Source organism: Tasmannia lanceolata, unplaced genomic scaffold (assembly GCF_043159265.1).
Source record: "Tasmannia lanceolata isolate RefF3 unplaced genomic scaffold, GAP_Taslan_0.1 ptg000003l, whole genome shotgun sequence".
NCBI lineage: Eukaryota > Viridiplantae > Streptophyta > Magnoliopsida > Canellales > Winteraceae > Tasmannia > Tasmannia lanceolata.
The window spans coordinates 63,057,233-63,128,488 of record NW_027518680.1 but is presented as its reverse complement, the minus strand read 5'-3'; the positions used below and the strand labels follow the sequence as shown (position 1 = coordinate 63,128,488).

The 71,256-nt window shown below is 40.3% G+C and overlaps 5 protein-coding genes and 1 long non-coding RNA gene across 7 annotated transcripts; 3 read left to right on the top strand and 3 right to left on the bottom strand.

The window, feature by feature from the left end:
- Positions 1-12,368: 12,368 nt before the first annotated feature.
- On the top strand, positions 12,369-14,196 carry LOC143870051 (pentatricopeptide repeat-containing protein At2g27610-like). The gene is made up of 5 exons (XM_077376562.1): positions 12,369-12,712; positions 12,963-13,079; positions 13,162-13,380; positions 13,486-13,675; positions 13,768-14,196. The coding sequence occupies exons 1-5, from the start codon at positions 12,369-12,371 to the stop codon at positions 14,194-14,196; spliced, it is 1,299 nt and encodes a 432-aa protein (XP_077232677.1).
- A 12,678-nt stretch (positions 14,197-26,874) lies between these two features.
- Positions 26,875-30,287, bottom strand: LOC143870050 (uncharacterized). The gene is made up of 2 exons (XM_077376561.1): positions 27,575-30,287; positions 26,875-27,436 (listed from the first exon to the last, which is right to left on the bottom strand). The coding sequence occupies exons 1-2, from the start codon at positions 30,285-30,287 to the stop codon at positions 26,994-26,996; spliced, it is 3,156 nt and encodes a 1,051-aa protein (XP_077232676.1). The 3' UTR covers positions 26,875-26,993.
- A 2,850-nt stretch (positions 30,288-33,137) lies between these two features.
- LOC143870049 (uncharacterized) lies at positions 33,138-35,298 on the bottom strand. The gene is made up of 2 exons (XM_077376560.1): positions 34,554-35,298; positions 33,138-34,150 (listed from the first exon to the last, which is right to left on the bottom strand). Exons 1-2 carry the CDS (start codon positions 35,296-35,298, stop codon positions 33,138-33,140), a joined length of 1,758 nt encoding a protein of 585 aa, XP_077232675.1.
- Positions 35,299-38,628: 3,330 nt separating this feature from the next.
- On the top strand, positions 38,629-58,062 carry LOC143864337 (uncharacterized). Of its 2 annotated transcripts, XR_013241137.1 has the most exons (7): positions 38,629-40,047; positions 45,723-45,755; positions 46,026-46,173; positions 48,196-48,703; positions 48,782-48,882; positions 49,001-49,111; positions 57,690-58,062. It is a non-coding gene; the product is annotated as an uncharacterized LOC143864337 (long non-coding RNA). The 2 variants fall into 2 exon arrangements; XR_013241138.1 differs by lacking the exons at positions 45,723-45,755; positions 46,026-46,173.
- A 1,629-nt stretch (positions 58,063-59,691) lies between these two features.
- Positions 59,692-63,334, bottom strand: LOC143864330 (receptor kinase-like protein Xa21). Its single transcript, XM_077375250.1, has 2 exons — positions 60,588-63,334; positions 59,692-60,424 (listed from the first exon to the last, which is right to left on the bottom strand). The coding sequence occupies exons 1-2, from the start codon at positions 63,295-63,297 to the stop codon at positions 59,976-59,978; spliced, it is 3,159 nt and encodes a 1,052-aa protein (XP_077231365.1). The 5' UTR covers positions 63,298-63,334; the 3' UTR covers positions 59,692-59,975.
- Positions 63,335-68,327: 4,993 nt separating this feature from the next.
- On the top strand, positions 68,328-69,322 carry LOC143870048 (pentatricopeptide repeat-containing protein At4g14170-like). The gene is made up of 3 exons (XM_077376559.1): positions 68,328-68,554; positions 68,638-68,856; positions 68,962-69,322. Exons 1-3 carry the CDS (start codon positions 68,328-68,330, stop codon positions 69,320-69,322), a joined length of 807 nt encoding a protein of 268 aa, XP_077232674.1.
- The last annotated feature ends 1,934 nt before the right edge of the window (positions 69,323-71,256 follow it).

The following is a 71,256-nucleotide window of genomic DNA, read 5'->3' as shown; positions in this document are numbered from 1 at the left end:
GCCGGACAGGTCTTTTGTCTTCTAGCGCTTGCGCCATATCCTGTCCGGACAGCCGGACAGGTCTTTTGTCTTCTTCAGATGACCAGATTTTCTGGTCGGCTTGAGATGACCTCATTTTCTCTGGTCGGCCTGAGATGACCATGATTTTCTGGTCGGCCTGAGATGACCTCATTTCTCTGGTCGGCCTGAGATGACCTCATTTCTCTTGTCGGCCTGAGATGACCTCATTTTCTGGTCCGCCTGAGATGACCTCATTTTCTGGTCGGCCTGAGGTGATCTCCACTGCTGGCGTCCTCGGCTGGAACTGATCTCCAAGCCACCGGGATGAGCCAGAGTGGGCACTGCTGGCGTCCTTGGCTGGAACTGATCTCCAAGCCACCAGGATGAGCCGGAGTGAGCCACCGCTGCTTCAAGGTGGTCTTCACTGCTGGCGTCCTCGGCTGGAACTGATCTCCAAGCCACCAGGATGAGCCGGAGTGAGCCACTGCTGGGCTTCTAAGTCTGCAACCACCTAGCTGTGAGCTAAGTATGCAAACACTTAGAGTCTTCGAAGGTGGTATTCACTGCTGGCGTCCTCGGCTGGAACTGATCTCCAAGCCACTAGGATGAGCCGGAGTGGGCCACACTACTGGCGTCCTCGACTGGAACTGATCTCCGAGCCACTAGGATGAGCCGGAGTGGGCCACACTACTGGCGTCCTCGACTGGAACTGATCTCCAAGCCACTAGGATGAGCCGGAGTGGGCCACACTACTGGCGTCCTCGACTGGAACTGATATTCACTGCTGGCGTCCTCGGCTGGAACTGATCTCCAAGCCACTAGGATGAGCCGGAGTGCACCACCGCTGAGTCTGCGCTTCAAACAGGTTCTACGGAGTGAACCTCTGCACCGCTGCTGAGGTCTAAGTCTGCAAGCACTGCAAACACTTAGACTCAGGACGCACATGCCTGTCCCGGAGGCTGTTGTCTCGTCTTGTGAAATGACGAGTCTGATTCCGGTATGGGGGCGTGTGTTCTCGGCGCCAATCCGTCCTACCATTTTTGTCTGAGTGAGATTTCGAACAGCTTTTTGTTGCGGGGTCCCACGGATGGCGCCAAATCTGTTAGGCCTAAAATCGGTAACAGGTTATGGTAGGGCCGGAAAGGCTGATCTGGGCCTGAAGGGCTGATCTGGACCTGAAGGACTCATCTGGACCTGAAGGACTCATCTGGGCCTGAAGGACTCATCTGGACCTGAAGGACTCATCTGGGCCTGAAGGACTCATCTGGGCCTGAAGGACTCATCTGGGCCTGAAGGACTCATCTGGGCCTGAAGGACTCATCTGGACCTGAAGGACTCATCTGGGCCTGAAGGACTCATCTGGACCTGAAGGACTCATCTGGACCTGAAGGACTCATCTGGGCCTGAAGGACTCATCTGGGCCTGAAGGACTCATCTGGCCCTGAAGGACTCATCTGGGCCTGAAGGACTCATCTGGACCTGAAGGACTCATCTGGACCTGAAGGACTCATCTGGGCCTGAAGGACTCATCTGGACCTGAAGGACTCATCTGGACCTGAAGGACTCATCTGGGCCTGAAGGACTCATCTGGCCCTGAAGGACTCATCTGGGCCTGAAGGACTCATCTGGGCCTGAAGGACTCATCTGGACCTGAAGGACTCATCTGGACCTGAAGGACTCATCTGGACCTGAAGGACTCATCTGGACCTGAAGGACTCATCTGGGCCTGAAGGACTCATCTGGCCCTGAAGGACTCATCTGGGCCTGAAGGACTCATCTGGACCTGAAGGACTCATCTGGACCTGAAGGGCTGATCTGGGCCTGAAGGGCTGATGGAGTCCTGCGCTGTTAGGGCCTGACAAGAAGACAAAGGGTCAGAAGACCAGCCCGGAGTGGTGCTCCGGACGGGCGCTTCGACACTCAAGTCAGTATGAGCAGGAGTGCAGAGCAATTCCGAACTGAGGAGCTTAGGATTTTGGATTTCAGATCTTAGAACCCTCACCTTAGCACAAGTGAAGGCTATTTATAGTGATTCTGAGCCACCTGTCTAGGACAGGTGGTAATTCTGAGCCACCTGTCCAAGACAGGTGGTGGGCTCTGTATGGACCAGGTCTCATACCTAAGAAGGGCAGGTGGAAGTCCCTGATTGGTCCAGGTGCCACACCTAGTGGGGACAGGTGTTGGCCTTCCAACGGTCCTTGTGAGGGCCACGTGCCAGCAGCCAATTGGATGCTGAGTTCGGACCCCTCAGAGCTGAGTTCGGACCCCTCAGTGCTGAGTCCGGATTCCCTCAGTGGTGAGTCCGGATTCCCTCAGTGCTGAGTCCGGACCCCATCAGTTTACATATTCACACCGTTTATTTTCTTCTCTTTTCTGGTATGAGTTTTTGAGATGGAAGAAGAAATAGATACATGGAAGAAGAAATAGATACTAATGATCATCTTAGTTTTTGATATGGGTGAGATGCTTGATTTTCTTGAGGCGACGATAATAAGCCATGAAATTGCCTCAAGTGTCTTTCCGTCAAATTGCCTAGCAAATCCCTTATTAATAGTCCGTAATCTTATTTGCTCTCCAAATTAAATTGCCTACCAAATCCCTTTTTAATAGTCTGTAATCTTATTTGCTCTTGAAATTAAATTGCCTACCAAATCCCTTTTTAATAGTCCTTAATCTTACCTGTTCTCGAAATTTCGACGGAAATTAACGTAATTTTGGCTGAAATTTTGAAATTTCAGACGACATTTAGGAACCAATATAAAATTATTTTTTATTCGGGTTACTTGATTTCGACCAAAATTTCAAAATTTCGGCTGAAATTTCGGTTTCCCGGATGACCGAAACCGGTACCGAAACCGAAATTTAAAACCTTGGTCGTAACCATCCATGGGATGCAGGCAAGGTTTTAAATTTCGACCCAAAATTGGGTTAAGTCGAAACGTTACAAAATTCCTCGAAATTTTAACGAAATTTCAGGCCGAAATTTAAGGAATATCCTTAAAAAATCTGAATTTTAATAATTATTTAATATTATCCTGAAATTTCAGCCGAATGTACACGATAAAATATTACCCTTTTTTATTTCAACGGATTTAGAAAGGAATTTCAAAATTTGCCTGAAATTTCAGTTTCGATGAGGACCGAAACACATTCCGAAACCGAAATTTAAAAACTTGGATGCAGGTAGTAATTGTGATTGTTCATCTTATTGGTTGCTTTATATCTTTGCAATAAAATTAACCATTTGTTTTCACCTTAGGAGTTGATTGAATTAACTATGGATCCAAAATAGATCAATGGTTAGTAATTAACAAGTGGGAACCGCCCTTTCATCAGCCCATAAATTGATCATTTAACGTTTTGGTTAATTAAACTAATGAAAATGCACAGGGTTGAACAAAACCAAAAAGGTTAGAAAAATCATGAATTGATTTACAAGCGTCCATCACAAAAGGCATTTCGTAGATGGTCTGTCGCGTGTCAAGGCAGCCACCTGAATGATCACAAATTCTGCTGAAAAGTGAGCCTCTGTGGTTGCACTGACATGTTGTGAGGGACTCTAGCAAATCCCATTCATGGAAGTTCAAAGGTCCAAAAAATAGAGCATAAATATACAACACATACTAAAATCTCTAAAATTACACTATATGTCACGACCCGAACCCAAAATCCGGGGTCCGGCGCACGTGACAGCCGCCGCACACCGGTAGGGTCGCCCCCACAAGCATGCAAGGCTTCTTCACAACCAACTATTCTCAATATTTAGAGCGACTAATAAAAGCGGAAATTTTAGTCTCAATTAAAGCTCAAACGAAATACATATATAGGTCTAAAAGTCTAAATCCACAATAAAATAACAAACGCTTCTAAACTGGAAATAATGAAAGAAAGCAAGAAATGTCTTAGGTTCCAATCCAAGTGCTTGAATTCCTCAGCAAGTCTACTGCCGCTCCTCTGTATCTGAAAATTGTTAAACCACATAATGAGCTAACAGCCCACCCAACTTTCCAAATCCAAGTTAGCTAATAGGAAAACGAAAACATGCTGGTGCGGAAAAGAAGTAACATGCCATAAAATTTAGCCAATGCAGAAATTGATAAGAATCAAGAAAATCATTTCTACATAAGCTATATAAGAAAAATACATGTTTTTACAAAAACAATTCCAACCACTCAGTTATGCAGTTTTCCACTTTGAAATTAATGACAAAGAATATATATTTTCAAACACTTGGTTTTGCATTTTTCCACTTGGAAATCAAATACTTAACAGTCTTCTCTGTGGCCAATTTCCAACCTTATTGGCAAGTAGCGTAACCCAAGCCGAACACTCGTTCGCAGGACTCACAGGTCCAAAAGCGCGCAATGTCACAATATCAATAGCCAGAGGACTCCCTACTGGCCGCCCGAGATCAACCTTACGGGTAGATAAAATTTGACCGGTCTACGTGATCACGTCCAGTGTACTCACCCACTGGTACGTTGGGCACTAGATCCCCACCAGAGATCAACCTTACTGGCGGAATCCATTCCATACCAAGACTGTATACAATTATAGATAGAAGCAATTTAATGTTTGCAATACCGTGCCATAAATTTTGTAAACGCTTCAAGTCATAGGGGACTCCCCCCATTCCAATCTATGAAAACCATATCGTAAACAAAGTGCCTCTCAAATTGTTGCTTCATGAATTCTAGTTTTCAAAATCATGTTCTTCATAAAGCTTTTTATGTATAGGAATGAAAACATTTCAAGACTAAAGGATACCATGCATAATGACATTCAACTATTTAGAATGACATACTAAAAAACGGTCAGTGAGAATCTTCTCCAAAACAAGTTCCAAGTGAGAGTAGATATGCAAAAATTGTAATAGAAAGCTTTCAACTTAGCTAAATGTAAATATTTGATAATACACTGACATAGGGTAGGATCACCTACCTTAAGCGCAATCTCCAAGAATTACTTTGCAAGGTCAAGATTGATGCAGGTGTAACCACTAGCTCAATTAATACCCAAGTCTAGGGAAGGATCAACTTCTTTAAGGAATTCCGTCGAACACCCTCTCGCTGCAAAGACCAAGCAATAGTAGGCTTTTTCCCGGTTGAGAAGGAACGGCGACAACCAATTGTGGTCGTGTCAAAGGCGACTACAAGTATGAGATGGAGGGTCCAGAGACAACAAGCTTCCTCTTGCACTTTCCACCAAGACGACACAGAACTTTCAAGGTATTTCAAAACCCCAAGAAAGGAGGCTAAACAATGCAAATGAATGGCGGACGGGGTTGAAACAACTAGCAATAGGGGCTGCTTGTATTGAATTAGAATCCATTGGCATTGATTTTAGGGGATGTTGTAGATGAGGGCACAAATACAAAGTGGTTGCTGTCATTCAAGGAAGAGGGGAAAAAAATGATGCCTTGAAAGAGAACTAATCTAGTCTCTGATATTATCTTCAATTGAGAGAAAAGACCAACAACGGTCTCTTGTCCAAAGTCAATCCTCTTCATACATGCTAGGTGACTCATTTTTCCATAAGGCTTGATTTGTAAGAAAGGCAACTGCCTTGATCGACCATGCAACAATTAAATTTGATTTGGCAAAATTTCCTTCCTTGCATATGACAAAAAGGTAAGCAATTTAATTGGGTTAGGTAACTTGCCTTCCTTGCCCATGGCCAACCCAACACACCAATCCAAAATTGCCTTGCTTGCCCACCATGCTATATTTAGTTAAGAAATTAATTGGCTATTCTTATGGCAACAAATCATGGCCATCCAAAATTCAAAGAAGGCACTAACGGATTTGGTCATCTCTCCTACTTTCCGTTTATAAACAAGATTGATATGGGAATATCATTCTTTACACTTTCCTTTAAGAACTTCTATTTAGGATCCTACAGTACCTTACTAGTCCAATAATCATCATGGCCTTTAAAAATTAAAACACTTCTAATTCAATTTCTAGTCACCGAAATTGAAATCCCTAATGAGCACACAAAAAACTTGTCCTTACTTTATTTATGGCATTTGCTTAAAAGCATAGCTACTTTTAGTAAAACATCAAATACCTGATTTTGATAATGACACCCTATTCAAAAAAACTACCACTTTAAAATTACCTTATTCTAGAGGCATGAGTTTTGGTAGGGACACTCATTTCCAAGCAAATATTCCTAATTTCGATTTTACTAACGACACTCATTCCAAGGAAATTAATCATAAGTCCATTTGATAATAACACCCTTTACAAGTAGTTAAAACATGTTCAAGCATTGGGGCTGGGTGTTACACTATACCTGTAAGATTTCTAAACCAATGCCTATTATAGCAGGGGCATTTTTCTAACTTTATAAAACCATACTCAAAACCAGAACATTTTCTTTCTCTTCATTTCGTTCACCATTCTTTTCGGATTTCATTTTCCTTTCTTAAACTGTGTTTTAACGTAGGTAGGACCTAGGACATGGACGGTCTGATTTGAAATAGATTGTGACTCAAATGTATGATCCGAAAAGTATATTGAAGAAATCCAACTGAAAAGGGATATGATCGGATCGTGACCAAGAAATAGTGGATACGATCCAACGGCTACCATTATCCGATTATTAAGATTTTGCCATTTGAATGCTTATATCCAAACCCTTAAATTGGCCTCTTGCAAATAAGCTTTATGATAAAAGCATTGCTTGAGTATAGGAATTGTGGAGAAGAGATTACATTTGAGAAAAGTCTTAATTAGCCTAACCATTGCCCATTCTTCTTTTAATCCATCAATCCGACGGCTTCTATTATCCGATCTTTAAGATTTTCAAGCTGCCATAACTATACATGGGATGCAGCAGCAGTGACACCGTTATCTTTCCAATAAGATTAACCATTGATTTTCATGATTCAATTGATTATTGATCCAAACAAGATCAATGGCTGGTAATTAATCAGTGGGACCCACCGTTTCATCTGCCCATAAATTGATGATTATTGGACATTGGATAATTAAAGGGAAAATCATTAAAAAAAATGCAAAGTTTATACGAAATTGTGAACAAAGGGTACTGATTTGAAAATTATAAAAAGGTGTTGTCAGGTGAGAGAAGATGACTTTTAGGACAAATATACCCCTCCTAATGGTTCCAGGGTATAAAATGTGGTTCCCTAATGGTTCCGGGGTATAAAATGTGGTTCCCTAGTGGTTCTGAGGTATAAAATGTGGTTCCGTAGTGGTTCCGGGGTAGAAAATGTGGTTCCCTAGTAGTTCTGGGGTATAAAATGTGGTTCCCTAGTGGTTCCGGGGTATAAAATGTGGTTCCCTAGTGGTTCCAGAGTAGAAAATGTGCTTCCTAGTGGTTGCGGGGTATAAAATGTGGTTCCCTAGTGGTTCTGAGGTATAAAATGTGGTTCCGTAGTGGTTCCGGGGTATAAAATGTGGTTCCGTAGTGGTTCCGGAGTATAGAATGTGGTTCCGTAGTGGTTCCGAGGTATAAAATGTGGTTCCCTAGTGGTTCCGGGGTATAAAATGTGGTTCCCTAGTGGTTCCAGAGTAGAAAATGTGGTTCCCTAGTGGTCCTGGAGTAGAAAATGTGGTTCCCTAATGGTTCTGGGGTAGAAAATGTGGTTCCCTAGTGGTTCCGAGGCATAAAATGTGATTCGGTAGTGGTTCGAGGGAATAAAATGTGGTTCCCTAGTGTTTCCGAGGTATAAAATGTGGTTCTATAGTTGTTCCGAGGTATAAAATGTGGTTCCGTAATGGTTCTGGGGTATAAAATGTGGTTCCGAGGTATAAAATGTGGTTCCCTAGTGGTTCTGGCGTATAAAATGTGGTTCTCTAGTGGTTCCGGGGTAGAAAATATGGTTCCCTAGTGGTTCCGGGGTATAAAATGTGATTCCCTAGTGGTTCCGAGGTATAAAATTTGGTTCCCTAGTGGTTCCGGGGTAGAAAATGTGGTTCCCACGCCGGACCCGTATGGGCCGGGTCGACCCGCGTGTCACTCGAATTTTTGCCGTATTTTTTAAGATGTTTTTGGGAAATGTTATCCGCACTACCGTATTTTGATGAGGACACTCCTCACTTTATTAAAAGTACGGTATGGCCCGCACCATAGGATGATCCAAACCGTCCATTAGATGGGCCACTGCCTAAATAGGTTGTGCCCCAAAAAGCATTTCCGTAGGTTTATCCTAACCCTCTGATCAGAATTTTAGAGGGTTGGTCCTAACCCTCTATAGATCGTAGGGTTAGGATCAACCTATGGAAATGATTTTTGGGACACAACCAATTTAGGCAGTGGCCCATCTAATTGACGCTTTGGATCATCCTATCGGGGTCCATACCATACTTTTAATTAAATGAGGAGTGCCCTCATCAAAATACAGTAGTGTGGATAACATTTCCCTTTTTTTGTATGGGAATTTGCTAGCCACCTTTGCCGAGGCAACTTCTCGGCTTGTGGCCCATCCTTTGATGCAAAGATTGGCAGAAGTAATATGAGTGCAAAGGTGGCTAGCACAAGCATAATTGAAAAAAATAGTAATCATTACTGATTTGTGGCTGAGGTGCTAAGTTTTAAATGAAAAATTACGAAAAAATGGAAGCAAAGTATTAAAATTACAAAAAAATACCAAAATGATGCACTAACATATGACAATTACCGAACTACAAAGTTTGACTGTCTTCCGTCGGAAGTCCGAACGTTTGTTCGGAAGTCCGAAGTTTTGTTCGGATTTCCGACGGAAGCCAGTAGAATAGGGATAATTCCAAAGATTTTTATTTTCAAATTGAGTAAAAATTCGAAGGATAATAGGGATATACATTGTGATCTTAGTGTCATGCAGGCAACCATAAATTGAAGCTTGATTTTGGTGTTTTAGAATAAAAAAATGCAAAGAAAATGGATTTATCTTGAAAATGGGGAAAATAACAAAATTCAGTTTTAAGCTCAAAATTCATTTTCTTTGCATTTTATAGCACTGCTTCGATAAGTTTATCATGAATAAACCCTCATGATTACCAAACCCTGCTGTAAATGGCAACCTTCAAAACCTTTCCATGGAGTTTTCCACGTTAGAAAAGTCTTGAGGAAGAAGAAGGTGGTAGGTGAGAAGGTAATAAGTGCATAGGGATAGGTGCAAAAAGGTGGAGAGAAAAAAGAGGTAGGAGGGGTATATTTGTCCTAAAAGCCATCTTCTCTTCACCTGACAACACTTTTTTTATAAATTTCAAATCAATACCCTTTGTTCACAATTTCGCATAAACTTTGCATTTTTTTAATGATTTTCCCATAATTAAACTAATAAAAAAGCACAGGAGATAAGCAAAAGCGTAGAATAGAAAGCTTTTTCGTACAAGAACGAGTAGAGGCTTCGAATCTGTGGACAGAGATAGAGAAAATTGACCCTCTCACTTCGACCCCACACTTTCACTTACAAGTTACAACCCAAAAGCGGAAAAATCTAAAAGATGCACACTATCTGTTCGAGAGAATGCACGAATGAAAAGCAGTCTCCTAGTCTCCTATTATTGCTGCAAATACTTGTTGTGGGAATTTCTTTCATGCCCTTTATATGTTTAAGGAGATGATGGACGAGGGTTTGATTCCCAACGAATTCACTTTGGGCAGCCTTCTTAAGGCGATCTCTGGTCTAGGTGATGTATGGGTTGCAAAAAGCTTCATGGTTGGTCTGTAAGGACTGGTTTTGCATTAGTTGTTGGTGTGCGGACTTCCCTCATAACCATGTACTCAGAATGCGAAATCTTGGATGATGCTCGGAGGATTTTTTGCGAGGTCCCTCTTCCTTTGCATGAGGACATTCCGACATGGAATTCGATCATATCCGCTAATGTTTCAAATGGGAATTAGAGTGAAGGCTTTCAGTTGTTTTTAGACATACTCTGCATAGGACTTGTTCGTCCAACATAATTCCTTATGCTAGCATGCTCAATGCTTGTACTTCTGTTGGAGCAGAAGAGTATGGGAGGATAATATATGGAAAAAACATCAAAGATGGGCTGTTCAACAGGACTACTATGGGGATTTCTCTCATTACATTTTATTATAAGTGTAGTGTTATTGGTGAAGCCTAATCTCAGTCTAATTTGGAAAGTACTGTACATCTCTATCAGTGGAAGTGCAGATATCAGTCTTCAAGTGGGAGATTGTTATTTTTATACAAGGGGTAGTTTTGTACTTTCGTGAATTAGATTTTTTTTCTTTATTGTAACGCGTTTCTGAACGCCATATAAAAGGGATGTGATATCAGGAGACCCAATTGTGAGAGAGGCATGAGGGTTTGTAATCTCTTCTTTAGAACAGTGGAATCGTTGGCTTGTCGCTCTGCCGTGGACGTAGCCCATACCAAACTAATTGGGTGAACCATGTAAATCTGTGTGTGAATCTTTCGTTTATCTTTGCATCGTTATTCTGCTTCGTTGTTAATTCCTAACATGTAGGAATTTAAAAGATGCAAATAGAATGTTCGAGATGATATCCCCAAAGAATGTAGTTTCATTGAATACAGTTGTCGGAAGTGCTTAGCACTATGATAACGAAGTCTGAAGAAAAAGGGTATATCAGAGGATTGAAGCCTTGTCACGCTTCTAAACCGGTTAGCCATTTACAGTTTGCAGATGACACGCTGCCATTTATAGAGGAAGATGGGTGATCGGTAGCAAACTTTAAAAGACTATTCCGATGGTTCGAAATTACATCCGGATTAAAAATTAATTTTTCTGAAAGTGTCATGGCTGGGATCAATGTTCAACACAAGCCTGTCATGCTGTGAGCATTGGATGCAAAGTGGAAAAGTTACCGATTACATATTTGGGACTCCTGCTTGGCTACGGAATTCCATTAGCTACTCAATGGGATCCGGTAGTTGAGAGAATCGAAAGGAAGGTGGCCATATGGAAGAAAAAATACATCTCTCTTAGTGGAAGAATTACATTGATAACTTCCCTTGCAAATATGCTGGTATATTTCATGACCTTGTACAAAATCCCGTCGAAGATCGCTTCAAAGAATCGAAAAACTACAAAGAGATTTCCTTTGGATGGGGATGGAAAACTAAAGAAATCTAGGCACTTGATCAATTGGAAGAAGGTATCAAAATTGAAGAAGCAAGGAGGACTGGGGATTGGGAAAATTAGAACTTAGAATAAGGCATTATTGGGAAAGTGGTTGTGGCGGTATGGAGCGGAAAAGGGGACTCTTTGGCACAATGTTATAGGGGAAAAATATGGGAAAGAATGGGGGTACATGGAATGCTAAAAATCTTACGGCCGGAAAAGGGTCGGGAGCGTGGAAGTTTATCTGCGCCTCTTGGGATCAATTTGAGCAATTCGTGCGCTTCAAGGTGGGCAATGGGGAAGAGGTAAGATTCTGGATTTATCTATGGGTGGGAGAGAACCCGATGTATTGTTTATTTCCTGACATTTTTAGGCTTGCCACCAGCAGTGAGTCCAAAATCTCAGACTATCTAATTAGGGGGTCAGAGCATGGAAGGGGTTTTTGGGATATTCGGCTACTCAAGGCTCTTAAAGATGATGAAATTGTGAGCTTCACAACGCAATTACAGCTTCTAAATTCTTGTCATTGTTCGATTTTTGTCATGGATGAAAGAATTTGGACACTTGATCCAGACGGGAGTTTCTCCGTTAGATCTTTCTTTTCGGCCTTGTGCAGTGGGAATAGGAAGGCTAAGTGTCACGCGAGAGTTTGGAAGACTTGGGCACCTCCAAGAGTGGCGGCATTCGCTTGGACCGTCAGTCATAAAAGGCTTTCGCTTGGACCGTCAGTCATAAAAGCATAAATACATAAGACAGACTAAAGAGAAGGAAATTTCAGATGGCAAGCCGGTGTGTTCTATGCAAGAAAGCAGAGGAAACTATTGATCATTTACTTCTACATTGTCCGTTAACCTATCAAATTTGGATGAATTTTCTTAGATCCTTTGATGTGTCATGGGCTTTTACAAAAGGCATTAGAAGGACCTTATTGAACTGGCGTGGTGGTACGTTTGGAGATATGGGGCAAGCGATGTGGAAATTCCTTACTTGTGTCATCATCTGGAACGTATGGAATAAAAGAAACAACCGGATATAGAGAAAGGAGGTTGAATTGGGTCATCTTACAGATTAAAATTAAATTAATTTCATGGATCAAAGATAGAATGAGAATTAATTATGGAATCGAGGATATATTAAGGAGTTGGAATACTATTATTTGGGAGCAGATGATCAAGGAAAAAGTTACCCCAAAATGGCAACCTCCGCCGATTGGCTGGTTCAAGCTAAACTTTGACGGAAGCTCCATCAGAAAATCCTGGAAAAGCAGGGATCGGTGGAGTCATTCGCGATAACAATGAGACGATATTGATGTCTTTCTCAGGACCGGCAGGCATCTGTTATGCTAATGAAGCTGAGGTACGAGCGCTGTTATTTGGGTTTAAATGGTTCGCTAATAGCAAGCTCGGACCGCTAATTGTAGAAGGTGATTCCTCAAACACCATTGCTTGGGCAACCAAAAACTCAAACGGACCCTGGAGATTGCATAACTTCGTGACTAAAATTAGGGATTTGGTGAGTGTCATCATGCCAACAATCGAACATCGGAGGAGATCGGCTAACGAGGTCGTTGATCAGCTGGCAAAGGATGGTGTTCTGCGTGAATTCATGTCCATTTTTATAGCGCCCGAGATGGAGGGTATTGCAAAGAATATGTAGAAGTGTTATCATTTTCTGATGATCTCTAAGCGGGGGGTGTAACTAATGTATGTCCTCCTTTCATCTTTTCTTGGTAATAAAAGTCAATTTTCAAAAAAAATAAAAATAAAATAAAAATAAAAATAAAAATAAAAAAATGTCGTAGGATATGAACAGAATTTGTTGCAGCAAAATTGCCATAGATTTATTCCGTGGACTAGTCATGTCAGAATCATGTGTAATACCAATCCTCATAACATTTCCCAGCATCCTGAGCGCTATATCTGCCGCCTCAGCTCTAAAGCATGGTCAAGAAGTCCATGTGCAGATGATCAAGTCGGGACTTGAACATGAGATGGGCATATCCAATTCTCTTATTACAATGTATGATAAGTGCTGAAAAGCAAGGAGATCAAGCTTATATTTTAGAGCTAAATGCTATCTTAACAATGTACTCAAAATGCAGTAGGCTGACCGATGCAAAGAAAATCATCAAAGCAATGAGCAAGAGGGATTTCTACACGTGGAATGTGTTGATGAATGGGTATTCCATCAGTGGCCATTATTATGACACCATCATTCTCTTTCTAGATATGCTTGAGCAAGGAATGCATTTCCATCAGTTGGCTTTCTCGTTTCTTCTTACAACTTGCAGCAGATTGGCTTCCTTGCAGTTTAGCAAACAGTTTCATGCTTTCACCATAAAATAGCAGTTTCAGATTCCTAATCAGCAAACTCATGTGTTGTCAATAAATAATGCTTTGGTATCCATATATTCAAAATGTGGTAGCATCATCAATGCGATTAGTGTATTTGAAAGGAGGGAAAGAAGAGATGTTTTTTCATGGCCTGGCATGATTACTGGGTTTGGACATGATTATGAATCACTCAATCTGTTTGAGAGGATGAAAGCAGAAGGTGTCAAACCAAATTCCGTAACCTTTCTCGGATTGCTTACTGCTTGTGCTCATGCAGGCCTAGTCAGAGAAGGAACCCTCATTTTTCAGCTCCATGAGCATTGAGCAATGAGCACTATGCTTGCATGGTTGGTATGTTCGGGCATTCCTGTCAGTTTGGAAGAGCTGAAAAGTTGGTTGAGACTAGCATTGCTCTTATTGGGACTAAGTGGAACTTTTGCTTGAGCTTGTGGAGGGTGTTACTCGGGGTGTGCCATGCACATAAGCAACTCGAACTTGGTGTGCTTGCTGCAACAAGAATTCTTGAGATGGAACCTGATGATGAGCATACTCACATTCTTCTAGCTAATCTATATGCTGCCTTTGGTATGTGGGATGATGCAGTAAGAGTGAGGAGGCTGATGAAACATAGAGGGTTAAAGAGGGACGTTGGGTTCAGCTGGATTGACATTGGAAGCCGAAGGAACATTTTCATACCAGGAGATGTTACTCAACAAAATAGGGAGGCGATATATGAGAAGCGGGCAGTTCATGACGTTGATGAGTCGCAAAAGGAAGCAATCATTTCTTATTACTGTGAGTAGCTGGCTGTAGCATTAGGCGTTTTCATTTTTTTGGGCAAGAAATGTGTAGATTACTGGTAAAAGCAATACCAAATCCAAATGAATTTATAGGGCAGGAAGAAGAAAGAAGATATACTATGACAGTTACAAGAATCACCAATCTATTGATAGACAAAAATCAGATATATAATCTTATGGGCTCCATTAATATTGGCCTTATGAGATATTTCTTGGCTGTAAAACCTGTTGATGTCTAGAAATTCGATCTAGTGCCCAACTCACATTGTTGAGGTTCATGGTGATAGAAATGGAGGATATTGACACCAAATAGAATAGCTACATCTTCGTGTCATGGAAGCGAGATGCATTTCTAGTTTCCAATGGTGTTAATGTGTGCCAGAGCGGTAAGAAAAGGCTCCCAGGATCGGGAGATTTTTTTAATAGTTAAATATTTAAGAAATCTAAAAAAATAAAAAATTACTAAAAAATATAAGAAATAATTATATGAACAAAATATTAAAAAACACTTTTTATTAAAAGATCCAACATTTACTTAAAGGAAAATCACTATTTGTTGAATGCCTGTGTTGACCAGTCTGTTGACGAGTGCCTGACAAGATGAAAAAATTTTAGAAACCAAATTACGAGTTTTTTTTACCGGGCTTTTTATTTTTAATAATGTTTGTACATGATAGGATTTATGAATTTTTAAAATTAGAAACACGCACCATCATTTGGAAGTTAAGATTTTGACCCGATCCATTTTTCCGAATTTTGTACTAGAACTAGAAAGTTGACTTTTTATCCTTTTAAATTTTGCTCTTGAAACTATTTTTAATAGATTCAAATGGGGGGTATTCTTATATTTATATGTAACTAAGAAGAGGAAGAGAAGAGGACCAGCAAGTGACAAGGAGGGTTGATAGGAAACGCGCTTTACATAGAGTGGGAATCACATTTCCCAAGTTTCTGAAACGAGATTCTCAAAAATTGGGTAATCAAGAAGATCCCATTTCCGAATCGCGTTTCAAAGAATCACGTTTCCCCATTCTGATTAGAGATTCCTGCTTCCTTGGTCCCAATTATAACGGTGAACAATTAGAGTATCCTGCGCTGATCGCAGACAGAGCAAGCTTATGAGCAGCACATCTCTGTGTCCTTATGATGAAGGGGAGCACTCTCTTGGTAGAATTCCTTTATTACGTGTAAGGAAACTTGGAAAGATACCCTTGGGGCATCTTTGGATGCCACCAAAATCTCTCCTTATTTGAAAATAGGATTATGTTAGTTTGATCTTATTTGCAAAGGCAACATTAAGGCCTTGTTGGAAGCCATTAACTATATCATTTTATAAAACAATTATAGTCATTATTTGCTTATAATCATATCTACCTTCAAAATCATTTGCATATAAGCTTATATGCAAATAAATTTTAGTGGCATCCAAAGAGTCCCTTAGACTTACTGTATATAGTGTTTATTCTATATTTTATTTTGTCTCTACATTTTTGTTCTTACATTTTACGTGTATATGCTGTTGGAATTTTAATGCATTTAATTTTTTTTGTCAGTTTGTGAATCACATTTCAAATGTTGTACATTTTAATTCTTTATAAGATTTTATAATTCTTTAATATTTTATACATTTTGCACCTTGTTTCATTGAGCTTTTTGGATCATTTTTTGATGTTTTCTTTGTAACTCTTTTTGCCAAACAGAGAGAGAGAGGGGAGAGAGAGAGAGAGAGACGTTGAGTGTGAGACTTGTTGTTTATACATGGAAAAAAAAAAAACTCCCTCTTCTCTCTTTCAATGGTTCTTTTCTTCTAGACTTGCATTTCACAAGTTCTCGGGATTTTTCTATTTTCAAAGCCTTTGCAAGATAGTTTTACATGGGCAAATTGTTCGCCAGGTCCGAGCCTGTTTGTGCACATCGTCAAAGACGGCATATAGTGGTGTTTTATCCTTGATATGGGTTCAAGAAACACGATTAGATACCAATTGTGATTTGCGAATTGCATGCACTACTATAGGCTGTGAGTTCATATTCTTCGTATTGGCTATTTGATGTCAATTATATTGTTGAAATGGTCTACGTACCCCATTTTACTCTATCCTCTTTGTTCCTATTCCAAGGCGAGGGAATGGGACTTGTATATTTCTATACAAAGCAGAACTTGACTCATAAGCTAACTAAAAAAGAGCTTAAAAAAGAGTTCCGACTACCTGATTCTCTGCTTTCATTTTGTGTTCTTGACGTCGTGTCTCTAGGAATTATATTACCTAGTCCAATTGTTATCTTCTCCTGCCTAGCAAGCAGATTTTCCTAACAAGTACATATCTTCTTTTTTTTGAAAATTCCTAACAAGTACATATCACAACATAAGTTTAACATGAGGTCAAAAAGAAAAGGGAAAAATGGAATTTTAGTCCATGTGAGCGATAAATCTGGTATTGCTGTTGGATGCTGACTCCATGAATGTCATCATACTCTTTCAGATTATTATTTTTCTTTGATTACTCTATTGTTATTCATGTGATATACTACATGGCTCATATATTCAGTTCTACATGTTGATTCCGTGCTATAAAAGATATATATTACTACGAAATCGATCTTTTGTCCTTAATTGAATACTAATTTCTCTTGGACAGGCATCTTATAGTTGTTTCTTGCTTTAGGCACTGATGGCATAAATGGCGTGTTTTCTGCCATAACTTATGCCTAAATGTTTTTTATCGTGCAGCAATATAAGCAGTGGATTTTGAGGACAATAGAAGACACTTGGAACCTTTTCAAGTTCACTACACTTTGGAATGAAAGCAATGATGGTGAGGCATATCTCGTGGCTATATATAACAACCCCGATCTGCTGCAGCTGCTTGTACAAGATAATAACTTCAAAGATTTATTTCATGACACTCTTGGATTTGGTGCTGCCAAAATTATCAGGTGATGTAGCATGTAGCCATGTACACATTTTGCATACTATTTTCTGTAGGACTCTTCACAACCGAAAGAGTAGTCTTATTTTAATTACATGAGAGATAACAAAGATTAAGATAAAAGAGGGGACTAGATGACCCCAAAAACGGAAGAAAAGAGAAAAAAGGCAGAGAGAGAGAGAGAGAGAGAGAGAGAGAGAGAGAGAGAGAGAGAGAGAGAGAGAGAGCCGTCCATAGCATTTCAACTATTTGTTCCACATGGCCGACACTCTGTCAATAGAAAAACTAACTCCATCACATTGCTAATGTGCATGGACAATTATATTAACAAGCTGTATAACTCTAGAAATGTCAGTCAGTAACTCCTAGTCCTAGCATTGGGCATTGGTCTGAGTTAGGGGAAGAGGGCAGTAGAAGATATGAGGTGGAAGGAGAGGATTGGAGATCTTTTGGGTGAGCCCCAAGTAATCCTCATTCAATCCTAGAGATGGGACCGGAAGGCTGAGCCTAGCTAGGAGGTTGGTGGAGGGGTCTCTGTTTTGGTCTAGCAATTTGGTGGTCCAACGCCTGCCACTCAGTTCCTCAGGAGCAAGCAAACTCCGAGTTAGCTGGGAGAGAATCAAACATTGGAGATCTGATTTCTTTTTACCCAGAGATGACCCATTGTATTCCTTTGATCATCTCAATCACCGGGGCTTCCCCGTGTATCTCTTCTTTATTAATATTTTTATTTGCCCTTAAGAAAGTCATTACAATAAGTCGATCTCTTCACAATTGAAAGAGCAGGGTGTTTATACGATCTTAACTAATTTTACATGGGGTGATAATCAGCCAACACCGGCATCATATTGATAATGTGTATGGGCGATAGCATTAACAATTCATTTTACTCAAGAGATGGCCTTTTTTAGCTATAGCATTTGGTCATTGTTTTCAGGAATAAATAGCAACCAAAATAAATTCTAACAAAAAACATGCCAAAGCATGCAAACGAAAGTGTAAGTGTATATATTTCAAACCCGACTGGAGTATTTCCATATTAAGAAATCAGTGAATATTGTAAAATGACTTCCATCTCAGGTGACATACCGACATGAAAATGCAGGAGATCTAATTTGAAAATGGTCGTTTTGTGAGAAGCTTTCAAATTATACATGTACTTGTGATGTTCAAAGTACTGCAGGGATCTTATGTTAGTGTACATTATATACTATGTTTACTCCATAGAAATTTATTCAATCATCACCTTATACAGGGTCAGTCATCTTCTGTTTCATTTAACTTGTGGAAAATCCGTGTTCTGGACTTCGAATCTGTTCTAATATCAATGGTTAATCTGTGAGTTTCAAGAGGATAGTGGGTCTAACTCATGCTGAGGATTTCGATTCGATTGATGATGTTAGCAAGCAAGCCTATTGCTAACGTGGAGCTCCTGAGTTTGCAAAAATGCTCCTTAAGGAAAGACACCGATTCCAAACCATTGATCAAGTTATCTCAGCTATTAAGGAAGTTCCTTTGTGATAAGCCTCAAGATATTGGCTTGCTAAAGTTTCAGATGGTAGAAAAATTTTCTTACTGCAGTTTATATAAAATCACAGAGATTATAGTCCATTTTCTTTCATGGAAATGGTAATACAAGTGCTGTTAGTTTTCTCCTGTCCCTATAATTTTTGTGGCTACCCAGTGAGCTCCACATTGAGATAAGAGGATCATCAGGAATTCAGGATGAGACCCTGCAATGACTGTAATTTTTTTATTTGGACTTTTTTCTGAAGAGCCCTACTCGATGTAAAATAAAACTTTGATGCTGTGAAATTTCATTGTGAATTGGTTTTGGTTATATGCATATTATTATGTATGGTATAAGCGATGTTTATCTGCTTGGTCATTTGAAATTTTGGGAAATTATAAATACCAAGAATGCTCCTGTTGGTGCATTTTTTATGATTAAATACAAAAAAGTTCTTTGTTTAAGCGGAAAAGTTCTTCAAAAAAATCCAAAATTTTGACCCACCCCCGCCCCCATCTTAAACTTAAAAAAATCTGTTAGGCTCCTAAATGGGGGCCTGCCTATGTAAGGGACTAGTTGGATCCCAGCCTGGTATGGGACAGGTTTAAAGGGAGTAGCCTAACGGGTTCCACCTATGACTTTGGTATTGCAGGTTCCTATCAGAGCGAAGTTACCACAGAGTGGGCCGTTGTGAAAAGGGCTACATGGAAAAAAAAATCCAGAGTGAAAGCCACCACAGAGTGGCTGCCGAGGGCAGCAAATGCGGAAGCGTGGTGGAATGTTTTAATCCTAAGTGGGGCCAGCCTAGGTATGGGACTAGGTGGGCCTGATACATTATTTTTTTTATAAGAAATACTTTAGTACGGCACTCCCTCACTATAGCATAGTTGGTCTAGCTTGATTGATCCAATCTGTCATTTGACATGCCTTGCTTTTCTTTGGAGCTCACTGGGTAGCCATTAGCCTACCCCAGGCTGGGTGTTTTCTACTGCAAAAGTGAGCCGCAAATGTCTTTCCGCAAAATTGCCTGGCAAATCCTGTTGAGAATTGAAACAATAATGAGGGTAGCTCGCATGCCAGCTAAATGGACTTCCTATTTGCAAGATTAATGCCTATAAAAAACTAGAGTATAAACCTTTTTAGGGAGAATCCAAGTAGTGACTTATAGATTGACGGACTCTGATTGTTTGATCTAGGCGGGACCAGAGGTTGTTCATTGGATCAATGGACTTCATAGTGGAGCCTAGGGCGACAGTTAGACCTGGCAAAATCAACCCGAACTCACTTGCAAATTTGTGGGTATGGGTTGGCATATGAGTGACCCGTTAAAAATGACCCGTGGGTCACCCAACCCGCCAAAATATGGGTTGGGTAGGGTGAACCCGTGGATACCCGCATTTCATTTTTTTTTTTTTTTGTTCGAGTAGATACTAGCCGCATTTCCGAACTTGCAACGAAGAGTAGCTTTCAGATAAAAGAGGGGATTTTTCCCTCTTTTGGAGGGTACTCCAGGCATTTCGTGTTACTTAATTGAGAAGCAATCCATACGAACCGTGAGATTAAAGAAAAAGAGAAAGGGCGGTCTAGATTAAGAGGAAATTCAACCTAGTATAAAAGGGACAAGGGTTCGTTTGCAACGGGGGTACTCGAGGCATTTTTTCTTAGTCTCATCTTCTCTTTTTGTTGCTATAATTTCTTAGTCTCTTCTTCTCTTTTTATGAAATGGTGTTACTTTATTTAGTTCTTCATGAAAATTTTCTAAAGGATTCATTAGCCTACCCCAACTGGTTTGGGACAAAGGCTTAGTTGAGTCGAGTCGAGTCGAGTTGAGTTGGTGTTACTTTATTTAGGAAAAAAGAGTGCCAAAGACCAAGGCGGTCACAGGCCTAAGAGTACAAAAGCAAAGAAAACAGACATATATAACTTCTTAGGGAGGAAGAAATTCAAAAAATTATAGCTCGGCTCTAGTCACACTTCCATGAGGGAGACTATCCACCTCACGGTTCCTAGGGCGACTGTTAGTTAAAAATGCGAACAGTGATAGTTAGGATCTATGTAACATGGTGTACGTACTAGACATGGATTTACATGGAACTTACCTAGTAGAATAGTGGTAAGAAGTGCTTGGTTGTCAACCTCATAGAGCAGTGGTAAGGAGGGTCATTACCAATATACAAGGAGAAGAGAGTAAGGAGAAAGAAAGAAGAAAAGCATCATTCCCAAGAAATTCAAGAAAAATTCCACCTCTTTGCAGAATTTGGCTTCGATCTCTTTGGAAGGAGACATGAGAGACAAATCAGCAGACATGAAATTGTAAAACCAGGAGGGTAGTCTTTAGAGATTTAGTTGCTATATTGGCAACCCAACATGGGGTTTCGTTGATGTGGCATCCAAATGCCAAGCAAAACCCCTAAGCCATCCTAGCTTTTGTTCGTCTTTCCATAGCTATGAAGTCACTAGTAGGGTTGGCTTGGTAAATAAAAGGGTGAATTTATCATTTTCCTTGAATGATTGGAATGATTTTTGAGCCATAGCACATCCAAAGCAAGGGCTATAAAATCAATCATCACTTGATTTTATTAAAATTTTATTTTACATAATAAACCTAAATTAACTCCGAACTAAACGATCAACGAAGCTAAATTCACTAAAGTACTACAATAAGGGGAAAGACCCACTATGCCAAGTGATGGACTTTATATAATGATATTTCAACCCCCTCTCACCATTGTTTGTCTGTCTATATCCTCAATATACTTTATTTTCATGAACCAACAAAGAAGAGAGCTGGAATTTTCAAGAGAATACAAACAAATGAAGGTGAAAATCAACATAAATGCATGCCACAACCATCCTCACATTCAAGTTGCATATCTCATGATGTTTCCAACGATTCTTGTCATTGAACCATTCAACTTCAATCAATACCTTAGTTATTGCTAAGATAAGATGAACCCTCATGTAAAGATGACGCCAATTCTATGATATGAGTCTCTGATCAAATACAATTCTTTAACAACATCACCCATCTGCATGAGAAAGATGCAGTTGTTTAAGGATCGTCCAAAATAGGCATTATAATATTGCCACTTGTACGAATGTAAGGGTTATTTGTCTTATTATTACGAAAAAGAAGGGTACTATTGGCATGATAATGTGTTATACTTGTGTTGTTAGATACGTGGTGTAATTGGGAGGGCTCTTACAAACTTCCTAAAAATGTGGTGTCTTCCTAATACTCTCTTTTCTCTCCAAATTTAGCCTATTGGTCATCAGCCTGAGATTCCATAAATTTGAGTGATTTGGAATGTTGAGAACAACAATATTCTCACTTTTTAACAGATTTTGTCCTATTCTTTTGACTCATCTGAGTTGGGTGTTTTCTACTGCAAAGGTGAGCCGCAAATGTCTTTCCGCAAAATTGCCTAGCAAATCCTGTTGAGAATTGAAACAATAATGAGGGTAGCTCGCATGCCAGCTAAATGGACTTCCTATTTGCAAGATTAATGCCTATAAAAAACAAGAGTATAAACCTTTTTAGGGAGAATCCAAGTAGTGACTTATAGATAGACGGGACTCTGATTGTTTGATCTAGGCGGGACCAGAGGTTGTTCATTGGATCAATGGACTTCATAGTGGAGCCTAGGGCGACAGTTAGACCCGGCAAAATCAACCCGTGTCCGCAGGTCGACCGAACTCACTTGCAAATTTGTGGGTATGGATTGGCATATGAGTGACCCGTTAAAAATGACCCGTGGGTCACCCAACCCGCCAAAATATGGGTTGGGTAGGGTGAACCCGTGGATACCCGAATTTCATTTTTTTTTTGGTTCGAGTAGATACTGGCCGCATTTCCTAACTTGCAACGAAGAGTAGCTTTCAGATAAAAGAAGGGATTTTTCCCTCTTTTGGAGGGTACTCCAGGCATTTTGTGTTACTTAATTGAGAAGCAATCCATACGAACCGTGAGATCAAAGAAAAAGAGAAAGGACGGTCTAGATTAAGAGGAAATGCAACCTAGTACAAAAGGGACAAGGGTTCGTTTGCAAGGGGGTACTCGAGGCATTTTTTCTTAGTCTCTTCTTCTCTTTTTGTTGCTATAATTTCTTAGTCTCTTCTTCTCTTTTTATGAAATGGTGTTACTTTATTTAGTTCTTCATGAAAATTTTCTAAAGGAATCATTAGCCTACCCCAACTGGTTTGGGACAAAGGCTTAGTTGAGTCGAGTCGAGTTGAGTTGGTGTTACTTTATTTAGGAAAAAAGAGTGCCAAAGACCAAGGCGGTCACAGGCCTAAGAGTACAAAAGCAAAGAAAACAGACATATATAACTTCTTAGGGAGGAAGAAATTCAAAAAATTATAGCTCGGCTCTAGTCACACTTCCATGAGGGAGACTATCCGCCTCACGGTTCCTAGGGCGACTGTTAGTTAAAAATGCGAACAGTGATAGTTAGGATCTATATAACCTGGTTCATGGGTTCGCTTCATTCGGGTTGCGGTAGCACTTCATAATTTTCATATAAACCCTATTTGAATTTTTGATTTAATTCATTGTTAATTCGCTCTATTTAATAATTCCAATCGTCCCAATATATTATTAGAATTTTGAGCTTATTTTCTAATAATTGGAGGCAAAAGAAATAAAAAAGAAAATATATTGTGAGTCATGACTTAGAATATTGTTTCAGTGTTCAAAATCTATCAAATAATCAAAAGATACTAAATAAACAATGTACATTGAATTATTTTCATTTTAAAATTATAAATATTTTAAATTTCAAAATATATGCATTGCATGATAAACATAATCTTTTAATAGAGTACCAAAATTATATTTTGAAGGAGGAACTCTCAAACATAAGTCTTTCACGAACATAATGAGATAGGTGAGGATGTTTAGCTAATAGTTTTGATGGTGAAGATATTAGATTGATCAATATTCCGCCCCTTACTGCAAATTTCTAGTGTCTATACTTCACTCCATCAATTTGCAAAATGACTGATGCAATCTTAGTGGTCCCACATACCCCACCCATGAGAAAACCAGCTGACATCAGTCTAGAAACGGGAAGGAAAGCATATTGGCGTCAAGAGAGGGGGGCCATAAGGATTTCTTTGCTTCAAAGCTCAAAGAAGCCATTCATTCCACATTTAGAGAATTATTGGGAATTTTAATTTATTTTTAGTGATGTTCTAATAGAAGTTTAATGTAGAAATAAGTTTACGCTAGAAATTGAGGGAAAACAAGTGAGTGAAAGATCCAATTAATCAAAGTGAGTGGAAGATCCCACTTAATCAAAAATTTTGGCAACAACCTTGTTGGAATTGAATCGCTAAAAATCATCGATGCCCTTCTTTTCTATTTTTTTCTATCTGCTTTCTTTCTCTCTTCTTTTCTCTCATTTTTCTATTTCGTCTTTTATTTTTCATTGCGCAAGTCTTTGTGCTTAGTTTTTTCAAACATGAAAGGTTCATCTAACTTCATGCCAAGCGACAATGTCATCTTGTTGAAGTTAGCATTCATAGAAGCTAGATGCCTTTTGATCTCTCTCATTGTCTCCTCCCAATAATCCACTATGATACCAATTGTTACGAATCTAAATCCGTTCACAACGTGATTGATCTTCTTAGAGGGAAGATCAGCCGACAACCCTTATCTCTAAGACTTCTGCCTATACCAAACAACGAGAAAGAGAGAGAGACCAAACTCCACATATAATATCCAACCTAATTTATAACTCAAGGAGTGGGACCCATCTAGGCATGTAAAACTTTCCAAGTAGACAAGGCCCACTTCTTGACCAGCTCCAATTTACTTGCCCGGTCCTTTGATGTAATTTGATTCATCTTTGTAAAAGAACGAACACGAGCTACTACCCCTTATGAAAAGGGATGTGATTTCCATTAATCTTCCGTAATTACATTCAGCCCTAATCAGTGCTTATATAGAGCACTTAGAGATAAACATAGAAAGATGAAGAAAAACATAGAATCAAATCACAAAGATGATAAACATGGAATCAAATCACACTAAACTAGATTCGAATCCTAACCTATCCTACTTACCTCATCTAGCACACTTGCCTAATCTAAGAATTTAAAATATAATTAATATATTGATAATACATTAGAATATTAAATAAGAGAGCTTTCATATTAATGATAGTTACATAGTTAATTCCTTATGGTTCTAAAGGATAAAAGTATCATTGTGGAGAATGCAAGCAGCTACCATTCAAAAAAAAAAAAAACAAAGAAAGATAAAAGTATTACGAATATACGTGTATATGAATATGCATTAACTCTATATTTCTTGGAGTTTTTCTGTTAAAACATTTTATAAACCATTATCTCTTTTTTTTTTAAAAAAAACAAGCTTTATAAACCATTATCTTATGATTATTCAAAAAAAAAAACCAATATCTTGAAAATATATTTGATTTAAGTAAAGCTTCTGATTATATATAAATTATAAACCTATGAAAAAGCTATAAATAATGCACTCAAAAAAACTAAAATAAAACTCGAGTCAAAATATACCTGAAAAACAAAACTAAAATCATGCCAAGATGACTCTCCGTTTGGTTGTCAGAATTTTTTTGATTCTTGGGACTTTTGCGGAATTTCTGCAGGAAACCCACATTTGGTTGGTGGGCCCAAAATAATCCCAGGAACCAAAATAACCACGCACGAAACCCCAAGAAGGAAAAAAAAAAACTCCCAGGAACCAAAAAAATCCTAGAAACCAAAAATAAGCTTGCAGAAGGGAGGGGCATTTTATGACCGTCGGTAAAAGAACGCCGCTGAAGGTTAACTTTCTTGTATGTGCGGGCCATACCGTACTTTTAATAAAGTGAAGAGTGCGATCATTGAAATACAGTAGTGCTGATAACATTTCCCAAAATCAATCATAGCTTGAGCGTACTTTTCTGAAAGGAGGCCCTCGGTATGAGGAATAAAGACTGATATTATTAAAATTTTATTTTAATGAATAAACCTAAATTAACATTGAACTAAACGATCAACGAAGCTAAATCCAATGAAGTACTACAATGAGGAAAGACCCACAATGCCAAGTGATGGACTTTATAGCATTCCCAAAAGGGAAGTGATATTTCTAGGATACCCCCACATAGCCTGTTGTTTCCATAAACTGAAATGGCACTTGCATTTCTAAAAATCCCTTCCTTTGGTACATCACCCTCAAGATCATTAAAAGACAGATTTAGATACTCGAGGAAGTGAAATTTTTCCAAGTATTCTCGAATCTTTCAGGACAAGTTATTGTATGAAAGATCTAGCTCTCGGATTCCTTTTAAATTGGCCAATGATGAAGGAATGGTTCCTTGAAAGAGGTTATGATCCATGTATAAGTATTCCAAGCTAATACAGTTGCCTAACGTGTTGGGAATTTCACCTGCTAAATTTTTATGAGAAAATTCTAATGCCCCAACTTGTTTTAAGAGAGAGAGAGAGAGAGAGAGAGAGAGAGAGAGAGAGAGAGAGAGAGAGAGAGAGAAGAAAAACAGCATCCCCAACAAATTCAAGAAAAATTCTACCTTCTGTGGAATGTGGCTTGGATTTCATTGGAAGGAGACAAGGGTGACACATCAACAGACAAGCAATTATAAAAGCAAGAAACATCCCTGATAGTCACTAGAGATTTCGTTTCTATATTGGCAACAAAACAAGAGGTTTTGCTAATGTGGAATCCAAATGCCAAGCAAAAAACCTAAGCCATCCTGGCTTTTTGAGCATCTTTCCAGAGTTATGAAACCACTGGCAGGGCTATCTTGGTAAATAAAAGGGTGTATTTATCATTTTCCTTAAATGATTGGTATGATTTTTGAGCCATATATAGCATAACGAAAGCAAGGCCAATCAAGTGTGATTAAGATCAATCATAACTTAGGTGTATTTCTTTTTTGGAAACAGGCCTTTGGTATAACGAGACATAAAGACTCCTTATTTTATTGAAATCTCATTTTACGGAATCAGCCTAAATTAATACTGAACTAAACGATAAACAAAGCTAAATCCACTGAAATACTACAAAGTGGAAAGACCCACTATGCCAAGTGATAGACTTTATAGCATTCTCAAAATGGAAATAATACTTCCACCCTCTTTAACAACGTCTGTTTGTATGTTTCCTGAACATGACTTTATTTTCATGAATAGGCAAAGAAGAGAGAGCTGGAAATGATGCCATTTTTACGATAATACAAACAAATGGAGGTGAAAATCAACATAAACGAATGCCACAACCATCCTTACATTAAAGTTGCATATCTCATGATGAGGTTATAAGAAAATATTTCCAATGATTGATGTCAATGAACCATTCAACTTCAATTAATACCTTAGTAATTACTTAGATAAGATGAACCCTCGTGTAAAGCTGGCATCCTATTTTGCCTATCTCGATAGATGCCTATTCCTTGATACAAGTCACTAATCACATGCAATTCCTTGACAACATCACCCATCTGCATTCGATCTCTTGGCGATTTTGCACAGCAAGAGACACCGATTCTGAACATTGAGACCACACAGTCATGCATTCTACTTCTCATATTTCTATGGTTGTTATTATTGTTGGCAACTTGAAATTCTTCTGAGAGCAATTTTTGGTCTGTAATGTCCATCACTCGATCTGGTAGGGCCATCTTAGCAAACTGGTAGAGAGTTAGGCCATCTGTAAACAAATTGTCCGTTGGACTTTTTCCTGTGAACATCTCCAGCAATAAGATTCCATAACTATACACGTCTCCATGTGTAGATCTCTTTCCACCCATACCATACTCTTTGCATTTAAACATGAAGATAAAAATCAAATCTTGTTAGAAAGGAAATATGAGATTCGTGTAATCAAGCTAATAAAAATTTTAAAAATCTTGTAAGATAATAATAAAGAACAAATTTTTTTGATAGAGTCATTTACCTAGAGCAACATATCCAATTGAACCCTTTATCGTCAGCGAGCTACTTTGATTGTTAGAGCGATTAGCATTGGATCCAAAAATAAACCTTGCTAACCCAAAATCACCCACATGGGCATTCATGTCGTCATCAAGAAGAACATTGCTTGGTTTTAAATCACAATGAACAAGTGGTATTTCACCATGGTGATGAAGATAATCCAATGCAGAGGCCACATCAATGGCTATATTAAGCCTTTGAATAAGGGTCAAGTTCATCACTGGATGTTGCCCATCTTCACTTTGGTGCAACCACTTCTCTAAACTCCCATTAGGCATGTACTCGAAAACCAAAGCTTTAAAATCATTGCCTTGGTAATCAATACTTGAGCAAGAAGTTAAGATTTTAATGAGATTCCGATGCCGAATGTTTCTTAAGGCTTCACATTCGGCGTTGAAGCTCTTAGTAGCCCCGTGTTGTTGAAGGTTGAGTACCTTCACTGCAACAGCCGTTTCATTGTGGTCTAAAAATCCTTTATAAACAGAACCATAACTTCCAGTACCAATCAAATTTTCCAATGAGAACCCATTAGTTGCTCTTAGGAGCTCCGCATAAGAAAGCTTTAAGCATAGATCCTCCAAACGCGTCGAAACAACAGGATTCTTTCTCAACTTTCTTTTCCAATAGAAGGGAGCAAAGAAACAAGATAGTATAATAAGGAATAAAATCACACTGACTATTGAAATTATTACTCGTAGAGAATGAGATTTTCCATGTTTGTTATAAACTTGGAGAGTGCATGCTGGCAACTGTAGTTCTAGGATACCCCCACAAAGCTTGTTGTTTCCATAAACTGAAATCGCACTTGCATTTCTAAAAATCCCTTCCTTTGGTACATCACCCTCAAGATCATTAAAAGACAGATTTAGATACTCAAGTAAGTGAAACTTTTCCATGTATTCTGGAATCTTTCCAAACAAGTTATTGTGTGAAAGATCTAGCTCTTGAATACCTTTTAAATTGACCAGTGATGAAGGAATGGTTCCTTGAAAGAGGTTATGATCCATGTGTAAGTATTCCAAACTATGACAATTTCCTAACGTACTAGGAATTTCACTTGATAAATTATTATAAGAAATGTCTAAATTCCCAAGTTGTTTCAAGTTTCCTACTTCTGAATCAATGGACCCTATGAAAGAATTATGTGATAAGTCAAGGACTATTGTTAGTGAGGAAAGCTTCAGAATTTGTGTGGGTATTGTACCACTGAGGCTATTTTGACGAAGGATTACTCCTTCTAAATATCCACAGTTTCCTATACTTGATGGAATGCTTCCTTGTAATTTATTTTTTTGTAAATTGAGTTGTAACAAATGAGTTATGTTGCCAAGGGAAGATGGAATTTGACCGAACAGTCCATTTGTCTGAAAGGTCAATAATTGCAGCTTGTTAAGCTTTCCAATTCCGAAAGGAATAGTTCCTGTGAGAAAATTCGTCTCCATGCCCAGTACCATTAAACCTACGAGATTTGCAATACCTGAAGGGATGCTCCCAAATATCTGGTTTCTTCCTATAGTCAGTCCCGTCAATTGAGTTGAGAGATTAGCTATAGAGTCGGGCAGTGCACCACTTAAGTAATTGGTGTCCAGATATAATTCTTGTAGACTAGAGCAATTGGTTAAAGAAGTGAGAAAAATCATGTCGTTAGATTTGCCTCTGCTTCCTAGCCAATTATCTGTGAAGGTAAGAATATAGAGGTCTTGAAGGCTTCCCAAATTCATAGGCAGGAGTCCACTAAAGCTATTCCAACCAAAATCAAGGGCTAAAAGGCGTGATGCATTAGAAAAAGAGACTGGAATGGGTCCTGTGAATAGGTTGTAATCCATGAGAAGCCATTGTAAATTAGGGAGAGAGAGGCCCAGGTCGGGTGGAAGGCTTCCATGCAAATGATTTGCTGCCAGAGAGAGAGAGAGAGTAGAAATAGATGAGAGATTGTAAATTGGTTGAGGAATCATACCAGACAAATTATTTACACTGAGTTGAAGGAAATTTAAGCCGGTTAGTCGTCCGAGCTCATACGGGATGCTTCCTTCCAAACTATTATATCCTAGATCTAAATGGATGAGAAATGAAAGGTTCCCAAGAGAAGTTGGGATGTTTCCCATGAGATTATTTTTCCAAAGGTCTAAGTAAGCGAGCTGAGAGAACGAGTGGAACTTGTAGGGAACTCCCCCAACAAAATTATTGAAACTTAAAGTCATGGACGTGAGTTTTGGACAATGGGCAGTCAGATTGGTTGGTATTTCTCCTTCATATGAATTGCGGCTCAGATTGAGAGAACGCAAACGGAATAGACCACTCATCTCTGGAGGGAGTTGGCCGGAGAATCCATTGTTTGCGAGGTTGATTTCATGGAGGAAGGTAAGATTTGCTATGTGAGGGGACATGGGTCCGACCAAGCCTTGATCGCCAAGGTTCAAGGCAATGACCCTTTGAGAATGGCGACGACTACATGTGACTCCCTGCCAATGGCAAAAATGGAGAGAATTGTTCCATGAGGTCAAAGCCCCATTAGGATCATGCGTTATTTCATGTTTGAAGGCGAGCAAAGATAATCGATCGGTTTCGTTTCCTAGAGTGTCGGATTCTACAGATAAGAGCAGAGAGAGGAGGGTGACATGAAAGAGAAATGATGGATGCAATAACCTACAACTCACTTTACTTGGAAGCTCCATGGAGAGGGAAGAGAAACTCTAAAACTCTAAGAAAACAAGCCTGGGTTGAAGATGCAGAGTCACCTTCAAAGGTTTCTATTTATTTTTGGGGGAGGGAGGGAGAACGAGTTGGACATTATTATCACATCTATTTGTCCGATTGGAGCGGTAGTTGGGCATTATTATCATATCTATTTGTTTGATTGATTTTGAGTCCAAAACTGACTATTGAACTAAAAATTAAACGCAATTTACAGTCAAATAATCAGTTTACTTTAGCCATCCATATAGGAATCTACCAGGTGAATGTGGACCGTTGATCAGAACGATCCTAGCCATCTGTATTAGACTTTTACCGGCCGAATGTGGATCCTAGCCATCTGTATTAGACTTCCACCGGCCGAATGTGGACTGCTGATCGGAATGATCGTAGCCAACTAGACAGAAAATGACAAAAAGAGATTTTCCTGCAACAAAACAGTAAGGGTACCGCCCTTGATATTGCTCATTTTTTTAGCTTTTTGAGGAGCTGCTGATGGATCAAAAGTCAAGGGTGGTACTTCCACCGTATAAAGGGCCTTATTGTTGTAAGTAGGGCCGCAACAGGGTCGGGTTTTTCAAAACCCTAGCCCAACCCTGGATCCCATTATCTCAGCCTTGACCCTGAGTCAGGGCCGAAAAACCTCAACCCATGGCCCGCACTACAGGCTCAGTGCTGGCCCTGGCCCGCCTTGATTGGCTCTGATTGGGCAGGGCAAGGCCGGACCGGGCCTAATTGACCTTAGTGCAAATACCTGTTAAGACAATAAACATCTCCCTTATCATATAGAACAAAATGATCAATAAACAGAGAAAGGGAACAAAATAAGACAATATGAATTCAACAACATGATGGGGCCTAGGGCGACTGTTATAGGATCGTCCAAAATAGGCATAATAATATAAGGGTTATTTGTCGTATTATTAAAATAAAGTAGGGTACTATTGGCATGAAAATGTGTTATACTTTTTGTCGATAGACACGTGGTATAACTGGGAGGGCTGTTACAAACTTCCTAAAAATGTGGTGTCTTCCTAATGACTCTTTGTCTCTCCTAATTCAGCCTAATGGTCATTGGTAGGATTTGATCCTAATCATCAGCCTAAGATTCCATAAATTTGAGTGATTTGGAATGCTGATAATTGCTAGGCAATTTTGGGGAAAGTCAATTCTCGGCTTAATTGTGCAAGAGAACAAACAATATTCTCAGTTTTTAACAGATTTTGTCTTATTCTTTTGATTCATCTGAGCTGGGTGTTATCATCTGAGCTGGGTGTTATCTACTGCAAAAGTGAGCCGCAAATGTCTTTCCAAAAAATTCCCTAGCAAATCCTATTGAGAATTGAAACAATAATGATGGTAGCTCACATGCCAGCTAAATGGGCATCCTATTTGCATCCTAGATAGACGGACTCTGATTGTTTGATCTAGGCTGGACCAGACGTTGTTCAATGGATCAACAGACCTCATAATGGGGCCTAGGGCGACTGTTAGTTTTTTATCTTTTTATTTTATGAAATGGTGTTACTTTATCGAGTTCTTCATGAAAAATTTCTAAAGGATTCAGTAGCTGACCCCAACTAATTTGGGACAACGGCTTAGTTGAGTTGAGTTGGTACTTTATTTAGAAAAAAAGAGTGCCAAAGATCAAGGCGGGTCATGGGCCTAGGAGTACAAAAGCCAAATAAGCAGACATAATTTCTTAGAGAGGAAGAAATTCAAAAAATTATAGCTCGGCTCTAGTCATACTCCCATGAGCTAGACTACCCGCCTCACGGTTCCTAGGGCGACTGTTAGTAAAAAAATCCGAACATTGATAGTTAGAATCTATGTAACCTGGTTAGTCGGTTCACTTCATTCGGGTTGAAGTCAGCTCATGATGAATTGATCAGTAAACAAAATAAATCCAATAATATCAAGTTCTATCAGTCATATCGCCCTATAGTGATTACTAGGTCCAAGTGATTTCTTTATTTATCAGCAATGTTTCTTGTTTATGGTCTGATAGTCTGATTTCTAAACGTAATTACCAAAAAATTGAATAAACAGAGCTGGGGTATTTTCGTAATTTCATTTCAAAGAGGTTCCCCCAAGTACCCCAACACGGCACACCGCGTCCGAGACCAAAAACTCCATGCTGGCATTTCTTGAAAGTTACGAATCGTATAACCATTTGGATACCTCATGCATTTGTGTTTTGATTTGGATTTGAGTTTTGGATACAAAACACATCAATCATCTTCATGATTATATTTTCAGAGAGAGAGAGAGAGAGAGAGGAAGGGATGTCTCGCTGTTGCCGGAGCAACGTCGAAGAGCAGCGATGGTGAAGGAAGTTGCCACAAACGTTGAATTTCAAATAATGTCTCGCAGAAAAGATTTGAAAATCGAAATTTTTTGCACTGTCGTAACTGGTTCAAAATATCAATTAAATCCAAATCTAAATATTGCTGGTATCCAAACGTGACCTAACTGGAATTATCTTTATGGATAGCCATTCAATTATTTTGGAACCTAAATTGGGAAACAGAGCCTGTCAAATGCTATCAAATCCTTATGAATTACAGTAAGAATAATTAATGAGCCCTAAAGCAAAAATTAAGTGAAAGTTGACAATTAATGCTCGGTTAGATTAATGTACTTGTACAAGTTTTAGACCATCGTTTATCCAAAAATGGAAGCTCAAAATGGGTGTCATCATCATCACCCACGTGTATAATGGAGATTGGAGATTGAATTCCTCCGAAGAATTGACCCAAAGTTGCTACTTTAGCCCTAATGAGGTATTGACACCCATAAATTTATGTAAATTGGTATTGACACCCATAAATTTATGTAAATTCAGGCATTTTGCCGTCCATCTGTCTTATTTGATTTGCTTTTAAGTCTTGCATGTGTGACGAAATTTTGAAAGTACGCCTTTGGAATATTACAAGTCTCTGAGTGACTAATTGCTGTTTCACATCAATGGCGACATTTAGCCTTTGAATAAGGGTCAAGTTCATCAACGGATGTTGCACATCGCCACTTTGATGCAACCACATCTCTAAACTCCCATTAGGCATGTACTCAAAAACCAAAGCTTTAAAATCATTGCCTCGGTAATCAATACTTGAGCAAGAAGTTAAGATCCTAATGAGATTTCGATGCCGAATGTTTCTCAAGGCTTCACATTCGGCGTTGAAGCTCTTAGTAGCCCCGTGTTGTTGAAGGTTGAGTACCTTCACTGCAATAGCCGTTTCATTGTGGTCTAAATATCCTTTATAAACAGAACCATAACTTCCAGCACCAATCAAATTTTCCAATAAGAACCCATTAGTTGCTCTTAGGAGCTCCGCATAAGAAAGCTTTAAACATAGATCCTCCAAAGGCATCGAAACAAAAGGATTCTTTCTCAACTTTCTTTTCCAATAGAAGGGAGCAAAGAAACAAGATAGCATAATAAAGAATAAAATCACACTGACTATTGAAATTATTACTCGTAGAGAATGAGATTTTCCACGTTTGTTATAAACGTGGACAGGGCATGCTGGCAACTGTAGTTCTAGGATACCTCCACAAAGCTTGTTGTTTCCATAAGCTGAAATGGCACTTGCTTTTCTAAAAATCCCTTCCTTTGGTACTTCTCCCTCAAGATCATTAAAAGACAGATTTAGATACTCGAGGAAGTGGAACTTTTCCAAGTATTCTGGAATCTTTCCGGACAAGTTATTGTGTGAAAGATCTAGCTCTCGAATACCTTTTAAACTGCCCAATGATGACGGAATGGTTCCTTGAAAGAGGTTATGATCCATGTATAGGTATTCCAAACTAAGACAATTGCCTAACGTGTTCGGAATCTCACCTGATAAACTGTTATAAGAAATGTTTATTTCCCCAAGTTGTTTTAAGCAGTGTTTAAAAATTCCTTGACTCGGCAAGGAACTCGCCCGAGTCGACTCCTTTTTACCTCGGCCGCATTCCGCGTTTCACCACATCCGCGTTCCGCGTTTTGCCTTACAGAGTCAATAAACTCCTTTGACTCTCCCGAGTTATGACCTTGTCAACCGTGTTAACCGCGTTCTTGGCCGCGTCCGCGCCGAGTCAACAAGGATTTTTCTTGGCCGCGTTCTGCGTCAAAACCGCATTTTTAAACACTGGTTTTAAGTTTCCTACTTCTGAAGCAAGGGATCCTGTGAAAGAGTTAAAGGATACCTCAAGGTATTTTGATAGAGAGGAAAGCTGAAGAATTTGTATGGGTATAGTACCACTGAGGCTATTTCGATGAAGGAACAATTCTTCTAAGTATCCACAATTTCCAGGACTTGCTGGAATGCCACCTTGTAATTTATTCTCGGATAAATCGAGTGCAAACAAACGAGTTATGTTGCCAAGGGAAGATGGAATTTGGCCGTACAATCCATTTGTGTGCAAGGCCAATGCTTGCAGCTTGTTAAGCTTTCCAAGTCCAACAGGAATAATACCTGTGAGAAAATTCCTCTCCACGCCCAGTGCTGTTAAACCTACCAGATTTTCAATACCTGATGGGATGCTCCCAAATATCTGGTTTCTTCCTAATGTCAGGTATGTCAGTTGAGTTGAGAGATTAGCTATATAGCCGGGCAGTGAACCACTTAAGTAATTGCAGTCCAGTGATAGGTAATGTAGATCAGAACAATTGGTTAAAGAAGTGAGAAAAATCATGTCGTTAGATTTGCCTCTGCTTCCTAGCTGATTACCTCCGATGCTAAGAGCATAGAGGTCTTGAAGGCTTCCCAAATTCATAGGTAAGAACCCACTAAAGCTATTATTAGAAAACATAAGGATTGAAAGTCGTGATGCATTACATAAAGAGACTGGAATGGGTCCTGTGAATAGATTCACATCCATGAGAAGCCATTGTAAATTAGGGAGAGAGAGGCCCATGTCGGGTGGAAGGCTTCCATGCAACTGATTTTCTGCCAGTGAGAGACTAGAAATAGACGAGAGATTGTAAATTGGTTGAGGTATCATACCTGACAAATTATTTACACTGAGTTCAAGGAAATCTAAACTGGTTAGTCGTCCGAGCTCATACGGGATGCTTCCTTCCAAACTATTATATCCTAGATCTAAATAGATGAGAGATGAGAGAACGAGTAGTGGAACTTGTAGGGAACTCCCCCAACAAAATTATTGTAACTTAAATTCATGGACGTGAGTTTTGGGCAATGGGCAGTCAGATTGGCTGGTATTTCTCCTTCATATGAATTGAGGCTCAGATTGATATGACGCAAACGGAATAGACGACTCATGTCTGGGGGGAGTTGGCAGTAGAATCCATTGTTTCCGAGTTTGATTTTATGGAGGAAGGTGAGATTTGCTATGTGAGGGGACATGGGTCCGACCAAGCCTTGATCGCCAAGTTTCAAGGCAATGACCCTTTGAAGATGGCGACGACCGCATGTGACTCCCAGCCATTGGCAGAAATGGAGAGAATTGTTCCATGAGGTCAAAAGCCCATTAGGGTCATGGGTTATTTCATGTTTGAAGGCAAGCAAAGCTAGTCGATCGGTTTCGTTTCCTAAAGTGCTAGATTTTTCATTTTGGTCATTAATAATTTTTCATTTTCTACCAAACATTAATCTTGGTCATTAATAAATTTTCATTTTCTACCAAACATTTAAAGCCCATCAAATGGACGGCTATGATTATCCCATTGGTTCACGGCATCCCCTCTACGTTTTCATGATTTAGGTTAGCATGTCTCACGTTAGGCCTTTTACTTTAAGTGGGGCCCGTCCACGTTTTCATGATTTAGGATATCAAAGAAATTTTACTTTAAGTGGGCCCCACGACGTTTACTTAGGTTGCCATGTCTGACGTTAGGCCTTTTACTTTAAGTGCGGCCCCACGACGTTTACTTAGGTTGCCATGTCTCACGTTAGGCCTTTTGCTTTAAGTGGGGCCCGACGACGTTTACTTGACTAGTGTGGGAGCGTCATGTGCATTCACGACAGAAACCGAGAACACACTAATTAGTCGAGAAGGGGTGTCATTATCAAAACGGAAGTTTCTGAACCTTCAATATAAGCTTGACCATTATTAGTTTATTACGATGTCATTGGACCTAATGGATCCAAAGGTTCCCAGAGTTAAAGGGCAAGAATTGGGCACAACTGAACCGTGTCCATCGGATTCCTATCCTAAGGTCCGATAGCTCTGAATGAAGGGCTCTAATGTATGAAAATGTCCCTCACCTAATGTTAGGTTCCTTTACCTCTCACAAGATAAAACAGTAGAAAAGTTAAAATAAAATGCAAGAAACACAAGGATATTTATGTCAATAGAGAAGGCATTGTCAACATCTGGACACCTTATACATGACATTAAAATGGAATTGTCGTCTTGTGATGTGTGTAAATGGGGTTAGTTAGTGGATGGATGTGTGTTTTTGGGTGTTAGTTATATAGCTATGTGTTGTAAGGTAGTGGGAGTTAGTATTTATGAGGTGTCTTGTTAGTGGGTAAGTGTGCTTGTGATGTGGCAATCTCTCTTGCTTGTATTTATGTAATAGCAATCTAATGAAATGAAAAAAAAAGAGAAATTTCTAGCAAAGAGACTTATGTTTCTTGGAGAGTTCTTGTTCCTCTCGATTTGAACCACTAGGAGGTCTGGTTGCCTCGAATCAACCTTTCCCAATCTCTTTTTCTATTTTCCGTTTGTTTGCTTGTGTTACGGCTGATTAGGAGCGTAACATCTTGTCACGTGGAAGGTAATGGAAGAGGGGGATTATTCTTGGGGTAGGCAAAGTGGTATAATAAAACAAAAAATAACTAAAAAGGTGCATGAGACTATGGAAACCATTTGGATTGTTGGAATCAAGAATCAGAATTGGCATCCTATTCTGATTCTCCTGAAAATGGAATGAAAAATGTAAACCAAAAGTTTTAATTTAAAAAATTCTAATTAAAAATTTTATCAGGTTCAGAGTTGAATCAAAATACTACCTCTAGGTGTAGGAAACATGTTCTATCATTTCCCCCTCTCTAATTAAGCCAAGCTATCATTTCTGCTGCTTGATTTTGTTTCTATTTTTGAACCAAAAATCAGAATCAGGGAGAATTAGAATATGACGCTGATTATAGCATTTGATTCCAGCAATCCAAATGCACCCTTAGGGGGATGTTTGGATCTAGGGAAAAAATGATGAAATATAATATTTTTCATGAAAAAACATTCTATGGAAAAAATCCGGGATCTAGTAATCTTGCAGTTTCCTTGAAAAACAATTAATTCATTTGACTTTGGGAAAAAAAATCAAGAAAAATGAGTTTACCAAACATGTGAAAACTCATTTTCCGAGGAAAAATATCGTAAAAGAATTCCCTACATAGAGGCAGATCATTGTCAAGATCACCCATGATCTTGGTCCCATCCTGAATGATCATCTCGTTTATCAGAAATAAGGCAAGAAAAAAGAAAAGAAAAGTTTAGCTTTTTTAAGTAGGTAAGTGTAGACACCCCATTTTGACCGGACCCTAAAACCCTCAAAATCGAATAAAGTTCTGAAGTCGAATAAGATCCTGAGATCGAGCAAATTCCCAAAATTAAGCAAAATCTCAAAATTCCGGAGAAGCTGAGTCCCGAGTGATTGATAGACCTAAGAGGTCCATTTGTGGTTAGTCTTGTGAAACTTTTCAAGGCCTCAATCCCCATACTGATCCTCCCAAAAAAAATAAAAATAAATTGCAAAGGACCCCTGGTTTTGGTATTGGCACTCCATTGGGTCTCTTGAGTTTTAGTGTTTATTCACGTACCATATTTTGATTTTTACGCTAACTCGCCCTGTCGTAGTGTTTAAAGAGCTATTAAGGGGTTATCACATTTCCCAAGATAGCCCTCGCAAGCTAATTAAGGAAGAAGGACAGAAGAGTTAGTGCGATTATTAAAATATAATTGTGCTTAAATCATTGCAAAGGATAAGTAATGATAAATTTTGTCCCTTCCCCTTTGCCCAAACCACCCCTTTAGTTACAAAATAATAAAATAGAATACATTAGACGGGGGCTGCCCATGAGAGAGAAGGGGGGGCAGAATATATCATTTCCTATTTACAAGAGGGCTTTTTTGGAACATTTTATTGCTTCCTCTACAAGCAATAAGCAAGGACCATAGGATCAAAAGGGGACTAGGTGTAGGGTAGTGATTGAGGAGCATGCCTAAAGTTCTAGGTTTTTCTACAAGGGTGGGGATGATCCAATTCATCAAAAAGGGGAATGGATGGCTGAGATTAGAGGAGGGTTTCAACCCTAGCTATAAAAAAAAAGAGAGTCTTGTGGGTAGGGAGGAGAGCCCCATTTTCTAAGAGGAGAACAACAGCAGAGGGAGAGAGGGGAGGAGAGAAACCAAGAGAGCAAGGAAGGAAAAAGGGACGGTTTGCTGCCACCATCGCCATCTTCCCACCTCCATCGAACACCACCTCCGTCCATCTTCTCCGACCACCAGCTGCCACCGACTACCATAACCCCATTTCGCCTAAACCCTCTTCTATCTCACCATCTCTACCCTCATTCCCGCCGGCCGGCCGGCCATCATCTCCATCACCACCGTCATCCACCACCACCATCCTCAACTCCACCATCACCATCATCCTACATTTCAACCACCATTAAACCCTTTTTCCTTTTCCTCTAAAAAACCAGAGAGAAAATCCAGAGAGAGAGAGAGAGACAGAGAGACAAAGAGAGAGAGAGAGAGAGAGAGAGAGAGAGAGAGGGGAGATTTGTGAGTTTGGAGGTCAGCCACCATTGGCACCACCATCATCTCTACAAATCCGGCCGGTTCCGACCACCCTACCTTCGATCCGACATCCGACCATCTTCTTCTACCTCCGTCCACCATCCCGGCCAACCCCTTTTCCGACCCCATTCCACCGGTTCCTACCACCCAACCCTTCCACCACCAAACCCTCTTCCCTCAGCCACCATCTATAAACCCACTTCATCTTCTCCGGTGACATCGGCCGGAATCCGGCCACCCTTCCCTCTGCAGATCCAAGCCCGATATTTCCACAATCGTTACTACAATCCCTCCTCCATATAAACCCATTTCATTACACCATTTCCACTACTTTCTAACCTGTGACCCTCCACCAAACCCATTTTAATCATCCTCAACTCCCCATTACCTCTGTTGCTCTTCTCCACCATCAACTTAACCCACCATCTCCGGCTCCCTCCGATCATTTCCATCAAACTCATTACTCATCTGACCTCCTCTTCTTTTTTATTTTTGAAACCCCCATCACCTCCATTACTCTTCCCCATGATCAAATTAACCCACCAACACCTCCGGCCACATCAACTTCATATCATCATAGGACTTCATTTAGTTTGGGTTTGTAGATAGATGTCTGCTTAGGGAAGAAGAAGAAAACTAAGGGCCCCTACCACCTCCATCCAGATTTGACCCCATCCTCATTTTTGCCTCAATTTCCAGTGATTACCATTTATTCCGACGATTTCAATTCTTGTCTCTCACTCTCTGAAAATCCATTTTTCGGCATAGTATTGGAAAGTGATAACACAAGTTGGATTATCTGATTCTCGTTTGAGAGCCCAATGCATGATTAGAAGAGGGTCTGAAAGGGGTTCATCATTGTTTCGGAGAGGAGAATGCTGGAGAAGGAAAGGAAGATCTGCCTATTCTCAACAAACCAGCATAAGGTCATCAAAGAATAACTCGGGCAGCGATTCATTTAAGGGTATCTAATAAATTCAGGTAATCTATACTATTTTCTTTCAATACATGTTTGAGTCGGAACCATGCCTATTATCATGGAGTGGGATTTGCATTTTGTTGTTATTACTAGCGATCTATGTTTCTTCATGCCATCAAAATTCTAATGGGTTTTGTGAGTTAGATTTACTCTTTTTCCTAGATTCTCTCAAATTTACATTTTACATCAAGCTTTATGTCTTGATTGTCTAAGGAAGTGAAATTTGGTTGTTGTGTTGCAAGTTTCTTTGAGTGCATTTTCTTCCCATGTTAAAATCCAGCTCCTACAATCATTGGCTTTTCTGTAATCTGATCTCAAGGTTGTAGTTAATAGATTTGTTGTTCATTTTGGCTTGGATTACCATTGTATATGGTGAAGGCCATTTTTCGAGTTTCGGGATCCCATCGATTTTGGGAACACATTGTCGGGTTAAGGCGATGACAGACGGCAACCTCTTGAGCCAAAACCCCCTTTCGATCAAAAGGGATAAAAGTACATAAAAATCAAATAACAAAAATCCAAAAAACATAAAAAAACACTCAAAGCGTATTTCGAAATGCTGTTTCGAACTACGTTGGCTTGAGCCCTTTCCACAGGGTACGTAGGCAGCTTGGGATTTTCGTCCCAAGTTCAGTCAAACTTTTCAATAAAATCATTTAAACCCTTCAAAAAAAATCATTTCAGCATCTAAAAATATCTTTCAAGCTTTTCCCAAAAATACAAAAATCAAAATGGGCAAGGATGGTGATTGCCAGGTCACTCGGAGCCTTCTTTTCATTTCATTTCCGATTTTGATTGTGGTTTGCCGGTTTTATCGGTTTTCCAACGTTTTATCGGGTTTTGGGATAGGCGACGACGTAGCGTGGCCCCTTTACAGGGATTGTCCTCGATGAGCCCAACGATAGGCTATGACGATCGCGAGACTTGTCCGATCTTTAGCGGATCAGGATCACTGAGCTCGATTCCTTTAGAATCGCTCCCTGAGTCTATCGTATGTCCAATTTTCTTTTCCCTGGCATTTTGAGTTTGCGCATACCGTCTATTTTCTGATTCCTTTCTTTCCTCGCATCTTTTAGCTTATCGTGTGTTTGTCTTTGGTTCCTTGTGTGTTTACTTTCAGCTTTCTTATTCCTTGTGCGTTTAGTTTCACATGCTTATTTACATGCTTAGCTGTGACATTTATTTGCTTACTTATCATGATCATATGCTTAGCTGTAGATATTTATTGCTTTTCTACTTATCATATCTGCTATTACTTGCTTAGCTGTAGCTGTGCATGCGGATGTTATTGCTTTCCTAGATGTGATGGGTTGGGAGTAGATCCGGTGAGTTAGGATTTTGATGTTTATTTTCTTTTGCCCATTCCCGGGTCATGCATGCTTAGATAGACGTTTCTTCGGGGGTACTCGTTCCCATTTCACATGATTTTAGCCCAAAACTCTTCAAAATTAATTAAAAATGGCATAAGAGACCAGGTGCTTGCACTTGGTCGAATTTGGGGCGCTTAACACCTTCCCCATTCATCATCAGGCACAGACCTTTGTATCTCTGGTTATCCATTGCAACATAGTATTTCATGGGATCCAGGGCCTACTTCCTTGGATGGCGACTCTTCTTTTGTTATAGGTACATCTTGGTTCTGGGCTAGTCCTTGAATCGAGAGGTATCTCATTTATATCGCCACCCATGCTGTGAGTGGCATCATTTCGAGAGTTCCTTGGTAGAGCTCTCCTTCACATTTTGGAGATCTTAGAGGATCGGCGTGGGATCTCGTGTCCCTCGCCCACCGTCCTCGGGATCGGGGTCCACAGTAACCTGGGATTGAACCTCCGACCTCAAGGTTGAATAAAAAGCCTTAACCAGTTGAGCGCAAGGCCCAATCTCAAGAAAAGTTTAGCTTTGTTTGTTGGAACCCTAAAATGAGGCTTTTGATTGATCAACATGCTAGGATCATTCGATCGAGGAGGGGTCAACAACATTGGGTTAGACTTATAGTCGGCATTCGGATCGGTTCACACCCAGGTTGCACCGGTTGGGCTGAAAAAGTAGCTTCGAGAAAGAGCTTAACAACCATGGCTCATAATATTGCATTTTCTACCTGATTTGTTCAACATCAAATTATATACTAGCACTTTACAAGATAGTTTAGGATTTTATTAGGAAGTGAAAGAATGGGTAGGTACAACCCTCTATCACCAAACTTAGCAAATTGATTTTAATTAAACCCTTTAAAGTAGGAGGGGCTTTCGCTTGTATATGAGGAATGCTAAATTGAAGGATGCTCTTGCAAAAAACCAGTCACAAGGATATCCCATTGGATCCATGCCACTCAACCGCATTAATTTTTCCTTCACTTTTTCTATGCAGCTTTAAATGCGGTTGAGTGGCGTAGTTTTTGCATTTTTTTCTCTGCAGCTTTAAATACGGTTGACTGGTGTGGACCTCATGAGGGACCATTGAGCTAGGTTTCACAAGGGTGTCCTTAAGTTTAGCATTCCTCTATGTAGTAGAGATTAGAACAACATTAAAAAAAAGAAAAAAGAAAGAAAAAGGGAGATGATATTTCCCACCCACACACACACACCCCCCCCCCCCCCCCCCCCCCGCCCTCTCGCAATCGCATATAACCTGATTTGAAGTGAAAAGTGGGCAACTTTATGACAAATCACGTTATGAGGGGGGTGTGCAAGTACTGCAGGGGGGTGAAAATATCATCACCCAAAAATAAAGGGTTACTCTTATTAAAGTCAGAGAGTACAGATGCCATTTCACTTGAAAAATACCAAGGGGATGTTTGGCAGCCATGAAAATTTCTTGCATGGAATATTCGTGGGTCCAATTCTGAGAGAGGAGCTGAGAATGAAGGGCAGAAGGGAGTGGAGAGAGATTTGAGAGGATAGGAGTGGAGAGAGCATGGGAAATCCCTTAAAACAGTAAAAAACACACAATTAACACCCCTCCCCCCACCCCACCAAATTCCTCAACTGGCCCCTCAAATATTCCATTGACTTTTTTTTCATGGGTGCCAAATATTCCCTAAGGGGCCGTTTGAATGCCCCCGTTCCAATTCCTCAACTGTCTCCCCTAATATTCCATGGACCCTTTTTTCATGGGTGCCAAATATTCCCTAAGAGCTCGTTTGGATGCCGAGAAGATTTTGATTTGGATTTCTCACATTTGCAGCACCTTTTGCAATGTGAATTGGATCCGAATCAAATTTTTGGATTTCCAATTCAGTGACTGACGGTGGAAAAATTCAGATTTCCAAATATGCTGTGAAAATAAATAATTGGAAATCTAGAGATCCGGCAGTTTCTTTCACCCTCTTTGCTCATCCTCTCCCGTCCAGTAGGAAATACCCCTTCACTTTCTGGCTCCCTCAACATGAGCTGGCGGATCTATTCATTTTGTATTCAAAACTCAATTCCAAATCCAAATACAAAATATGAGGTATCTAGATGGGCCCTAATTAAATTTTCAATGACTTATATTCAAGGTCAAGAATTAAATGGTTTAGAATATTCGTACCTAGTCCATTTCAAAAAAATATTCGTACCGAGTAATTTTCACACTATAAGTCATCAACGGGCCAGATGTCCTCAATGGAACGACTCAGATCATGCCCATATCATTTGGGTGAAGTAATCACTACAAGAAAAAAGGTTATTGCCGATGTTCTCCTACCGGTGTCTACAAAAAACGTCCCTAAAACTATATATGCACCAGCGTTCATAAACAAAACGACCATGAAGGGTTATTTCTGCGCTACTAACTTCTCGCGCCCAAAAAGATGCCCGTATATATTTACCGACGTTTACTGAACGTCACTCATATATGTATTCACGAACGTTTTGTGAATAAAACGTCGGCAATCAATTTGATAATTGCATTGGGAAATACCGACGTTAGATAGCTGTCGGTGAAGTGATAACCACCGACGATATTAATTGAACGACTTTAATCAAATAAAGATTAAAGTCGATCAAAAGTCGATCCTGTTTTCACACCCTCGCCATTTTTATTTTCCCACAGACCCTTTGAAATTGAAACCCTAGAAAGACCCTTTTTCCCCTCCAAATCGAAATCCTCGAGACTCCCTATTTCGTTTCACCTATTTTTTTCATTTTTAGGGCTTTATGAAGTAGAGGTTGGCAAGGGTTTTTAGGGTTTGAAGGAAGAAGAAGAGGTTTTGTAACCCCCAAAACACACAGCCTCCACCACCACCTCTATCTCCGTGCCTCTCCACCACCACTAGCCACAAACCCCATCTCCCAAAGTCAGGGATCAAACCATTCCACCTCCATCAGACCCCATTTTTTTCTGGAAATACCCCCAAACCGAGTTCGCTTCATCAAAAATCACTTTAATCTGAGCCACAACGAGTATAAGGATCAGTGCGAAGGGTTTAATCATCGTCCTTCCTTCCAACAAGAAGAAGACAAGGAAATAGGTAACATCCCTCTCATTCTTCCTTTCTAATTCCACTCTTATTTTGTCATTTGTTTATGTGGTTCACAGATCCCCTTTCGGATTTCTATTTGCTTTCTATTTTCTTAATACTTAGTTGTTCGTTGATGTCTTTGATCCTTGGTATTTGATCTATGTTTTGGTCTTTGTATCGTCTGTGTTGCATTCATTTCTCTCTCAATTTCAAAAAAAATGTAAGAGGAAGATGATAGTAGAGTGGATGATGAGATAATATATTTCAGTTTTTGGTTCGAAGTTTTGGGCAGTGATAAATTCACACTCATTTGAGATCTGGCTGGGTATGAGCATTTTTTAGTTGTTCAGGGTTTCAAGAGAAAAAATGTTCCAGCAAGAGAAAAGATTTGAGATCTGGTTGGGTATGAGCATTTCTTAGTTGTGAGGGCTTGATAAATGTTCCATTCTTAGTTGTGAGGGCTTTATTTTAATGCATTTAGTTTGATTTTTAGGGTATATATATAGTTTAAAGTCATTGTTCGATTTTATTCAGTCTAGCTAGGGTATCTTCTAATGCATTTAATATTTTGATTATTTTTTCACCTTTTAGTTTGGGGTTTATCATCTGTTGTTTCATGTCAATATGGGGTTTTTTTAGGGATTATCAATGAGTTTTATTTTTCGAACCAATGGAATTGGGTTTTTTTCTTCTTATTATCATGGGGTATTTTTAATGGTAGAATGTGGGAACTATTTTTATATAATAATTTAGGTTTTTCTTGGAATTATCATGGGTGATTTTGAAACTTTTATGGGGTTTCTGTTGGGATTTTCATGGGTTGTTATTTTTCAAACGAATATCATGATTTTTGTCTTCTGGATGTGTCTTATCATCTGCAAATCTTTTCTCACCATTTTCTCCCAATAGGTTGATCTTCTTTCTCATTGTTTTACTGCTGCTCTGGGATCAAGAATTGGGGTAAGAACATGGTTAGTTCTCTTTCACCCTCTTGTTGTTATCCCTATAAAGCATGCCATTTGGGAGCCAATCGAATTAGTGATTCTAGCACCTATGAAGAACCAAATCAGTTATATTCATTAAGATAAACAACAAAAGGTGTTGAATTCCCAAAGGACGAAAATCTACACTGTGGTATTCTATCTGTTCATGTTATCATATTCAAAATGTCTCATAATCTTTCTTTCATTTTAACCACTAGCTTACCATTGTCCATTTGATTTGTTTGATATCCAGAGATATGCAGTCTCCATCACCATTCGTATTGTTGTAAGTAGCAAGCATCATCCTCGGTCTTAATTAATATTTTATTGATATTTTAGCTTGTCATGTCTTTGTTTAACATATTGGATGAGACTAGCCTCTTAATCCATCAAACCTCGCCTTGGGGTTATTCTTGGGCATTGTTTGTTTTAGATTCTACGAATCAATTTTGAATCCAAAAATCAGTTTTCGACTCAAGATTGATTCTTAGAATCTACAACAAATAGGGCCTTAGAAAAGATAAGTTGATGATTGTTTTAGTACTTTATGTTACAGATGAGCTGTCATTTTCCTCACATTGATGGTCTATAGATGATCAACAATCTTGATTACACATACATGTCCTTGTGTGAGCTACAATGACTATCCCCCTAGTTAGCCACTTTCTACAAAGCAAGGGGTGAAGTCCTTGATCATATATGTGGTAAAGACTTTATTCTTCATGTAATTCATTCTTGCAGATTGGCAAGTTAATAAACTCTGCAATGCCGATATAAATATGCTTGCTAATTATCTCAACTTCTAATTCCTTGGTAGATTATTTTTTAGAATCAAGTTGCATTTCACAATTCTAATTAGCCTTCTTATGGAGTGGAACAAGTAGAGTCTTAATGTGCGAATAGAATCATGACAATGTCTTCATGTGCCTTTCATGAGTGATATTTGATTGGCTATTTTTTTCTAACAGGTGGAAGGCATTTTTGCAATGCTAGATAAATTTACAACCATAATTGCACACCATTGTCTTTATTTCCTGAGATGGCATCATTGCATACCATTTGAGATCTCTATTCCTTACTTTTCTTCTTAAACCTAATTCCACACTTCAAATCACCCTAAATCCCCTGCATTTCCACAAGAAGAGCCCTAAATCGGCGCACTAATACATATATTTTTGTATGTATGTATATGAACAAAGATGTCTGCATATGCTTCATCCATTGTTTCGAAACTCCCCTGCGTCATCGTGGACTTCCCTGAGTCGACTGCCTTTTACCCTGGTCTTGTCCAAGTGAGTATTTTGGCCTACAAATACAATCAAAACTCCATTGACTCTTTCGAGTTAACATGATCACGTCAACTGAGTACTAAGCTGTGTCATCCAAGTACTCGACTGCGTCGTTCTGAGTCGATTAGATGTACATCATTTTGCTAATCTATCAGGAGCCTTATAAGCAACTGTTGGACTCAACAGGTCAAATAGATGTAAAGTCAATTCTCAACAAAATTGGTCTTTAATTTTTTATGATGGTCTTATCCTATTCTGTGATATAGGGGTTCACATGTACCGGTTTTGATATGAATTGTACGTCAAAATTTTCATACACTCATATATAACCAATTTGGTTGATTAAAATCAATGTGGGTTTATTGACACTCCCTTTTCTTCCTAATCTTGATAAATTGTTGTATTTAACTTATTTAGCAGTAGAAATCGGTTTCTATCTTTATCTCCCTCTTCAATGACCCTGGCTAAGTGTAAAAGTCATGACATTGCCCCACCCATTTGTTTTCTCCATTATCAATTTAACCTATTGGAATGGTAGAAATCTGTTTTGCTCTTTATCTTCCTTTTACATGTAACATGACCCTACCAAAGTCAACGAGTGTTAAACTCATAGCATCCCTCCACTCATCTATACTGTTTTTTAATCAACTTTCGTCTTTCATTCTCTTTTTAATCTTGAATAACTTGCAAGTCGTGCATCACACGGATGGTCCTCTTTGTAACTGAGACATTTCAATGTGTTTCATTGTTACCGAAGTGTTGATAAGTTATCCTGCTATGTGTTTGCTAGTGCTTAATTTTTTCATGGGCTTGCAATATCCAATAAATATATCCCTACTGTACGAAATACCAACATTTTCCTCTATCTCTAAGAAAATACATAAGTTAATCTTTGTTTGCACATTGGGGGATTTACTGTGGTTTCTTGAATGCCTTTTTTATTTCGTTTTTTTTTTTCACATCCCCAATCTTGCTCTTGCAAGATAAGCTAAATCTTCTCTATTGTCACCATAGCTAAATTTTCTCCTTCATGTTTTTCTTTATTTTGTTCCCCACCACAATTCTGTTGTTTATTTTGCTAACCTATCTCTTTAATTTTCTTTTAGTTTCTTTTAGATCTAAAATTACTTGCATCCGTGCATCGCACGGGTGTCCCACTAGTACACACACACACACACACACTATATAGCAGAAGTAATCCATCTCAAAGTACATGCTTTTGTTGAATCATCTTATTCGGCTATATCAATTCTGCATGACAGTAGTAATCCATTTCCCTGCTTTTCTATTAGATACTTAATGCTCAAGTAGCTGATTTTATTGGATCATTTTAATGAAAATTTCTGTCTTTTGAAGTGTTAGACTGTAAGACTCTTTCTGATAGATGAAATATTTCTGAAGACCGTACTTAATATATTCTTCTAAATGCTTTTAAAGATGGAAATTGAAAAGAAAAAGCAATAGGCACCCAGGCCTCGCTGAATTCTTCACATGTATGGGAGACGCGGTAGGAGCACAAATCGCTTGGCCATCTCATCATAGAAGTACTTTAAAGCACTAGAGAATTCTTATTCTTATTTAAGAAAAAAAAATTAGGGTGTAATGCGTAGGGAGCATCTCATCCACTAAGGATAAAGACCATGACATGATGGAATAGTCATGGAAGTTGGAAGAATCCATATGAAGATATTTGCTCATGAGTACACTTTCCTTTGAATCCAAACATTTAAAGAAAAGGCTTGTGGACCTGTGGTGATATGGGAGATTGCAGAGAGAGTTCCAGCCGCATCTAGAGCAACAACAATATATAGTTGCCACAATTTCGAGGTTTTTCACCGTCGGGTCAGCCACATTTCGGGGGGTTTCAAAACCAAAATCCAGCCATGATCAACCCAGTAAGGAGGGGTTTTTCCCTATATTTTTGAAGAATTATTCATGAATTAAGGTTGGTGTGGTGTCAAGTGCTATATGATTTCTCTAGTTTTAATATTGATCTAATTAATATGCTTTCTCTGTTGGATAGTTTGATTTCATGCCATGAATATGAGGAGTTTGGATCAGCGGCGCATTTATCCCCCACCACCTAATCAAGGAGATCAGAAGGGCTTCAATCGAAAGAATGATGTAAATCTCCATACACATGCTTTTATGTTGAATAGATAGATGAATCTCGTGTGGTGTCAAGTGCTATATCATTTCTATAGTTTTAATATTGACCTAATGTGCTTTGTATGTTGAATAGATTGATGAATCTCATGTCATTGGGAATATGAGGAATTTGGATAAGACCACCTAATCAAGGATATCTGGAGGGCTCCAATCCAATGAATGGCTTCTACGTTGGAGAATCTAGGTACCATCTGTTTGTCTAATATTCTCTATTGTTAGAAATATATAATTTATTTTATCTTGCAAAATAATGGCTTATTTAATAGATACAATCTAAATAGAACATATGTTCATAATATTCCGCTAACTTATGGTATTAAATAGGAAGAATCTGTAGGAAGAACTTGTGGTTTGATGGGTTTCTTTTATAACCAATAGGGAAATGATTTCAACACTACTATATGTAGATACATGCAGGGGCAGAACCACGTATAGCGTGAGGGGGGCCGTGGACCCCCCCAATGATCTGTAGCATCCCTTTTAATATAGGTGCCATATTTCCAATAATACCCTTTGCCCTCTTTCAATTTCTCAATTTTAGTAAAGGGACAAATGTCTTTCTTTTAATTACATTGCCCTTTTCATTCCAAAGCAGAATCCTGAGTTTCCAAGATAACAACGCCCTATCTTTTAGGGTTTTGTTTCCAAAACAATCGTTCTTCATGATTTGAATATCTTACTATTTTGTCATATCTCTCCATCTCTCCCTCCCTCTCAGTCTCTCAATCTCGATCCCCCATTATTTCCTTTCATGTTGTTTTCCGGCGGGCGGTTTTCATTCATTCTGTGTATGCTTTCTCTCTCTCATCTCTGTTTATTTTGGATTTTTAAAACCTAATAGAAGTAGAAGGCCTTTTCCCTTTTGGATTTTGAGAACAAATTTGGAGTACCAAACCAAGCCTTTTGGACTTTGAGAACCGATTGCAAGTCCCAAACCAAGCCTTTTTGGGGTTTTTCCTCATTGGCGACTCATGGAGAATTAGAGATGGATACGGTTTTAGCAAAAAACCTGATTTTGTTTTTATAGTTTTATCCTTGCTAATTTGCTATCTATAAGAAGATTCTCCTGTATATATTTTACATAGTTCTCTTGGGTTTACTCACAAGTGAGAAATGTGTCATGAAAGAAAACAAATGCCTCTTATTCAAGGCTATTATCAGATGTTTGTACTCTAAGAAAAGCAACACTAATTCCTTTTTTATATCTGCTAATAAGGTATGGGCAACTCAATGGCAAATGTGATTCTTAGAAATTCCTTCTATATTTGTTTCTCGTAACTCTAGTTCAAAAAAAATCTGATTTCATAGCTTTTTGTACAAAAAAAAAGAAACTGATGGGGTGTAAAAACTCCAGCCTCTAACAGGCCGCCACCTGTCCCAGAGTAGGTGAACTCCAGCCTCTCACAGGCCACCACCTGTCCCAGAGTAGGTGAGCTCCAGCCTCTCACAGGCCGCCACCTGTCCCAGAGTAGGTGAGCTCCAGCCTCTCACAGGCCGCCACCTGTCCCAGAGTAGGTGAGCTCCAGCCTCTCACAGGCCGCCACCTGTCTTGGAGTAGGTGAACTCCAGCCTCTCACAGGCCGCCACCTGTCCTGGACACCTCACCAGGTTTTCCCCTATAAATAGGGGTTCAAAGCTCAAACCAACGGGTAATACGAAAAACGGGTAATGCGAAAAAACCCCTCTCCACCCAAAACTCTTAAGACTTCTGCCCTTCACTCCTACTCATACTGACTTGAGTGTCGAAGGGCCTGTCCGGAGTAAAACCCGGGTTGGTCTTCTGACCTCGCTTGACTTGTGCAGGACTCAGCCCTCATAGCAGGACGCGCTTCTAGCCACTTCACTACTCGTTCACTCCGGTCCCACAGGACTCAGCTCCTTTGGTTATCCAGCTCAGCTCTTACGTCACTGCTGTACATGTTACCGATTTTCGGTCTAACAGATTGGCGCCATCCGTGGGACCTCAGAACTAAAAGCCGTTCTCAGACATCTCACAAAAAATGGCAGGGAGCAAGAGTGCGCGGATACCTACTTCACGGACTACCCAAACCGTGCTGCCCCGCAGGACCCGGAGCGAGCGAATTGCCTCGCTGGTAGTAGCAGCTTCTGCTACAGCCGAGCAGAGCCCTGCTCGCTCAGAACACCTGAATCCCCTGCCCACTCCGGAGCAAGTTCAAGCTCTTTTTCAACAAATGACGGCTCTCGTTGGGCAGTACCAACAACTACTTCAGACTCCTCCCCAACCTCCTCCAGAAGCTCCACAATCTGTCCAAGAAAGGACAAACATCCATAGGGGAGAGTCATCACGCCATGATGAGGATCGAACTCACCACTCCACCAGACAAGTCCATCACCCCACAGTGAGGCATGCCCAAGCAGAACCTCACCGTCGTCAAAGGTCGCGGTCCCCCTCCGCACAAAGGCGCCGAGCTCATGAAGATCGTGCACCACCAGTGAAGTCCCGGCCTCGTCGTAGGAGTCCGGAGAGCTAGTCCGGCTCCGCGGCGAGCCAATCTGTGGGAAGAATCAGGTCCTTGGAACATAGAACGGATCCGCTCCTACAGAGAATGCAGGAAATGGACCACCGGATAGAGGAGCTGGCGAAGGATCAGAGCCGGCCCGCCTCCAGGGCGTTCTCAAGCAGAACGCCGTTCACTGATGATGTCCTGGGTGCCCCAGCACCCAGAGGGTTTAAAATGCCCGCTGTTCCGCAGTATGACGGGACCACTGACCCCGTCGACCATTTGGAGACATTCAGAACAATGATGCTCCTCCACGGCGCCTCCGACGGCTTCATTTGCAGAGCGTTTCCAATAACGCTAACTGGTGCGGCAAGAGACTGGTATTCCAGAATGAAATCGAACTCTGTCAATAACTTCGATGATTTCGGAGAGGATCTGGTCCGTCACTTCATGAGTAGCCGCAGGCCGAGGAAAACAACAGCATCCCTGATGGCCTTGCGGCAGGACGACAATGAGCCCCTGAAAGTATTCGTCCGCCGCTTCAACAGGGAGGCACTTCAGGTGCCAAATCTAGATCCCTCAGCAGCTATGAATGCGCTCCTCGCGGGTGCCAGGTCTAATGATTTCCGTCGGGCTGTAGCTCGACAAAATCCGCACTCACTGGCAGACCTCATGGCCCCCAGAAGAGAGAAGTCCCCGCAGAGGAGGGAAGATAACTTCACCCCTCTCAACACCTCCCGGAGACACATACTGGCCGCTATCAGTAGTGAAGAGTTCGTGAGGTGGCCAACCAGAATGATCTCCAAGGGAAATAAGAGGGACCAATCAAAGTACTGTCGATTCCACAGGGACCACGGTCACGACACAGACGAATGTTGGCAGCTCAAGGAAGAAATCGAGCAGCTAATTGGCCGGGGCTACATGAAAAAGTACGTTCGCAGTGACGGCCACAGACCGGAGAGCAGAGAGAAGAGTCCGCAGGGCCGCAGCCCTCGACGGTCGCAGCCACCCCCTGCGAAGAACCAATCTCCCCCTCCATCCAGTCCACAACCAGAAGTGCACCGATCCCAGCTAAGGGGAGTCATTGGCACAATTATGGGCGGACCCACCGCTGGGGGCACATCGTCTGCTGCTCGAAAATCATATGCACGACGAGTCAACGCCGTGCACACATGCAGTAAAAAGTCGAAGACGGAGAATGAGATCTCCTTTTCAGACACAGATCTGGACAACCTCATACTGCCTCACGACGACGCCCTGGTCTTAACTATTCTCGTCGCCAACTGGGAGCTGAAGAAAATCCTGGTCGACAATGGGAGTTCGGCGGATATCTTATACTATCACGCCTTTCAGAAGATGATGATAGGTGACGACCGCCTGAAGCCGGCAAGCTCAGATCTGTTTGGCTTCTCCGGAGAGGTTGTGAAAGTAGAGGGGCAGATTGAGCTCCCAGTCCTTGTCGGAGAGCCACCCTGCCAGGCGTTCGCTATGGTCAACTTCCTGGTAGTAAGGGCCACTTCGGCCTATAATGCTATCCTAGGACGGCCTGGCCAGAACCTGATTCGCGCAGTGGCTTCGGCTTATCACCAAAAGATGAAGTTCATAACCCCCAACGGCGTGGGAGAAATTCGAGGAGATCAACCCCAATCCAGGGAGTGCTATGCGATGGCACTCAAAGGCAAAAATACAGTGGAATCACTGCCTATCGAACTACTCGATGTCAGGGACGAACTCATGGGGACTCAACCCGTTGAAGACCTCATCCCCATCCCACTATGCCCAGAAGATAGTGAGAAAGTCGCTCTAATCGGCTCCTCTCTCAGCAGCAGCACTCAGCACCAACTCACTAAGTCAAATCGTCCTGCATGAAAGGTAATTTTGTAAATTAAATTTATGTTAATATGAATAATATAATCTTTTTGCAGACTCAGTCTCCCTCTTGTATCTGGAAACCCAGTTCATAAAACTTGGGTACTCTCTAGAAATCCAGTTCATAAAACTTGGGTACTCTTTGGAAACCCAGTTCATAAAACTTGGGTACTCTTTGGAAACCCAGTTCATAAAACTTGGGTACTCTTTGGAACCCAGTTCATAAAACTCGGGTACTCTGGAAACCCAGTTCGCTAAAACTGGGTACTCGCTGCTTGGATCGCCACGGCTCGTCTCCGCAAAGATCGGGAGCTCACTCCTGGTCCGGAACCAGCCCGGATGCAAAAACCAACGCCGCTTGGAAACCTAGTTCACTAAAACTCGGGTACTCTGGAAACCCAGTTCACTAAAACTCGGGTGCTCGCTACTTGGAAACCCAGTTCGCTAAAACTAGGGTACTCGCTACTTGGAAACCCAGTTCGCTAAAACTAGGGTACTCGCTACTTGGAAACCCAGTTCGCTAAAACTAGGGTACTCGCTGCTCGGAAACCCAGTTCGCTAAAACTAGGGTACTCGCTGCCCGGAAACCCAAGTTCAATAAAACTTGGTCATCCTAAGCCGTTCAGAACATCTCAAGCCGAACTGGATATAGCGCAAAGCGCTACAGGACAAAATTCAGTTCATCTCACCCCGACCAGGACTCGGTGTGATTCGCTACAAGACAAAATTCAGTTCATCTCAAGCCGAACTGGATATGACGCGTCTCGCTACAGGACAAAATTCAGTTCATCCCAGGCCGAACTGGATATGACGCGTCTCGCTACAGGACAAAATTCAGTTCATCCCAGGCCGAACTGGATATGACGCGTCTCGCTACAGCACAAAATTCAGTTCATCTCAAGCCGAACTGGATATGACGCGTCTCGCTACAGGACAAAATTCAGTCCGGCCCCAGCCGGACTGGATATAACGCGTTTCAGCAAAACGACAAAAAACAGTCCGGTCCGAATCGGACTGGGCGCAACACGACAAAAATCAGTCCGGCCCCAGCCGGACTGGATATAACGAGTTTCAGCAAAACGACAAAAATCAGTCCGGTCCGAACTGGATTGGGCGCAACACGACAAAAATCAGTCCGGCCCCAGCCGGACTGGATATATCGCGTCTCAGCAAAACGATAAAAAGCAGTTCGGTCCGAACCTGACTGGGCGCAAGACGACAAAAATCAGTCCTGTGGAAGCCGTACTCCGAACTCCGGACTGAATACGACGCGTCCTACAAAATGTCAAAATCAGTCCGGTGGAAGCCGTACTCCGGACTCCGAACTCCGTACTCCGAACTCCTGACTGAATACGACGCGTCCTACAAAACGTCAAAATCAGTCCGGTGGAAGCCGTACTCCGGACTCTGAACTCCGTACTCCGAACTCCGGACTGAATACGACGCGTCCTACAAAACGTCAAAATCAGTCCGGTGGAAGCCGTACTCCGGACTCCGAACTCCGTACTCCGAACTCCGGATTGAATACGACGCGTCCTACAAAACGTCAAAATCAGTCCGGTGGAAGCCGTACTCCGGACTCCGAACTCCGTACTCCGAACTCCGGACTGAATACGACGCGTCCTACAAAATGTCAAAATCAGTCCGGTGGAAGCCGTACTCCGGACTCCGAACTCCGGACTGAATACGACGCGTCCTACAAAACGTCAAAATCAGTCCGGTGGAAGCCGTACTCCGGACTCCGAACTCCGTACTCCGAACTCCGGACTGAATCCGACGCGTCCTACAAAACGTCAAAATCAGTCCGGTGGAAGCCGTACTCCGGACTCCGAACTCCGTACTCCGAACTCCGTACTCCGAACTCCGGACTGAATACGACGCGTCCTACAAAACGTCAAAATCAGTCCGGTGGAAGCCGTACTCCGGACTCCGAACTCCGGACTCCAGACTCCGAACTCTGAACTCCGTACTCCGAACTCCGGACTGAATACGATGCGTCCTACAAAACGTCAAAATCAGTCCGGTAGCCGTACTCCGGACTCCGAACTCCGTACTCCGAACTCCGGACTGAATACGACGCGTCCTACAAACGTCAAAATCAGTCCGGTGGAAGCCGTACTCCGGACTCCGAACTCTGGACTGAATACGACGCGTCCTACAAAACGTCAAAATCAGTCCGGTGGAAGCCGTACTCCGGACTCCGGACTGAATACGACGCGTCCTACAAAACGTCAAAATCAGTCCGGTGGAAGCCGTACTCCGGACTCCGAACTCCGTACTCCGAACTCCGGACTGAATACGACGCGTCCTACAAAACATCAAAATCAGTCTGGTGGAAGCCGTACTCCGGACTCCGTACTCTGAACTCCGTACTCCGAACTCCGGACTGAATACGACGCGTCCTACAAAACGTCAAAATCAGTCCGGTGGAAGCCGTGCTCCGGACTCCAGACTCCGTACTTCGAACTCCGGACTGAATACTACGCGTCCTACAAAACGTCAAAATCAGTCCGGTGGAAGCGGTACTCCGGACTCCGAACTCCGTACTCCGAACTCCGGACTGAATACGACGCGTCCTACAAAACGTCAAAATCAGTCCGGTGGAAGCCGTACTCCGGACTCCGAACTCCGGATTGAATACGACGCGTCCTACAAAACGTCAAAATCAGTCCGGTGGAAGCCGTACTCCGGACTCCGAACTCCGGACTCCGGACTGGACTCCCAGACCAATTCCAGCCGGACTCCGTACTGGACCTCCAGACTGAATTCCCCGATTCACTTCCAAACAACGCCTACCCATCCAGAGAAACGATTGATCACACTTTCCCAAGTCCCTCAATGACTTGGAAAACTGGGGGGCAACTGATGGGGTGTAAAAACTCCAGCCTCTAACAGGCCGCCACCTGTCCCAGAGTAGGTGAACTCCAGCCTCTCACAGGCCGCCACCTGTCCCAGAGTAGGTGAGCTCCAGCCTCTCACAGGCCGCCACCTGTCCAAGAGTAGGTGAGCTCCAGCCTCTCACAGGCCGCCACCTGTCCTGGAGTAGGTGAACTCCAGCCTCTCACAGGCCGCCACCTGTCCAAGACACCTGTTTTGGACACCTCACCAGGTTTTCCCCTATAAATAGGGTTTCAAAGCTCAAACCAACTGGTAATACGAAAAACGGGTAATGTGAAAAACCCCCTCTCCACCCAAAACTCTTAAGACTTCTCCCCTTCACTCCTGCTCATACTGACTTGAGTGTCGAAGGGCCTATCCGGAGTAAAACTCGGGTTGGTCTTCTGACCTCGCTTGACTTGTGCAGGACTCAGCCCTCATAGCAGGACGCGCTTCTAGCCACTTCACTACTCGTTCACTCCGGTCCCACAGGACTCAGCTCCTTTGGTTATCCAGCTCAGCTCTTACGTCACTGCTGTACCTGTTACCAATTTTCGGTCTAACAGAAACCACAGGTATTAAATTGTAGGAAAATCTCGCTCGAGGTATTCTTTTTATATGGATGGATGTTGTGATAATTAATTACTGTAGCTGCGGTCTAGAATTCCCAATCCTTTTACTTCTTTTACTTCCATTTCCTTGTTAATTGGTTCTCTGGTTCGGAGATTTGGTCCAGTTTGGTTCTCTTCCATTTTCTTGTTAATTGGATCTTATGCAAAATGGTTTGTGGCCGAGAGACAAAACCAATAAATGTGCGTGATCTATACTCATGAGTTCTGACCATTTCACATTATACTTTTATCCCAAAGTAAAGGGGCATGTTTTGTATTATTTTTTGACTACTTTGGCCCTGTTTGGATTTGCAGGAATTTTCTGGAAAAGTTTGGAAAGGAAAATATTTATTAAGGGATTTGCTAGAGTGTATCGCAGAAGGCATTTCATGGATGGCCTGTTGCATCTGAGAGCAGCCACGTAGGCTCACTTTTCAGCAGATTTTGTCTTTATTCATTAGGTGGCTGCTCTCAGATGCAACAGGCCATTCGTGAAATGCCTTCTGCGATGGACACTACCAAATCCCACTTATAAAATTTCCCAACTTTCTAGCATGCTAAAAAGATAACTTGAACCAATCCTATTCAGTTTTTTAATTAGAGGGACCTTCAATGTCTGATAATATTCCTCTAAATTAACCAATTTCAATTAAGCTAAAAGTCACCCAAAGCCATTGGATTTCTTTGTCCATCTCCACTGTAGAGGGTAACAAGAACTTTATAATATAAGAAGGTGTTATTATTAGGAACATTTGTAATTTTTTTTATTGGTTGCATCTTACCCCTTTCTCTGCATTATACTTTGAAATGCAATTGATATATTTCAGAGTTACCAATAAATCATTCATTGATTCTGCAGGTCTTTCTATTTTTGTGTATGTTCAGTTTACCTTTCCGTTGTTAGCGTTAGGATTCTTTAAGTCTAACAAAGCCCATTGAACAGGTAAACCTTTGGTACTTCAAGCCCCGTAGACATTGTGGGCATTGCCAATGAACATGAGGATGGTCTTTTCTCGATCGATCGGAATAACGGCTGCATCAAAGTGATGCCTCCAAGATAGGGGTTGAATTCGTTAGCGGAAGAGAACGCAGTGGAGATGGTTTTTTTCTTTTTTCTTTTTTCTTTTTGCTTTTTCTAGTGCTTCACTCTTTCTTAGGGAACTGAGACTTTTTTATATTGTAAAATTGGAAATGAGAATTGATTTTGTATTACATGTATTACATGTATTACAAGTTTTAAAATTGTATCCCATATTACATGTATTACAGGTTGTTTGTATCCCATAGTAGTGTAAGATTCAATGCCATTGTAGTGTGAGGAGGTTGGAATGCCATATTACAGGTTGTATCCCAATATGATGGATTGTAGTGTGAGATTGTTTGAATGCCATATTACAAGTTATATCCCAATATTTTGATAAAGGGAATTTAAATATATATATATATATATATATATATATATATACACCGACAGCCAAGACCGTCGGTGATTCTCACAATCAAACTACAGCCATACATTTTCAGCAACGGTCATGTTAACGTCGGTGTTTATACCAACATTCACAAAATGTCGCTGAATGAGCATATTCACCGATGGTCCTTAACCATCGGTATATTCACCGACGCTCAGAAAATGTCGCTAAATTTGCTATTTACCGATGGTCTTTAGCGTCGGTGTAGTTACCGAAGCTCACAAAACATCACTGAATAAGGTATTCACTGATGGTCCAAAATGTCATTGTATTAACCGTCGCTAAATACATGTATCCAAAGGCCCATGTGGATCTTTTAATGACGGTCTTGACCGTCGGTGTAGTAATACATACACCAATGGTTTACTTAAAATGTCGGTAAATGGTAGCACCGACGCTTTGTTTTTTATTTTTAACGACGTTCATAGACGCCGGTATAAATGGTAGCACCGACACTTTGCAATAAACGTCGGTTAATACCTTTAGGCACGGTACTATCAGTGACGTTCTCTAAAAGTGTCGGTGCAAGTTACACCAACATTCAATGGTATATGCACCGACGGTCATGACCGTCGGTGAATGTCACTTTTCTTGTCATGCGCTTCTCACAGAAAGAGCTTCTGATAGCAACATTTCCCATAGCCTTATTTCTTTTGAGCGTAAAATGGGATCTTATCGCGCTCCCGGCGTGATCGCGGTAGTTTAAGATCTTATCCTGCTGATAAAACAAACTAATCGTTGATATCCACACTCCCTTGCTTCAATAATGGCACTCCAATCTTTGCAATCATATATGACACCCATCCACTACGTTTGCCTTACTCAAGAAGATTCCCGCTAGCATGTGACCCAACCCCTTTTTGTCTCCTCACCATTCCTTCCCTAACAACACAGCAAACCCCTCTATTGGACTCTTTCACCTCCTTTTTCCTTTTCTTATGGGTTGGTTTGTTATGTGTTTAGTTAAATAAAATTTCATTAACAAATAGGAGCACTGTTTTTTTCTTTGTATTGTTCTGTCTGGGTTTCTTATGAGACTTTCACCAGATGTCAACATTATGACCACCGTGACTCATTTTATTCTATAGGTTGTGCCCCAAAAATTATTTCCATTGGTTGATCCTAACCCTCCTATCTGTAGAGGATTAGGATCAGTCCCTCTACAAATCGGAGGGTTAGGATCAACTTATATATGGAAATGATTTTTGGGCCTCATTTCCAATGGACGGTTTGGATCATCTTATGGTGCGGGCCATATCGTACTTTTAATAAAGTGAGGAGTGTGATCATCAAAATACAGTAGTGCTGATAACATCTCCCAAAATCAATCATAACTTGAGCGTACTTTTTTGAAATGAGGCCCTCGGTACGAAGAATAGAGACTGATAATATTAAAATTTTATTTTACAGAATAAACCTCAATTAACATTGAACTAAACAGTCAACGAAGCTAAATCCACTGAAGTAATACAATGAGGAAAGACCCACTTGGCCAAGTGATGGACTTTATAGCATTCTCAAAAGGGAAATGATATTTCAACCCCCTTCAGCAGCATTGTTTGTTTGTCTATTTCCTCAATATCACTTTATTTTCAAGAACAAACAAAGAAGAGAGCTGGAATTTTCAAGAGAATACAAACAAATGGACGTGAAAATCAACATAAATGCATGACATAAACATCCTCACATTAAAGTTGCATATCTCATGAGAAGAGGAACGATTCTTGTCATTGAACCATTCAACTTCAATCAATACGTTAGTTATTGCTAAGATAAGATGAACCCTCACGTAAAGTTGGTGTCCTATTTTTCCTGTCGCCATGGAAGCCAATTCCATGATATAAGTTTTTGATCACATGCAATTCTTTGACAACATCACCCATCTGCATTCGATCTCTTGGTGATTCTGCACAACAAGAGATACCGATTCTGAATATTGAGACCACACAGTCATGCATTCTATTTTTCATAATGGTATGATTTTCATTGTTATTATTGTTGACAACTTGGACTTCTTCTGAGATCAACTGTGGGTCTGTAATCTCGATCACTCGATCTGGCAGCGAAATCCTAACGAACTGGTCGAGAGTTAGGCCATCTATAAACAAGTTATTGGTAGGAGCTTTCCCTGTGAACATCTCTAGCAACAAGATTCCATAACTATACACGTCTCCAAGCGTAGATCTCTTTCCCCCCATACCATATTCTTTCCATTTGAACATGAATACAAAAACCAAACCTTTGATCTTGTTAGAAAGAAACTATGAGATGTTGCCAAATAAAACTTCATCTTGTAATCAAGCTATTAAAAATTTTAAAATCTTATAATATAATAATAAAGAATAAAAAAGATTGATAAAGTCATTTACCTGGAGCAACATATCCAATAGATCCCTTTATTGTTAGCGAGCTACTTTGATTGTTAGAGTGATTAGCAGTGTCTTCAAAAATAAACCTTGCTAACCCAAAATCCCCCACATGGGCATTCATGTCATCATCAAGAAGAACATTGCTCGGTTTTAAATCACAATGAACAAGTGGTGTTTGTCCATGGTGATGAAGATAATCCAATGCCGAGGCCACATCAATGGCGACATTTAGCCTTTGAATAAGGGTCAAGTTCATCAACGGATGTTGTACATCGCCACTTTGATGCAACCACATCTCTAAACTCCCATTAGGCATGTACTCAAAAACCAAAGCTTTAAAATCATTGCCTTGGTAGTCAATACTTGAGCAAGAAGTTAAGATCCTAATGAGATTTCGATGCCGAATGTTTCTCAAGGCTTCACATTCGGCGTTGAAGCTCTTAGTAGCCCCGTGTTGTTGAAGGTTGAGTACCTTCACTGCAATAGCCGTTTCATTGTGGTCTAAATATCCTTTATAAACAGAACCATAACTTCCAGCACCAATCAAATTTTCCAATGAGAACCCATTAGTTGCTCTTAGGAGCTCCGCATAAGAAAGCTTTAAACATAGATCTTCCAAAGGCATCGAAACAAAAGGATTCTTTCTCAACTTTCTTTTCCAATAGAAGGGAGCAAAGAAACAAGATAGCATAATAAGGAATAAAATCACACTGACTATTGAAATTATTACTCGTAGAGAATGAGATTTTCCACGTTTGTTATAAACGTGGACATGGCATGCTGGCAACTGTAGTTCTAGGGTACCCCCACAAAGCTTGTTGTTTCCATAAACTGAAATGGCAGTTGCATTTCTAAAAATCCCTTCCTTTGGTACTTCTCCCTCAAGATCATTAAAAGACAGATTTAGATACTCGAGGAAGTGAAACGTTTTCAAGTATTCTGGAATCTTTCCGGACAAGTTATTGTGTGAAAGATCTAGCTCTCGGATACCTTTTAAATTGGCCAATGATGACGGAATGGTTCCTTGAAAGAGGTTATGATCCATGTATAGGTATTCCAAACTAAGACAATTGCCTAACGTGTTGGGAATTTCACCTGATAAACTGTTATAAGAAATGTTTATATGCCCAAGTTGTTTTAAGTTTCCTACTTCTGAAGCAAGGGATCCTGTGAAAGAGTTAAAGGATACGTCAAGGTATTTTGATAAATGGGAAAGCTGAAGAATTTGTATGGGTATAGTACCACTGAGGCTATTTCGAAGAAGGAACAATTCTTCTAAGTATCCACAATTTCCAAGACTTGCTGGAATGCCACCTTGTAATTTATTCTCGGATAAATCGAGTGCTAACAAACGAGTTATGTTGCCAAGGGAAGATGGAATTTGACCAAACAATCCATTCGTCCACAAGGTCAATATTTGCAGCTTGTTAAGTTTTCCAAGTCCAACAGGAATTGTACCTGTGAAAAAATTAAACTCCATGCCCAGTCCTGTTAAACCTACCAGATTTTCAATACCTGATGGGATGCTCCCAAATATCTGGTTTCTTCCTAAAGTCAGTCGTTTCAATTGAGTTGAGAGATTAGCTATAGAGTCGGGCAGTGCACCACTTAAGTAATTGGTGTCCAGTTGTAATAATTCTAGACTAGAGCAGTTGGTTAAAGAAGTAAGAAAAATCATGTCGTTAGATTTGCCTCTGCTTCCTAGCTGATTATCTGCGAAGCTAAGAAAATTGAGATCTTGTAGGCTTCCCAAATTCATAGGTAGAAGTCCACTAAAGCTATTATAACCAAAATCAATGTGTAAAAGGCGTGATGCATTAGAAAAAGAGACTGGAATGGGTCCTGTGAATAGATTCACATCCATGAGAAGCCATTGTAAATTAGAGAGAGAGAGGCCCAGGTCGGGTGGAAGGCTTCCATGCAACTGATTTTCTGCCAGTGAGAGAGAAGAAATAGACGAGAGATTGTAAATTGGTTGAGGTATCATACCTGACAAATTATTTACACTGAGTTGAAGGAAATCTAAGCTGGTTAGTCGTCCGAGCTCATACGGGATGCTTCCTTCCAAACTATTATATCCTAGATCTAAATAGATGAGAGATGAAAGGTTCCCAAGCGAGGATGGGATGTTTCCTGTGAGATTGTTATGTCTGAGGTCTAAGTAAGCGAGCTGAGAGAGCGAGTGGAACTTGTTGGGAACCCCCCCAACAAAATTATTGAAACTTAAATCCATGCCTACGAGCTTTGGGCAATGGGCAGTCAGATTGGCTGGTATTTCTCCTTCATATGGATTGAAGCTCAGATTGAGAGAACGCAAACGGAATAGACGACTCATGTCTGGGGGGAGTTGGCCGTAGAATCCATTGTTTCCAAAGTGGATTTCACGGAGGAAGGTGAGATTTGCTATGTGAGGGGACATGGGTCCGACCAAGCCTTGATCGCCAAGGTTCAAGGCAATGACCCTTTGAGGATGGCGACGACCGCATGTGACTCCCAGCCATTGGCAGAAATGGAGAGAATTGTTCCATGAGGTCAAAAGCCCATTAGGGTCATGGGTTATTTCATGTTTGAAGGCAAGCAAAGCTAGTCGATCGGTTTCGTTTCCTAGAGTGCTAGATTCTACTGATAAGAAGAGGAACGAGACAAGGGTGACATGAAAGAGAAATGATGAAGGCAATAACCTACAACTCAGTTTACTTGGAAGCTCCATGGAAAGGGAAGAGAAACTCTAAAACCCTAATAAAACAAGCATGGGTTGAAGATGCAGAATCACCTTCAAACCCTTCTATTTATAGGGAGAGAGAGAGAGAGAGAGAGAGAGAGAGAGTGGATAGAAAGATATGACTAGATGGGCATTAATCTTGGTCATTAATAATTTTTCATTTTCTACCAAACATTTAAAGCCCATCAAATGGACGGCATCTCCCTCTACGTTTTCATGATTTAGGTTGGCATGTCTCACGTTAGGCCTTTTGCTTTAAGTGGGGCCCGTCCACGTTTTCATGATTTAGGATATCAAAGAAATTTTACTTTCAGTGGGCCCCACGACGTTTATTTAGGTTGCCATGTCTCACTTTAGGCCTTTTGCTTTAAGTGGGGCGGGCGCCCGACGACGTTTACTTGACTAGTCTGGGAGCGTCATGTGCATTCACGACAGAAATCGAGAACACACACTAATTAAGTAATTAGTCGAGAAGGGGTGTCATTATCAAAACGGAAGTTTCTGAACCTTCAATATAAGCTTGACCAATATAAGGTGTGGAAATATCAATTTCTATTGAAAATAAAAAAGTAGTGATGGATTTGATATTTCCACACCCCCTGCTATTAGAGGGGCTCGAGGAACTTCCTCCAGACCTGTCCGGACTCTGGAGCCAAGTTTTGTTCATTTATATCTATTCACGAGGGGTATGTTCATTTAGTGGATGGATGTGTGTTTTTGGGTGTTAGTTATATAGCTATGTGTTGTAGGGTAGTGAGAGTTAGTTATTTATGAGGTGTCTTGTTAATGGGTAAGTGTGCTTGTGATGTGGCAATCTCTCTTGCTTGTATTTATATAATATCAATCTAATGAAATGAAAAAAAAGAGAAATTTCTAGCAAAGAGACTTATGTTTCTTGGAGAGTTATTGTTCCTCTCGATTTGAACCATAGGAGGTCCGGTTGCCTCGAATCAACCTTTCCCAACCTCTTTTTCTATTTTCTGTTTGTTTGCTTGTGTTACGGCTGATTAGGAGCGTTACATCTCGTCACGTGAGACTATGGAAGAGGGGGATTATTCTTGGGGTAGGCAAAGTGGTATAATAAAACAAAAAATAACTAAAAAGGTGCATGAGACTATGGAAACCATTTGGATTGTTGGAATCAAGAATCAGAATTGGCATCCTATTCTGATTCTCCTTGAAAATGGAATGAAAAATGTAAACCAAAAGTTTTAATTAAAAAAATTCTAATTAAAATTTTTATCAGGTTCAGAGTTGAATCAAAATACTACCTCTAGGTGTAGGAAACATGTTCTAGCATTTTCCCCTCTCTAATTAAGCCAAGCTATCATTTCTGCTGCTTGATTTTGTTTCTATTTTTGAACCAAAAATCAGAATCAGGGAGAATCAGAATATGACGCTGATTATAGCGCTTGATTCCAGCAATCCAAATGCACCCTTAGGGGGATGTTTGGATCTAGGGAAAAAATGATGAAAAATAATATTTTTCATGAAAAAACATTCAATGGAAAAAATCCGGGATCTAGTAATCTTGCAGTTTCCTTGAAAAACAATTAATTCATTTGACTTTGGGAAAAAAAATCAAGAAAAATGAGTTTACCAAACATTTGAAAACTCATTTTCCTTGGAAAAATATCCTAAAAAAATTCCCTACATAGAGGCAGATCATTGTCAAGATCAATATTCGCAAGGATGTCCTTAAGTATAGCATTCCCCTATGTAGCATAGATTGGAACAACATCAAAAAAAATAAAGGGTTACTCTTATTAAAAAAGTGAGTAGGGATCTAGTAATCTTGCAGTTACCTTGAAAAACAATTAATTTATTTGACTTTGGGAAAAAAAATCAAGGAAATGAGTTTACCAAACATGTGAAAACTCATTTTCCTTGGAAAAATATCCTAAAAAAATTCCCTACATAAAGGCAGATCATTGTCAAGATCACCCATGATCTTGGTCCCATCCTGAATGATCATCTCGTTTATCAGAAATAAGGTAAGAAAAAAGAAAAGAAAAGTTTAGCTTTTTTAAGTAGGTAAGCTGGGATTGAACCTCCGACCTCAGGTTCAAGAAAAAGCCTTAACCAGTTGAGCGCAACGCCCAATCTCAAGAAAAGTTTAGCTTTGTTTGTTGGAACCCTAAAATGAGGCTTGATTGATCAACATGCTAGGATCATTCCATCAAGGAGGGGTCAACAACATTGGGTTAGACTTATAGTCGGTATTCGGATCGGTTCACACCCAGGTTGCACCGGTTGGGCTGAAAAAGTAGCTTCGAGAAAGTGCTTAACAACCATGGCTCATAATATTGCATTTTCTACCTGATTTGTTCAACATCAAATTATATACTAGCACTTTACAAGATAGTTTAGAATTTTATTAGGAAGTGAAAGAATGGATAGGTACAACCCTCTTTCACCAAACTTAGCAAATTGATTTTAATTAAACCCTTTAAAGAAGGAGGGGCTTTCGCTTGTATATGAGGAATGCTAAATTGAAGGATGCTCTTGCAAAAAACCAGTCACAAGGATATCCCATTGGATCCATGCCACTCAACCGCATTAATTTTTCCTTCACTTTTTGCATTTTTTCTATGCAGCTTTAAATGCGGTTGAGTGGCGTAGTTTAGCATTCCTCTATGTAGGACCTCATGAGGGGCCATTGAGCTAGATTTCGCAAGGGTGTCCTTAAGTTTAGCATTCCTCTATGTAGTAGAGATTAGAACAACATAAAAAAGAAAGAAAAAGGGAGATAATATTTTCACCTCCCGCATTATGTGCACACACCCCTTATAACCTGATTTGAAGTGAAAAGTGGGGCAACTTTATGACAAATCACGTTATCGGGGGGTGTGCAAGTACTGCAGGGGGTGAAAATATCATCACCCAAAAATAAAGGGTTACTCTTATTAAAGTAAGAGAGGCTTAGATTTATCAACATTTAAAACCTATCAAATGGACGGCTATGATTATCCCATCGGTGCATTTTTGTAGCTCGGCAATACGCTCATACATCAATGCTTGGAGTCACCCTATCTCACGTTAGAAATTTTACTCTTAAGTGGGGCCGTTTACTTGACTTCCGCTGCCGTATACACGACGGATGGTTTGGAATGGATGTTGTCTTTCTGCAGAAAAAGACAAAAGAGATTTACCTCCAAGAACACTTTGTGACCATACACTAATTTGTCAAGTCAATGTCTATAGTTGAAAGTATGAGTATCATTATCAAAACAAATAGGATCTAACCCGTTTATTATACGTTTAGGAGAAATTATATGATACCCAACCGTCAAAATGTAAAGGACGGAAGGAGACAAAACCTGCTGCCTTAGTTTTTAAACCAAGGAAAAGTAAAAAACGGTGCTCTCTCTTAGATTAAAAATCAAGGGAGAGAGGGTTTGTCTCTCTCCGCCCTTTTTTTTATGGTCAGACATCATATAATTTCTCTACATTTTGAAAGAGTAAAATGACTTATGCTTGAGCATGGTTGGTGGTGTTCAAGGATCCGAATTGAATTATTTTGGATCGTAAATGTGTCCATTGGATCCACTTCATAAGGTCTGAAATTATTTTTTGGACCATAAATGTGTCCATTGGATCCACTTCATAAGGTCTGAAATTATTTTGGATCTTGACGGGTAGTTAGTAACAAAATCCGATGGAGATCATCTATCCAAATGCAGGACACCATCGTATGAAAATACCCTTCATATTCTTGTTCATATTTATGGCAAGGGGGCATTTTTCTAACTTTATAAAACCATACTCAAAACCAGAACATTTTCTTTCTCGAGAATTTATATGACGGGAGTTTCTCCGTAAGATCTTTCTTTTCGGCCTTGTGCAGTGGGAATAGGAAGGCTAAGTGTCAGGCGAGAGTTTGGAAGACTTGGGCACCTCCAAGAGTGGCGGCATTCGCTTGGACCGTCAGTCATAAAAGGCTTTCGCTTGGACCGTCAGTCATAAAAGCATAAATACATGTGATAGACTAAAGAGAAGGAAATTTCAGATGGCAAGCCGGTGTGTTCTATGCAAGAAAGCGGAGGAAACTATTGATCATTTACTTCTACATTGTCCGTTAACCTGTCAAATTTGGATGAATTTTCTTAGATCCTTTGATGTGTCATGGGCTTTTACAAAAGGCATTAGAAGGACCTTATTGAACTGGCGTGGTGGTACGTTTGGAGATATGGGGCAAGCGATGTCGAAATTCCTTACTTGTGTCATCATCTGGAACGTATGGAATAAAAGAAACAACCGGATATAAAGAAAGGAGGTTGAATTGGGTCATCTTACAGATTAAAATTAAATTAATTTCATGGATCAAAGATAGAATGAGAATTAATTATGGAATCGAGGATATATTAAGGAGTTGGAATACTATTATTTGGGAGCAGATGATCAAGGAAAAAGTTACCCCAAAATGGCAACCTCCGCCGATTGGCTGGTTTAAGCTAAACTTCGACGGAAGCTCCATCAGAAAATCCCGGAAAAGCAGGGATCGGTGGAGTCATTCGCGATAACAATGAGACGATACTGATGTCTTTCTCAGGACCGGCAGGCATCTATTATGCTAATGAAGCTGAGGTACGAGCGCTGTTATTTGGGTTTAAATGGTTCGCTAATAGCAAGCTCGGACCGCTAATTGTAGAAGGTGATTCCTCAAACACCATTGCTTGGGCAACCAAAAACTCAAACGGACCCTGGAGATTGCATAACTTCGTGACTAAAATTAGGGATTTGGTGAGTGTCATCATGCCAACAATCGAACATCGGAGGAGATCGGCTAACGAGGTCGTTGATCAGCTGGCAAAGGATGGTGTTCTGCGTGAATTCATGTCCATTTTTATAGCGCCCGAGATGGAGGGTATTGCAAAGAATATGTAGAAGTGTTATCATTTTCTGATGATCTCTAAGCGAGGGGTGTAACTAATGTATGTGGGGACAACTTGTCCCCCTTTCATCTTCTCTTGGTAATAAAAGTCAATTTTCAAAAAAAATAAAAAAAAATAAAAAAAATGTCGCAGGATATGAACAGAATTTGTTGCAGCAAAATTGCCATAGATTTATTCCGTGGACTAGTCATGTCAGAATCATGTGTAATACCAATCCTCATAACATTTCCCAGCATCCTGAGCGCTATATCTGCCGCCTCAGCTCTAAAGCATGGTCAAGAAGTCCATGTGCAGATGATCAAGTCGGGACTTGAACATGAGATGGGCATATCCAATTCTCTTATTACAATGTATGATAAGTGCTGAAAAGCAGGAAGATCAAGCTTATTAGTTGAGAGCTAAATGCTATCTTAACAATGTACTCAAAATGCAGTAGGCTGACCGATGCAAAGAAAATCATCAAAGCGATGAGCAAGAGGGATTTCTACACGTGGAATGTGTTGATGAATGGGTATTCCATCAGTGGCCATTATTATGACACCATCATTCTCTTTCTAGATATGCTTGAGCAAGGAATGCATTTCCATCAGTTGGCTTTCTCGTTTCTTCTTACAACTTGCAGCAGATTGGCTTCCATGCAGTTCAGCAAACAGTTTCATGCTTTCACCATAAAATAGCAGTTTCAGATTCCTAATCAGCAAACTCATGTGTTGTCAATAAATAATGCTTTGGTATCCATATATTCAAAATGTGGTAGCATCATCAATGTGATTAGTGTATTTGAAAGGAGGGAAAGAAGAGATGTTTTTTCATGGCCTGGCATAATTACTGGGTTTGGACATGATTATGAATCACTCAATCTGTTTGAGAGGATGAAAGTAGAAGGTGTCAAACCAAATTCCGTAACCTTTCTCGGATTGCTTATTGCTTGTGCTCATGCAGGCACTGGGGCTACATTCATTACCCTTATCCCTAAGGTTCCTGGTGCCTCTAAAATTTCGGAGTACCGTCCAATAAGCTTAGTGGGATGTTTATACAAAGTTTTGGCAAAGGTTCTAGCAGATCGGTTAAAGATGGTGCTTCCATCTGTTAATTACATGAGAGATAACAAAGATTAAGATAAAAGAGGGGACTAGATGACCCCAAAAATGGAAGAGGAGAGAAAAAAGGCAGAGAGAGAGAGAGAGAGAGAGAGAGCCGTCCATAGCATTTCAACTATTTGTTCCACATGGCCGACAGTCTGTCAACAGAAAAACTAACTCCATCACATAGCTAATGTGCGTGGACAATTATATTAACAAGATGTATAACTCTAGAAATGTCAGTCAGTAACTCCTAGTCCTAGCATTGGGCATTGGTCTGAGTTAGGGGAAGAGGGCAGTAGAAGATATGAGGTGGAAGGAGAGGATTGGAGATTGTTTGGGTGGGCCCCAAGTAATCCTCATTCAATCCTAGAGATGGGACGGGAAGGCTGAGCCTAGCTAGGAGGTTGGTGGAGGGGTCTCTGTTTGGTCTAGCAATTTGGTGGTCCAACGCCTCCCACTCAGTTCCTCAGGAGCAAGCAAACTCGGAGTTAGCTGGGAGAGAATCAAACATTGGAGATCTGATTTCTTTTTACCCAGAGATGACCCATTGTATTCCTTTGATCGTCTCAATCACCGGGGCTTCCCCGTGTATCTCTTCTTTATTAATATTTTTATTTGCCCTTAAGAAAGTCATTACAGTAAGTCGATCTCTTCACAATTGAAAGAGCAGGGTGTTTATACGATCTTAACTAATTTTACATGGGGTGATAATCAGCCAACACCGGCATCATATTGATAATGTGTATGGGCGATAGCATTAACAATTCATTTTACTCAAGAGATGGCCTTTTTTAGCTATAGCATTTGGTCATTGTTCTCAGGAATAAATAGCAACCAAAATAAATTCTAACAAAAAACATGCCAAAGCATGCAAACGAAAGTGTAAGTGTATATATTTCAAACCCGACTGGAGTATTTCCATATTAAGAAATCAGTGAATATTGTAAAATGACTTCCATCTCAGGTGACATACCGACATGAAAATGCAGGAGATCTAATTTGAAAATGGTCGTTTTGTGAGAAGCTTTCAAATTATACATGTACTTGTGATGTTCAAAGTACTGCAGGGATCTTATGTTAGTGTACATTATATACTATGTTTAGTCCATAGAAATTTATTCAATCATCACCTTATACAGCATCAGCCATCTTCTGTTTCATTTAACTTGTGGAAAATCCGTGTTCTGGACTTCGAATCTGTTCTAATATCAATGGTTAATCTGTGAGTTTCAAGAGGATAGTGGGTGTAACTCATGCTGAGGATTTCGATTCGATTGATGATGTTAGCAAGCGAGCCTATTGCTAACGTGGAGCTCCTGAGTTTGCAAAAATGCTCCTTAAGGAAAGACACCGATTCCAAACCATTGATCAAGTTATTTCAGCTATTAAGGAAGTTCCTTTGTGATAAGCCTCAAGATATTGGCTTGCTAAAGTTTCAGATGATTGAAAATTTTTCTTACTGCAGTTTATATAAAATCACAGAGGTTATAGTCCATTTTCTTTCATGGAAATGGTAATACAAGTGCTGTTAGTTTTCTCCTGTCCCTATAATTTTTGTGGCTACCCAGTGAGCTCCACATTGAGATAAGAGGATCATTAGGAATTCAGGATGAGACCCTGCAATGACTGTAATTTTTTTATTTGGACTTTTTTCTGTAGAGCCCTACTCGATGTAAAATAAAACTTTGATGCTGTGAAATTTCATTCTGAATTGGTTTTGGTTATATGCATATTATTATGTATGGTACAAGCGATGATTATCTGCTTGGTCATTTGAAATTTTGGGAAATAAATACCAAGAATGCTCCTGTTGGTGCATTTTTTATGATTAAATACAAAAAAGTTCTTTGTTTAAGCGGAAAAGTTCTTGAAAAAATTCCAAAATTTTGACCCACCCCCACCCCCATCTTAAACTTTAAAAAATCTGTTAGGCTCCTAAATGGGGGCCTGCCTATGTATGGGACTAG

Coding starts and splice junctions, on each gene's coding strand:
- LOC143870051 (XM_077376562.1), top strand. CDS start 12,369: ATGTCTTTCTCAGGACCGGCAGGCATCTGTTATGCTAATGAAGCTGAG. Junction 13,080..13,161: donor TCCAATTCTCTTATTACAAT/GTATGATAAGTG, acceptor CTCAAAATGCAG/TAGGCTGACCGATGCAAAGA. Junction 13,381..13,485: donor TCCTTGCAGTTTAGCAAACA/GTTTCATGCTTT, acceptor AAAATGTGGTAG/CATCATCAATGCGATTAGTG.
- LOC143870048 (XM_077376559.1), top strand. CDS start 68,328: ATGTCGCAGGATATGAACAGAATTTGTTGCAGCAAAATTGCCATAGAT. Junction 68,555..68,637: donor TCCAATTCTCTTATTACAAT/GTATGATAAGTG, acceptor CTCAAAATGCAG/TAGGCTGACCGATGCAAAGA. Junction 68,857..68,961: donor TCCATGCAGTTCAGCAAACA/GTTTCATGCTTT, acceptor AAAATGTGGTAG/CATCATCAATGTGATTAGTG.
- LOC143870049 (XM_077376560.1), bottom strand. CDS start 35,298: ATGATACCTCAACCAATTTACAATCTCTCGTCTATTTCTAGTCTCTCA. Junction 34,151..34,553: donor TCATCGAAATAGCCTCAGTG/GTACTATACCCA, acceptor ACAGTTTATCAG/GTGAGATTCCGAACACGTTA.
- LOC143864330 (XM_077375250.1), bottom strand. CDS start 63,297: ATGGAGCTTCCAAGTAAACTGAGTTGTAGGTTATTGCCTTCATCATTT. Junction 60,425..60,587: donor TATTGGATATGTTGCTCCAG/GTAAATGACTTT, acceptor TCAAATGGAAAG/AATATGGTATGGGGGGAAAG.
- LOC143870050 (XM_077376561.1), bottom strand. CDS start 30,287: ATGGAGCTTCCAAGTAAAGTGAGTTGTAGGTTATTGCATCCATCATTT. Junction 27,437..27,574: donor AATTGGATATGTTGCTCTAG/GTAAATGACTCT, acceptor TTAAATGCAAAG/AGTATGGTATGGGTGGAAAG.